The following is a 71,746-nucleotide window of genomic DNA, read 5'->3' as shown; positions in this document are numbered from 1 at the left end:
ACTGTCTGAAAAATTGGTGTTACCCACAGTTGTCAGTTCAGCCATTTGCCTCTCCTCACCAACCATATAATCACAACAGTTGCCTTTAACTTCGCCCGTGAGGGCCACATTTGCCAGCATAATAAGTTGAGGTGCTGCCACTTCAGCTTTGGAAAGTTCAGAAAAGTCATACATGTCGTTTGACAGTGCCATGTTAAGGTTAGTATTGCTAGAAAATAGGCTGCTGCCACCAGATTGACCCAACACTTGCATTGTTATAACAATAATTCTATTAAAAAAAGGAAACAATTGGTAAATTAACAAACCATACTTTTAAGATGAATTTTGTAAGTAAACCATACTATACTCACTGATCTCTTTTGTACATAACAAAAAAACACAACATGGCTGTCAATAAAATCTAAATAAAATTAAAACTATTTCCATTAAGTACGGTAAAAACCTAGAACACCTGAGTTAACTTCAATTACATAAAACTTCGACAGGGAAAGAAAGAATAAATAATCTAAAACCATGGTTAATAAAGGTCATAGAGATGAGCTAATTAAAGATAATGCTCAAATGTCCATTTCTTAACTGTGATTTTTCACTTATCTTGAATCATGCCTACACATAAATTAACTTCTATGAGGCAAAGTTGACTGCCCTGTATTTTACTGGCAGTACTTAATAGCGTAATACAATTATCAGTTGCCTGGTGTAAAAATGTATTTATTATGTACTATATATTGCTGCTGAAATTAGATTTCAAGCAATATAACTGTAAATAAGGTCCTATGCAACTTTTATTTAAAACACTGACTGGGATCACATATGTTCAACCAGAACTTTTAACTATAGTTGTTGCACAAACCATAATGGCCTTGTCTGCATATCATGCTAGGCTAAACCAAAACCAAAACAAAACCTCATAGCCACTTACTATGTTTGCAGAGTATTTTATGGAATTAATCTAATTTTCTGCGGTTGGACAACTCACTGAACCATTAACGAATAACTCAGGCAGAGTTCACCCAAAATACTAGGTTTAAAATGTGTCACATTAGTTTGTTGTGCACTATGTTACATGAACACAGCCATTATGAAATGACTGAAAATTAACGTTTCCAGACTACTAACTATAGTATGTAGGAATCCAGGTCAGTAAGAATATTTGATACTCACATTTGATCAATTTATTTTCAAACATTTAAACCAGTATGCATTTGGTAAGATTCTAATTAAATCCATGAACCCTTGTTACCCTGCTGGGTGGGCTATTCAGTCTTGAAATTAAACTAACAGCATGGGGTGATTTTAATTTACATATGCTCGCTTGCTCTGGTCTAAACCTAAAAAGATCCGTAATTCTCAGATCTATATCTGAAATTGCTTCTTATCAGAGGAAGCGAACTGTATTTCAACTTGAAAGTTTTCAAAAGCCAGAAAGAATCTTTTAAATAGAGCAGCAACCTTTGGGGCCTTCAGTCCTTGATTCTATGTAGAACTGATTTTGAAGCTCCACCAAGTTCCCACCCCGTAAATATATTTAAACGAAGCACAAGGTTAGGAGTCCAAAAGTTTGCACTCTAAAAAGCCCCTCACTCTATGAATGTCCATTGCAGCCCAGCCAACCAGCGGCAGCGGCGGCTGTTGCATACCAGAAATAGGCATTTTCTCAAATACCAAGTAGGAGCACAAAGCTCTCTTTTGCAAAACTCTTTGCCTCGCAAGCAGCGCTTCCAACTCGGGCAAACTCAAGGCCTCCGCGGACGCGTCGTCTACCGCTTTTCCTTTCCTCCTTTTTTTTGGGCTTTAAACTCTCCTCCCAAAAGTTCCAGCTCCTCCGTAACTTTCTTGAAAAAGTCGCCGAAGACGAAGGAGATTCGCCCATACGTTTCTCTCGGCTGCCCTCCCCCCAAAGCGGCAGCGAAAGCGGGTGGGGACTTGGTTTTTTTTCCCCTCCCTCCTTGAAGCAGCTCCCCGATCTAAGAGAAATGGGGGAATTGCCGACAGGAGCTCCTCAACCCACCCCTTAAAAAAAAACAGAACCACCCACTCCACCCCTAACCCTTAAGCAAGAATCTTCCTCGACGAAAATTGCTCCGCATCGGTGGAGGGGGGGGGGGGGTAAAGCGTGGAGGGGGAGAGAAGGCGATCGAGGCTCAACTCCCACCTCCGAGCCCCCCCCCACCAACGCCTCTGGGCTTCTCCATCCGTGCAGGGCGCGGAGCCCACGGTCACCCCCTCCACCATCAACCTCACCGCTGGCGCCGAAGGGGTCCGAAAGCGGGGACGGCGAGAAATCGCTGTCCAGCTCCAAAAAGCAGGGCGGCTGCTGTTCCTCCTGCTGCTGCGGCCTCCTCCTCGGCAACTCTCCGCAGCGAGGGAGACGACGGCGGAGGCGGCTCTTCCCCGCCAAACTTCCTTCCCTTCTTCCTGCAGCAAGGAAATAACAACCCGTGGTGAGAAGAGAAGGGAACCGGGGTGGCAAGCCTCCCCCGGCAGAAGAGGGAGACTTCTCCTCTGGGGCTCCTTCCAGGGGCTTCCTTCTTGAGAGGCACCGCCGCTCGCCAAGTCCTCCCCGCCTGCTCGGCTCGGCTTTCCCCAACCGCTCACTCCACCCCCTCCAACCGCCGTCCCACGCGCAGCAGCGCCGAAGCTAAGCACGAACAAGCCTCCTCCAGATCAGCCCTGGACAGCGCCACAAGCTCGCTCCCGCATTCCTCCAAACCGCCAGCTCAATGTCGTCGTCGTCCCTCTAGCGCACCCCAACTTTCCAAGCCCGGCCGTGGGCTCCTTACACCTCTCCCGCTTCTTCTCCTTCTCTGCGCTCGCCTGGGAAAGCCCTCCTCGGGAGTCAAGGGTCCGCGCGGAGCCTCATCCGTTGGGCCGTTGGGGAGAAGGCCAACGGCGAAGGTCCGCGCATTCCAGCGCTCACCACGCGCACGCAACGGCAGCCGCCGCCGCGAGGAGAGAGCCGGCCCCGCCCATCCTATCCCGATCCAATTAGTGCCCTGTCCTGACCCGCCCCTCCCCCTCACGCCTGGTCAGGGTTTTGGCCCGCGCGGTGTCGGGAGCCTCGAAACCTGTCTGGTGCTGACGCGCAGTCATGTTTTTTTAGTGGCCCTTTCTTGTCTGGGGTTGGTGTGGGGGCTTATTTTGCCGTCCTGGTTGGCAGCAGAAGAGGAGTATCCTAAAGGGGGGAAGGGAGGTGGGTGGGAGAAGTAGCTTGATTGAAAAGCAAAGCTGTGCCATCTTAAATTAGGTAAACTGGCTCTTGCCTCGCTCCTCCTGGAGACTCTCCTGTGAATTATGATTGCCTTTAAAAAGATGGTGCATAACGCAGATTGCATGACTTAGGCGCAGTTGCTGAATTTCAATATCCAGGGATTCATAAGTCAAGAACCTCAATTTATGTTTGTTTTACTTTGGGTGAAAGGAAAACCAGGACTGCATACTGGTATTAAATATGCTGGTCCTGTTCCCACAATGTACTTAATTAACTTTCTGGAACTGAGACACATCATTAAAGCAATAAATTATCAATATTTCCCCAACAAGATAAAATAAATAAATACATTTGTTTGTTTGTTTATTGATTGATTGATTTAGATTTCCATGCTGCCCTTCTCGATGTGACTCAGTTGGCTAAGCCAGTGTTTCCCAACCTTGGCAACTTGAAGATATTTGGACTTCAACTCCCAGAATTCCCTAGCCAGCGCTGGCTGGGCAATTCTGGGAGTTGAAGTCCAAATATCTTCAAGTTGCCAAGGTTGGGAAACACTGGGCTAAGCCATTGACTACATAACACATTAACCCATAGTTTCAATTATCATTCCAATTGGAGTTGGACGACGTACGGATTTCACAAATAAATAAAATCAAAAATAAATAAAATCACGGTTCAAAGAATCAACTTAATGGGTTGGTTCACACAGCACACTACAAGCTGGCCAGCTGTGTTTTATCATTGTGCATAGTGTGCAAACCCAGAAATCAAAAGGTGTAAATCACATGAATTCTACAAATTCAGCCACTGAGCTGCAGGACTTGCAAATCATATTAACCAGCTGTTGTGCCCACCCCTCTGCTATTTCTTGGTCTTAGTGAAGCAGGTAAAATGCAAATGATAGTGTTATTAAAGCAATGTTTGCTTTGCTGTTCCTAAACCTTAATATTGTATAGATCTAGCCCATCTTCCCCAAATTCAGAATCACCTTTTCCACTCCCTGGCTTGTTTTTTGCCAGAAGAAGGATGCAGGAAATCAACTCTGTTGAGTAAAGCAACACTTGGTAATAAAAGCAAGCAAGTTGCCTTCTTATCAAATGCTTATTCCCCGAGGCAATTCCTGCCAGCAAAGGGGGTGTGTGTGCTGATAAATATATAATATTACTTATACACAGCAGTTAAGGTGCCTCAAGAACAGACATGATTCATAGATTTTCTGTTCTAGCCAGAAGAAGGAGGCGGGACAAAGTGTTGCTGGGTGAAAAGAACAACAGATTACTGATTGAGTTACAGAAGTTGAGTCAAGCTCAGTTTGGACTCTCAACTATGGTAATAAGGATTGGGAATAGTGGTTTATCTTGCTAGCCATCTAATAGTGAAGCAAAGAACTTTAGTTGTCTGTCAAGGTTAGAATTTAAATCAGGTCTCCTACTGTGCTTAAACTTTATTTTTGAAAACAATTCAGAAATATAAAACTGCCAAACCCTCCATGGCTTTCTTCCAAAGAAAACAACTCAAACAAATATATAATTTGAAATGTTTCACAGTTTGGAAAATTAGGCTGCAGATAACAATGTACTATAGTTATTAAATTCCCAAGTCAATATTCTAAGGATAAATTGAGTTTACCCTTAATAATTGTATGTAATCAGATATTGGACTGGTCATTAACTTTTAGTATATTCTACCTCAATAGGAATATTGTAAAAATAAAATAAGGGGGTTGTCACACATGATGCTATGAGGGTTCCTTGTTTAGCTGTTTGTTTTAAGAATGCACAAGGATTGCAGCTCTTGGAACAAATCCCAGCGACCAATTAGGTCCCACAGAGTTGGCCTTCTCCAGGTCCCGTGGACAAAACAATGCCGTCTGGCAGGACTCAAAGGAAGAACCTTCTCTGTGGTGGCCCCGATCCTCTGGAATCAACTCCCCCCGGAGATTAGGACTGCCCCCACCCTCATTTCCTTTCTTAAACTCCTAAAAACCCACCTTTGCCGCCAGGCATGGGGAAATTGATTCTCCTCAGCCGCTCTGTTTTATGTATGGTTTGTTTGGATTGTATGAGTGTTTCTTAATTAAGGGTTTCGACTGTTCTGCTGTTTTAATCATTGGATTTGTATTTTGTATTTTTGTTGTAAGCCGCTCCGAGTCTTCGGAGAGGGGCGGCATACAAATATTATTATCATTATCATTATCATTATCATTATTATTATATAATATTAATAATAATAATAATAATAATAATAATAATAATAATAATAATAATAATAATAATAATAATAATAATAATAATAATAAATTAATACAGCCATTGAGTTCAGTGCAACTCTTTTTCTAATGTAGAGGGTAGTGAGGATTTTTGATGGGGATCATAGTTCCATTGTTCCATGCTATTTTCCATCCACTCCAGATTTTCTTCCCGGATGTCTTTATCAGATAATTATGGTGTCTTCTCATTTATTTGTGTTCCATTGAATAAAATGAGAAATACATTACTTCAATCATGCCTATGAAGAATACACATATGAAATTTTAGTTCAGATGTCATTGTTTTTGATGGGAAAGAAAACTGGGATGAAGCCATTGGTTGTTTTTTTTACATCTCCTCAATCTGCAATGTGGTAATTAGATTTTTCACTGGTCTCTGGCAGAGCACCTAGACATGCCAACGTGCCCAAGGATGCTACCTTTTATATGTGCCACGCTGCCTGTTACTTTTAAGGTGTAAGAAGTTTTAATTAAAAAAAATAGAAAACTGACATGCTGCATCAAACTGGAACAGGGTCAATCTCCAGCATTGCCTTTATTTCCACTAATGATTCCAGAGAAGCTTTTAATAGGACCATAAACTTTCTTAGAGAATTATAATTTGCAAAGTCTGTTAATCTGTTTAGACAAAAAACAACAACAATAAAGATATTGTTTAAAAAGTGAGACAAAAGAAGGGGTAGCAGCATTCTGATAAAGTGATGCTTCAACACTTTAAAACTGAAATTGTAAATTGTAAAACAATTTTTGGTTTTATGATATTCAGGTCATATTTGAAATTTCAAATATCCTTACTAATATCAAAAAATTAAAGACTTTATTATATAGAATTTCTGTAATGCTATATGAGCTAAATATTTTATAGAGCGACATAGATTATACTTTAGGTGCTTAAACGTTTTGACCTTTTCCGACTAAACCTTTTTAGTTGACATTATAACCTATAGAGCAGACCAGGGCAAGGGGTGACCCGTGGGCCGCATCCGGCCCGCCCACTATCTGTGACCGGTCTGCGGAGGTCAGGGTCCACTCCAGTATGAGGATGAAAGAGCTCACCGCGTCTGCCGGAACTCCCCCGGTTCCTGCTTTCATGGTGAATCATGGGGAAAGCAAGAACCAGAGGAGTCCCGGCAGATGCGTTAAGCTCTTTCATCCTCGCAGTGGAGCAGACCCCGACCTCCTACCGAGAACGGCCGAGCATAGGAACCACACAAACACTCCAGCACAGTGACTGTGGTGCACTGTGTTACCGTAAAGCAAACAATTAGGGGTCTGTGGAGTGGGTCTGGGGGTTTAGGTCAGGCCAGGGTCTGGATCTTTACAGTATTGGGTAGAACTGAGTTAATTATATTAGTCCGGCCCTCTAAAACCATCCCAATTTCTCATGCGGCCCCATGGCAAAATTAATTGCCCACCCCAGCTATAGAGGAACAAGAAAAGCAGAAAAGTCAAAGAAAAAGAAAGAAAGAAGATCCAGAATCTAACAAAGTTGAAAGGCATAAACTCAAGAGAAGCTGTAAAGTTGAGGGAAAACTGGAAGCTGATTTTTGCTGTGTAGATCGTGAGACTTTGTAATGTGGACTGTAGCTGATATTTTTTGGACAGTTCTTTCCTTAGAAGGGAAGATTGTCACCATTGGGACATTTCTAAGCATTGGTTGATTTATCAGAAGGTTTGTTTTCCCTGGTTTTCAAAGCAGGACTATTGCCCTGTGTTCCATAGTGGCCGTGTTGCTCTCTATTGTTTTTGTCTAGTGAAAAAGAAATAAAGATGCTGATCATGAAAATTAAAGCCTGTCCTTTGGAACAGCATCCCTCACTCCAGATCTGTTGGCTTTCTATAAGGCCTTAAAAACACCTCTCTACCCCCTCCTCTCTCTTCTCTCTTCTCTCCCCTCTCCCTCCAACCTCTACCACCACCATCAACCCCCCCACCCCCGTGTGTGTGTGTGTGTTTCCTTGAGCATTGGTCCAGAGTGTTGGATAAGCTAGGCCCCTAATCCCTTTGAAATTGTAATATTATTTATTGGATGACGATGATGATGATGATGATGATGATTATTATTATTATTATTAATTTAGATTTGTATGCCGCCCCTCTCCGTAGATTCGGGGCGGCATACATATGTTTTTGGCTTAGCTGCATTGTATTGTTGTACTAAATTGTTTAGAATAGAATAGAATAGAATTTTTATTGGCCAAGTGTGATTGGACACACAAGGAAGTCGTCTTGGTGCATATGCTCTCAACGTACATAAAATAAAATATACATTTGTCAAGAGTCATGTGGTACAACACTTAATGATTGTCATAGGGATCAAATAAGCAATGAAGAAGCAATATTAATAAAAATCTTAGGATATAAGCAACAAGTTACAGTCATACAGTCAACATGGGAGGAAATGGGTGATAGGAATGATGAGAAAAACTAGTAGAATGGAAGTGCAGATTTAGTAGAAAGTCTGACAGTGTTGAGGGAATTATTTCTTTAGTAGAGTGATGGCGTTCGGAAAATCATCTGACCATAGGGTATTACGAAGTATGAAAAAAAGTAGTGTCATTTTTTTTCAGAATAATTGTAACTTTGAATGACCACTAAATGAACTAGTATAAGTCAAGGACTACTTGTGCTAGAAATTATTACTGTTTAATCATCACTAATTTTATTATCCCTAGTGTTGCAACCTCTATTCTGCCTGCTGCAAAATATGCATTGCCCCAGCAGTACCATGGTCTCATTTATTGTCTGTCACGATACAGCATTTCAGTTGCAGAAATATCTCCTGCTTCAAAATTGTTGCATCTTTCCACTTAAATTTGGAATAGTAGAGAGCAATTTGGTCCAGTGGTTAAGGTACCAGGCCATGAGTTCAGATTCCGCCTTAGGCATAAAAGCCAGTTGGGTGACTTTGGGCCAGTCACCTCTCTCGTCAGGCACAAATAGCCAGCAACAGGAGTTGAGGTTCAAAGCATCAGAAGTTTATTATATGAATCAGTAAGGCTCCAATCCTATAGACATATATTGGATATGAATAAGTAAGATCCATCTAACTGAATATATCTCCAGAAAAAACTTAGTATTGTACATAGGTGAATTAAAATGTTATTTTCATCTATTGGTATTCTGTTGCTTCAATATTCCTTAATTTCCCCTTTTAAAAGCTACAATTTGTACTTGTTTATTTTACTTTTCACACAGTGGGGGAAATCTCTCTTGCTGCCATTCTTTTCCAGAGCTCCCCTCCCATCAGGTTATTCTGGGGAGTTCCATCGCCTTTTGGAGAACATACTAAGTGAATAGCAGGAGCTATGGAGAGGGAAATTATCTCTCTCGCAGGTTTTTTGGAACAAAACTTACTGGATTTCATTCTATAATTTAGAATGAATTATACCATAATATATAATTATAATTATATATTTTAATTGTGGTATAATAATTATACCATAATTATAATTTAGAATGAATTATACTTTCTGATACCATTAATGTTTTTTTCTTCCGAGATCATTTTAGAGAATATGTGCAAGCAGCAGTATTTATTAGAACAGGTAGACCTTGCCTAACTACCACAATTGGAACAGGAATCTCAATCATTGAGCAAAGTGTCCTCTTTGTTCAACAACCACAATTTCTGAATTCCCACTTCTCTTAGGTGGTTAAGCAGACGGGAATCCCAGGGAAGAAATGTGGGGTGGGAAAAACTCTCGTAGGCCCAGCAGCACAAGTCTCTCTCTCCAACTCAGGGCTGAGGATCCTCCTTGCTGAAATCCAAACCAGAGTTTTAATCCCTAAGCAGACACACACACACCCCCTTCATAAGCACCCAGATTGTAATCCTATGGCTGAAAGGAAGGGCAATAGCGATAACTTTAGGTACAGGCTCCAAGTTCCTTTGTTTGTTACCTTCATAATGCTGAAAGGCTGTTATGATTGCGAAGAACTCAACAAGCTACCACTCCAAGGCATGTGTGTTAATTATATAATTTATAACAGAACAGGTCATATAAAATCGTAAAATCTTTTAAAAAAATAAGGATTACCTGTCTCAATTAATTTAATAAAAGTAAAACATTGCTCCTTCAAAACCAGAAAAATAACAAAGAAATGTTGACTCAAGCAAGTTCAAAATACTGCAGTATCCTCTTGTTAATTATCATCCACCCAGCATAGGTTTTGCCACACAACCCCTTTCTCCCCAATAAATTAAGTGTAACCCTAAGTGCCAAAAAGTTATTTAACAGACATCCTGTTCTACATCAAGTGCATTGCAATCTGATGTATTGCAGGGATCCATTGCCCATTTAAATGTGTTTTCTTAATGAAAAATTGTGATTGATTTGGCCAATCTGCAACTACTCTGATTTTCTTCCATTTTGGTATATACATCTTTGTATATATGAATGAATATGGTTGTATGTATGTTTTTTCTTGTCTAATATATATACAGTGATACCTCGTCTTACATAGAAACATAGAAGACTGACGGCAGAAAAAGACCTCATGGCCCATCTAGTGTGCCCTTATACTATTTTCTGTATTTTATCTAAGGATGGATATATGTTTATCCCAGGCATGTTTAAATTCAGTTACTGTGGATTTATCTACCACGTCTGCTGGAACATAATTGGTTCCGGGACGAGGTTTGTAAGGTGAAAAGTTTGTAAGACGAAACAATGTTTCCCATAGGAAACCATGGAAAAGCAAATAATGCATGCAAGCCCAAAACTCACCCCTTTTGCCAGCCAAAGTACAGTACCTGTTTTTGCACTGCTGGGATTCCCCTGAGGCTCCTCTCCATGGAAAACCCCATCTCTGGACTTGTGTGTTATTGTGACGCTGCAGGGGAATCCCAGGTCCCCTCGCTGGGAAACTCCACCTCCGGACTTCCGTTGCCAGCGAAGCACCCGTTTTTGCACTGCTAGAATTCCCCTGCAGCATCGCAAAAACACGGAAGTCTGGAGGTGGTGTTTCCTATGGAAGGGAGCCTCAGGGGAATCCCAGCAGTGCAAAAATGGGCGCTTCGCTGGCAACAGAAGTCCAGAGGTGGGGTGTCCCATTGGTGGCGGCTTGGGTTTCTAGGTGAAAATAATTTGGAAGAAGAGGCAAAAAAATCTTAAACCCTGGGTTTGTATCTCGAAAAGTTTGTATGACAAGGGGTTTGTAAGACGAGGTATCATTATATATCCATCCTTATCATTCACTAAGCCAATGAAGGTCTTCATACCATAAATTCATATATAATAGGCATTTGTAACACATGAATGAATAAAAGACCAATTATCACTATGCATATTCTTTAACAAAGTTTATTGCCTTATAACTATGCTTGGGGAAATACACTCAAGAGTTAATATGCAATTTAGTTTAACACTTTATAACTTGAACAAAGACTTATACATAGTTTAAGTAAATTTTTTTTAAAAACCAGGACATGTGATCTGTTCTGATTTTACATCTATTACAAATCTATAAAAGCACTTCTTGCATTACAGTAGATAGCAAGCAAGAACAAATTACCTTTGGTTTAAATTGAGATAATAATACAAGTATTGCACTGTTAAAAGCATCAAACACGGTGCAACCAAACATAAAACATTTCAGTGCCAGTTTACAAAAGTGTTATTTAGCTAGTGTGATTTGAAATTTAGAGGTGGAAAATTGTATATTCATTGAAACAATTCCTGAGCCTATTTGGATATCAGTACTGTACCTCAGCATGTTAGCTACATAGTGAAAGTTCAATACATTTAAATGAACCCGTTTGCAACTCATCAGCAAAACATATTATACACTGAAATTATTAATGCTGTGCATAAACTGACCTGTCAGTTTGCCTATAACAAGTTTACACCACTGAAATTCAGCTTAGAATGGCCAATTTTCAGTAGTGCAATTTTAAAAAATTGTTTCCCCCCCCAAATAATTAGAATAACAATAGAAACAGAAGGCCTTAGCAAACAAATTATTCATTTTTAAAAGGGAGGAGGGTTCCAAAACTATCTCAAATAACAAAAACAGCCATAATATGGCAGAAATTTTTAAACCACTAAGGAAAATAAGGAGAAGCTGGAAAAATATCCAAATTCTTATAATTTTAATGTTCAATTTAAGAAATAATTACCTTAAACAAACATGTTATCTATACTTTCAATCTTAATTTATTCATCCATTAGCTACATCTAACATGAAGATAGAAGTGACATTCCATTGTTTACTGGCATCCTTTAAAACATGTAATTCTGTCTTTTTCTAAACAAACAACAGGTTATGTTGGGATTTATGATAGTTATAAAGCCAATAAATCTCAGAACATAGTTTCACTGGCATATTTGTTCTTTTAACACTTTATTCCTTTGCATTCTCATGCTCCAGAATACAGGCACTATTTTCTAATCCCTTCTACTATGAAACCTTTATCTCTAATCATTTTCTAGTACCTATTTCAAGTCATATATCATTTTTAATACATCAAGTCATCTGATGTGATTAACACTATTACTACATATCTGCTTTTTTTTCTCTCCAACCAACTTGGTTTAAAAAATGCTAGAAATGTAGACCAAGGCCGCAATGGCTCTTACAAAATGGAAGCATCTCTCTTAAAATAGGAAGACATTAAAAAAAGTCCACAGAGTAATGGAGTTTCCAGTCTCTGTCCAACGCTCAAATAAAACAATATTTTACATCCGTCAACAGAACTGTGAATAATGCTACTTTAGCTAACTGTTTAGGAAGACATTTCCACAATGTTTAATGGATCAACATAAATATAGTTGCAACTTGATTCTCAGTTGACAACGATTGTCACAGCGAAGTAAGTTTTGACATAGTTTTCCACACACAGATAACTAATATTACACAATTTGTTTTTGTCCTAAAGGGTTTTCTCCCTCAGATCTTTGGCCTCTATTGAAAATCTGCCATCCACACCTCCACAAAAGTGTTAGGTTTCTCAATTCAGTCTATTTACGTTCAAACACCGATAAACATTTCCAAGACAAAAGAGAATGGAATACGGAAAAATTAAATATAATTCAAAGTATAATGCAAGGTCAGCTTTCTTCAAGGGGAAAAATTAAATATTATATTTGTTCAATATTTCTGAAGCAGCAAATAAAAGTCTCTTGAGAGCCATCTGGAGATATAATCAAGAGATTCCCATACACACACAATAAGACATGAGTCAACACAATTCAACAATACAGCAATGGGGCTTTGCAGCAGATTCTGGACTTTGACAATACAAGTTTTCATATCTGCTAATTTGCTGCATTAGAAAGCACACTTACACCTATACATTTACAAAAACAAAAAATATTTCAAAATGAACAAAAACGAAAGGTTGCATGCTCAGTTTTGCTATATGTAGTTTTTCATTGTGTTTTCAGAAAGTTCAAGCAAATGTTATCTATTAATAAAGTCTTTAAAATAAAGCTATGCTTCTCTCCCTGTGCCTGAACATTTATTCTTCAGATGTCTGACCATTTCAATTTCTCTTTATGTGAATTAGAAAAAGATCAGGATGCTTAGAACTTGGAAATGGAAATTTTTACAACTGACATTTTCAAGGTTTGTTGCTTATCAGGATTTTTCTGATTTCTAAACTTTGAAATGAGCAATTTCATTCTGTCAAGATATTTTTACCTAACAGAGTACAATTAACACTCACTGAAATTGGGGCTTTGCTGCGCTCTAGGGCACAGGTGGTGGCGCCAATGTTTCTGCCACCGATTTCAGTGCCGCCGGGCCTCTCCGCTGTCTGGCGGCCCAACATGTGGGCCGCCAGACAGCCGGCGGCAGTGAAATCGGTGGCAGCAAAATTGGCGGTGGCATCACAAAAGCGGAGGAGCAACTCCCAACGCTGACCAGCCCAAACTGTCGGCCCCCTTTGCTGCTGCAGGCGGGTAGCCACCCATCCATCAGGCTGTCTTCTGCCTCCAAATCTGGAGGCTCGCCCATGGCCACGGAGGGCTTCTCCCCAAGCGGCGCCGACGCCTAAAGAAGATGGGTCCGGCGAGGGGGCTGAGCCTTGACCGCCACTGCCCAGACTGCACCTCCGACCACCACGGTGGCCAACTGAAGACACATGGGCCGCCAAACAGCTGAGGGACCTGCAGCGGCGAAATCGGCGGCAAGAAAATTGGCGGCAGCGGGGGCAGCAAGGCTCTTCAAGTGGAGCGTACCAACGCTACAAGAATTAAAGGGGAAGGATTGAGACGCTGGGGCGGAAGCGGAGCTTTTATTTAAAGATGGCTTCTTTAAATACATTTTAAAAATAAAAAAATTACCATGGTTTTTTTTCTAATTAAGAAAGCTCTTCTAAGTAGAAATTTACATATGGATTTAAGTTTAAATAACCTCCCTAATAGAAGGATGAGTTCAAAACTTTCATTAGAGAGAGCCCCATACGCCATTCTATTGAAGCTAATATGGTAGGAACACAAGACTTATTTGTGGAACCCTTAACCGTTAAATCAGAAATGTACAGAAATATTTGTCCAAAATGATATAAATAAAAGTATTAAAGCAATTTTATAGGTTATCAACCAACATAGAATCAGGAAATCAAAAGAAGCAGACAATACTGGCCATGATAAGCAACAAATCTGAAAGTGTCAACATTAAGGGAAGAAACTGATTTAACAAAACTAAACATGCATATATAAAATGTACATATACAACAAAAATACTAAATTTTTAAAGACGTAAACTGCATAGGTAAAGATAAAACAATTATGTGCAACATTTTTCTCATCTTAAAGCACAAAAGGAAATGACCTTGTTATAGAAGTATTTACCAAATTATGGATTCACCAATCAATAGATGGAAAGAACTTCAAGATTCAAGGAATAAATTGTCATTAAACTGTGTTTGGTTAATCTTGCTCCATTGTTTCTTGCTCAAGATAGTATACATTTACCAAATGTCGATACAGATGATTAACGTATTCATCCTTTTCTTTAAAAGACCGGTCACAAAATATACACACATAGTTCTGCATTGTAGGCTTAGCCTCTGGTACTGCTTGGGATGATTTCTGACCTGGTTTTTCTTGGGCCATCCGAGCACCATTTAATCCAGAATCATAACTAATTTCTGATTTTTCATCACTTATATCGCTGCCATCATGACTATGGACACCTTCGTCCTCTTCCACGTCTTGATTTTCATTCACTGCTGTGCCACTTGGTGATGATGAAGCCAAATCTGCTCCAGTATTGTGTGCCTGTTTTTCTGGGGTTTGGCAAGGTTGAGCTCCTGCTGGGTCTTCAGCCTGTAATTGTTTTGTAGAACAGACATTTTCTTGATGTGCGTTACTCATTATCTCTTTGTCGCATGTTTGGACTGATGGTATTTCTTGTACTAAATCTGGATCAGTCACACTTTCATCCTGACTCTTAGGTGTTAGTTTTTCGGTTTTCCTTTTCTTTCCCACTACTTCATCAATATCAGTAGATGAATCGTTTGTCTCTGAAATGGAGCTATCCTCTGCTTTTCTTTTTGCCGCCTTAACTTTATTAGTTTTTTCCATTTTCAAACTTTCTTCCTTTCTTTCATCAATTATTTTGCGGCTTCTTGTTGTGATCTGGCCTACACTCGCACTACTAGTTGGTTTCTTACCTTTTGACAAACTCTCTTTTTTCTCTTCTTTGACAACTCTCTCATTTTTCTTTTCAGTCAACTCTTTTTTTGTTTGTTCCTCTTCTAGTTTACTCTCTGTGTTAATGTTCTCAGAGGTGTTAACTTCATTCTTCTTAGTTCTTAATCTTACTTTTGAGACATCCATTGTGATATCACAGCAGTCAGGGTGCCTGGATTTGATATGATACTGCAAGTTACATTTCTTGGATGCAGCATATTCACAAGCTGGGCAAAGGAACTGACGAGGGCTGACATGGAGTTCAACGTGCTTCTTGAAATTGCTTCTGTCAGCTGTTTTATAATCACAGTGGGGGCAAGCCAATGGTTTGGGCCCATCATGAACCTGCCTTGCATGTCGAGTCACTTCATGCTGGTTTGATGCCACATAGCTGCACTGTTCACATTTGAATGGCTTCTCACCTAAAGCAAGGAAGAAGCAATTAATAACTATTATATTACAAATCATAAATTATGTACAGCTACAGATTTATACAGTTAATCATGCTATTGAACTTCTTGCATTTAAGAATAATTTGATTTTCCACTTAACATGTTCACAAAAAGCAACAAAATACAAGAAAGAAAACAACCATGCAAGAAATCATTAGACATTCCATCTATGTTATATACATACCAGAAGGTCACTCTATAGTATTATTAGCATTTGGAATCCAAACCAAACTGGTCCATTGAAAGCAATGTAGAAAAATTGAAATTATAGGTGAATAATTATCTTACACAATTATTGTACATACCCCAAAAGAAAATATACTCTCAATGAAGGAATAACAGTTTCCCCACCCCACTCCCGGCAACATAATATTTTAATACTTAGACTGTATATCCAACCATTTGGAAATAAGGAATACTTTAATATTCTGGGCAAAAATGATGAATAAACTGCTGTAATTTAACTTCCATATTGTTTCAAAATGTTTGCAAAATTACGTAGCTGAGCAAACTGAATAGGGGTAAATAGTTTGTGGGTTTGTTTGCTTTTTGTAATTATGCAAATGCAGTTTCCTTCAACTGTGCTGATATCACTCTTCTGGTGTTATTCTCCCAAATAGACAATAACACTCACATTTGAACAGAGCAAATTGAAGGAACAATGGGGAATGTTTACAGTAAAAGTAGAAGTCCATGCAGATAGTCTTCAACCTACGACCACAACCTTACTGCACTGCTACTACAGGTGTCACTGATAGCATGCTATATATACTAGTGATGATGAACCCTTTTTCTCTCAGGTGCCGAAAGTGTGTGCATGCGCACTGTCGCACATGTGCAAGTGCCCACACACATGATGCAATGCCCCTTCCCGCATGACCCTCCTCCTGCACATGCGCACATGCACAATGGCCACCTCACGTTTTGCCCCCCATCCCAAAACAGTGGTGGGAGGGGGAAGAGCCTCTTTCCCCAAACAGAGCTGGGGGAGGGGAAGCCTCCCATCCCCAAATGGAGCTGGAGGAGGAAGCCTTGCATGCCCAAACAACATTGGGGTGGAATCTCCAGAGATCTGGGAAGACATGGACTGCAGAAAGTGAGGAGAAAGCATGAGTTTGTCTGACCCAAAAATCAACTGGCCAACGGCAAGGCACTTGCACATGCGCAGTGGAGCTGAGCTGGTCAATCAAGTGGAGCTTGTGTGCCTGTGGAGAGGGCTGTGTGCCACTAATGGCACACATGCCATAGGTTCACCATCACAGATATATACCACTCACTCAATTCTAAGCTTAGAGATGATGGTTACAGCATCTCTATCTCCCCATAATGAATTGTGCTCCTACTCTAAAAAGCAAATTGCAGCTGCTACAGAGCCAGTAACACCAAAAACAAAGGCTCTGTGGGTCAGCAAAGAATCCAAGGGCCAGGCTACAGAAACTGCTGCTGCTACATCAGCCACTGCAGAGCGGAACGGGGGTGGAAATCAGCGGCGGAGTCCGGCGTTGGGGGCCTGGGGCCATGCGGGACCGCTCATCCAGGCGCGTGTGGACCGGCAAGCCTGGATGAGCGGTCCCTTGTGTGCTCGCCTTGTGCCGTGGGGGGGAGGCGATGGAGGTCAGGGGTTTTCAAGCAGCCGCCTCCCCCCCACACAGAGATAAGGGAGAGAAAGAAAGAGGGACAGAGAGAAAGAAAGAAAGAGAGGTAGGGACAGAGAGAAAGAAAGAGACAGAGAGAAAGAAAGAGGGACAGAGAGTAAGAAAGAGAGCGACAGAGAGTAAGAAAGAGAGCGACAGAGAGAAAGAAAGAGGGACAGAGAGAAAGAGAGGGACAGAGAGAAAGAAAGAGAGGGACAGAGAGAAAGAAAGAGGGACAGAGAGAAAGATAGAGAGGGACAGAGAGAAAGAAAGAGGGACAGAGAGAAAGAAAGAGAGGGACAGAGAAAAAGAAAGAGAGGGACAATGAAAAAGAAAGAGAGGGACAGAGAAAAAGAAAGAGAGGGACAGAGAGAAAGAAAGAGGGACAGAGAAAGGGAGAGAGAGAAAGAGAAAGAAAGGTAGAGAGAAAGAGGGAGAGAGAAAGAGAGTGAGTGAGAGAAAGAGAAGAGAGAGAGAAAGAAAGAGAGAGGGGGTAGAGAAAGAGGGAAAGATAGAGAGGGAGAGAGAAAGGAAGAGGAGAGATAGAAAGGGAGAGAGAGAGAAAGGAGGAGACAGAGAGAGGGAGAGAGAAAGAGGGAGAGATATAAAGAGAGTGAGTGAGAGAAAGAGAGAAAAGAGAGAAAGAAAGAGAGAGGACAGAGAGAAAGAGAGAGAACTAGAAAGACAGAAGGACAGAGAGAAAGGGAGAGAGAGAGAAAGAAAGAGGAAGAATAAATATTAAATATTGTATTTGTTCCCATTTTGTTTTTTACTTTAAATAATGTATGTGCAGTGTGCATAGGGATTTGTTCACACGTTTTTTTAATAGTCCGGCCCTCCAACAGTCTGAGGGACAGTGAACTGGCCCCCTGTGTAAAAAGTTTGGGGACCCCTGGTCTATAATAGTGGTTTTTTTCCTCAGAACTTTTCAATAAGGCATTATTTTGCAGTGTAACCAATTCATATATAATATGGATAATTAATACTGCAATATGTAATTTAAGATCAGATCAGCAACATGGTATACCCTCAAATGTCAGACCTTCCCACAATCCATATGATAACCAAATATATCTATCACCTTCCCATTTTAGAAAGCACTTTATGTGTTCTGATGCATAAAATATATAAAACTGTTCCCAAAATAGTGAATATTTTCTATAGGATTTGAGAAAATAATGCAGACTGAATTTTACATCTAATCAAGAATTAACATTTATCTTCCTAAAAGGCTTAAAGTCTGAACATCAACAAACATATGTGATACTTAACAGAAATTAGCACCCTAAAATAATTGCTTTCTGTTTTTTCTTTTTCTTGGCTGATGTAGCCCTGCATTGCTAGCTTTAATATGGAAAACTCTGAAATGCTGCCTGCAACCTTGCATGTATTAAAATACCATCTTAATCCTTTGGAACTGCCTTTTTACCAACCTGAATGAGTACGCATATGTCTCGTTAAATGAGTCTTCTGAGAACTTGAATAAGGACACATAGAACATCGGTAGGGACGCTCGCCTGTGAAAACAGAGCATTAAAATTAAGTATAAAATCTGTTGTCATAATTATTTTCCCAGAATTCAACATAGCTGGCAAATACTGCAAACATTAATAATCCTATCACATTCACAAGCTGCCATATTTCACCTAAAAAGTAATTCTCTTGCTTTGTAAACCTAGCTGTTATCCAGGAATACAAAATAAATATTTTTCTGCAGCAGGAAAACTCGGCTAAGCATGCCTGCTTGAGCACTGTTAGAAAATGCTCTCCCTCAGAAGCTTCCAAACTGCCCTTCCTCCCACCTACACATTATAGTTTTCACAGTGATCACATGATTGACTAGCAATCATCACCCCTCCTTTCCTAACTTTAGAATGACAGAGACAGTGAAAATCACTGCACAATTGGTAGACTGCTCTGCTCTGTTACTTTAAAACTGGGGGAAACAGGGATTGTACTCTAGGATCGTAAGTTCCTGTATCAAACAAAACTCTTACTTCCTAATAAAAAAGAATAGAAGACTCTCCCAGTTTCTTATTTCTTCTAAACTCTCATTGCAAATGGTAGGAATACCAGAGGACTTGGAAGAAACTGGGAATGGATGGCTCATAAGATTTGAGTTATAGAGTGACTCATAAGAAATATTATTTTCATGAGTTTGCATACTGAACGTATCCTATTTACCTCAAATTATAAAAGCAACCATTTTTCTTCAATGAACAAATACAATCATAAAATCAGTGAAGAATGAAAAGAAAAGCTTTATATAAATTGTGTTAAAGATGATAGGTTGTATCAGTTAGTTAAAGGTAAAATCAAGCTAAATATAGTTTTTATCTAATTTACCTTAACAAACCTAAACTTAAATCCAATTATTATTTGCTAGATCAACTCAAAGCTTAATTCAATATCATTATTTTTCCATCTTAGTACTTCTGGAAGTTTATAACATGGGCACCCATAGGGGTAGTCCAAAATGTCAAGATGACAGTAGCAACAATGCAACCAAAGTTCCACCTATTTATACAAGGATGTGAAAACACATATACAAAAGGGAGCAAATTTCAATCTCACTGCCATGACTACCACTTTGATTTTTCAGAACATCCTATTTAGTTAACAGCTATTGCAAATGTTTTTCTTAAATTGGTCCAATCCTAAACATCCTCTAATTTAGAAACCATAACAACATTTTACATTTTACATCAAGAATGTACTAGAAAGTATATATCAACAATAAATATTAAATAAATTGACTGCTCTGGAATAGTTATGGTGCATTAAATTGAAAGGCTGTTCCAGTCCCGAAATGTATTATACGGCTTTCAGTAGGAACACAGTATGCCTGGTAGGTGGACAACTTTATTTTCCCCACATTAGGTATTGAAATCACTTCCATTCACAATGGGAGATATCCCTTTTTCCATCGATCAACTTCAAATCTACTCCAAAAGGCTCTAGCTATAAAGCAGACCCAGAGGACTGTTAGTTTGATGGAATGAATGTTGCAAATATAATCTATACAATTGCTCATTAACAGATTTCAAAAAGCTGCAACACATACCTGTATGAGTTCGAATATGCTGCACGTAGTTATTCTTCCGATCCGAAAAGTAGGAGCACTGTGAGCATGTATAAACTTTTCGTGGAAAATGGTTTCTTAGGTGCTTCTTCCAATGATATTCACTGACTGTTGTATATGTACAGATAGTGCATTTATAGACTTTTTCATTTTCTCCTGCTTTGTTGTGGTGCTTCAAGTGAGCCAAATAATGATCATATCTGTTAGTGTTATAACCACAGCGATCACATCTTATAGGCCCCTTAGAAAAATCAATTTCCTCTGTAGTGCTAGTGTCATTTTCTTCAACCTGGCCATGCTTCTCAGCTTTTTCTTCTACAATGAATTTTTTGGCACTGTGTACCTGAATATGATGGACAAACTCTTCCTCAGACTCTGCCTCATACTGGCATGGCTTGCAACGAAATGGTTTGTTCTTCAAACCCTTACTTTTGTCATCTATGCTCCCCTGAGCATCTTGTGCTTCCAATGAAAAGACTTTTTCTTGATCAGAAGAGTGAGGAACAGTAGACTCTGATAGTCCAGTTGCTTCCGCATCATGGACCTCAGGAGTAATAAGCTCTATGTCTATATCTTCTATTTCTTCAGAGTCATTCTCTGCTCTTTGTGAATCATCCATTCCTTCTCCATCACTGTCTGAAAAATTGGTGTTACCCACGGTTGTCAGTTCAGCCATTTGCCTCTCCTCACCAACCATATAATCACAACAGTTGCCATTAACTTCGCCCGTGAGGGCCACATTTGCCAGCATAATAAGTTGAGGTGCTGCCACTTCAGCTTTGGAAAGTTCAGAAAAGTCATACATGTCGTTTGACAGTGCCATGTTAAGGTTAGTATTGCTAGAAAATAGGCTGCTGCCACCAGATTGACCCAACACTTGCATTGTCATAACAATAATTCTATTAAAAAAAGGAAACAATTGGTAAATTAACAAACCATACTTTTAAGATGAATTTTGTAAGTAAACCATACTATACTCACTGGTCTCTTTTGTACATAACAAAAAAACACAACATGGCTGTCAATAAAATCTAAATAAAATTAAAACTATTTCCATTAAGTACGGTAAAAACCTAGAACACCTGAGTTAACTTCAATTACATAAAACTTCTACAGGGAAAGAAAAAATAAATAATCTAAAACCATGGTTAATAAAGGTCATAGAGATGAGCTAATTAAAGATAATGCTCAAATGTCCATTTCTTAACTGTGATTTTTCACTTATCTTGAATCATGCCTATACATAAATTAACTTCTATGAGGCAAAGTTGACTGCCCTGTATTTTACTGGCAGTACTTAATAGCGTAATACAATTATCAGTTGCCTGGTGTAAAAATGTATTTATTATGTACTATATATTGCTGCTGAAATTAGATTTCAAGCAATATAACTGTAAATAAGGTCCTATGCAACTTTTATTTAAAACACTGACTGGGATCACATATGTTCAACCAGAACTTTTAACTATAGTTGTTGCACAAACCATAATGGCCTTGTCTGCATATCATGCTAGGCTAAACCAAAACAAAAACAAAACCTCATAGCCACTTACTATGTTTGCAGAGCATTTTATGGAATTAATCTAATTTTCTGCGGTTGGACAACTCACTGAACCATTAACGAATAACTCAGGCAGAGTTCACCCAAAATACTAGGTTTAAAATGTGTCACATTAGTTTGTTGTGCACTATGTTACATGAACACAGCCATTATGAAATGACTGAAAATTAACGTTTCCAGACTACTATAGTATGTAGGAATCCACGTCAGTAAGAATATTTGATAATCACATTTGATCAATTTATTTTCAAACATTTAAACCAGTATGCATTTGGTAAGATTCTAATTAAATCCATGAACCCTTGTTACCCTGCTGGGTGGGCTATTCAGTCTTGAAATTAAACTAACAGCATGGGGTGATTTTAATTTACATATGCTCGCTTGCTCTGGTCTAAACCTAAAAAGATCCGTAATTCTCAGATCTATATCTGAAATTGCTTCTTATCAGAGGAAGCGAACTGTATTTCAACTTGAAAGTTTTCAAAAGCCAGAAAGAATCTTTTAAATAGAGCAGCAACCTTTGGGGCCTTCAGTCCTTGATTCTATGTAGAACTGATTTTGAAGCTCCACCAAGTTCCCACCCCGTAAATATATTTAAACGAAGCACAAGGTTAGGAGTCCAAAAGTTTGCACTCTAAAAAGCCCCTCACTCTATGAATGTCCATTGCCAGCCCAGCCAACCAGCGGCAGCGGCGGCTGCTGCATTCCAGAAATAGGCATTTTCTCAAATACCAACTAGGAGCACAAAGCTCTCTTTCGCAAAACTCTTTGCCTCGCAAGCAGAGCGTCCAACTCGGGCAAACTCAAGGCCTCCGCGGATGCGTCGTCTACCGCTTTTCCTTCCCTCCTTTTTTGGGGGCTTTAAACTCTCCTCCCAAAAGTTCCAGCTCCTCCGTAACTTTCTTGAAAAAGTCGCCGAAGACGAAGGAGATTCGCCCATTAGTTTCTCTCGGCCGCCCTCCCCCACAAAGCGGCAGCGAAAGCGGGTGGGGACTTGTTTTTTTTCCCCCTCCCTCCTTGAAGCAGCTCCCCGATCTAAGAGAAATGGGGGAATTGCCGACAGGAGCTCCTCAACCCACCCCTTAAAAAAAAAACAGAACCACCCACTCCACCCCTAACCCTTAAGCAAGAATCTTCCTCGACGAGCATTGCTCCGCATCGGTGGAGGGGGGGGGGGGGTAAAGCGTGGAGGGGGAGAGAAGGCGATCGAGGCCCAACTCCCACCTCAGAGCCCCCCCCACACACCAACGCCTCTGGGCTTCTCCATCCGTGCAGGGCGCGGAGCCCAAGGTCACCCCCGCCACCCTCAACCTCACCGCTGGCGGCGAAGGGGTCCGAAAGCGGGGACGGCGAGAAATCGCTGTCCAGCTTCAAAAAGCAGGGCGGCTGCTGTTCCTCCTGCTGCTGCGGCCTCCTCCTCGGCAACTCTCCGCAGCGAGGGAGACGACGGCGGAGGCGGCTCCTCCCCGCCAAACTTCCTTCCCTTCTTCCTGCAGCAAGGAAATAACAGCCCGTGGTGAGAAGAGAAGGGAACCGGGTTGGCAAGCCTCCCCCGGCAAAGAGGGAGACTTCTCCTCTGGGGCTCCTTCCAGGGGCTTCCTTCCTGAGAGGCACCGCCGCTCGCTAAGTCCTCCCCGCCTGCTCGGCTCGGCTTTCCCCAACCGCTCACTCCACCCCCTCCAACCGCCGTCCCACGCGCAGCAGCGCCGAAGCGAAGCACGAACAAGCCTCCTCCAGATCAGCCCTGGACAGCGCCACAAGCTCGCTCCCGCGTTCCTCCAAACCGCCAGCTCAATGTCGTCGTCGTCCCTCTAGCGCACCCCAACTTTCCAAGCCCGGCCGTGGGCTCCTTACACCTCTTCCGCTTCTTCTCCTTCTCTGCGCTCGCCTGGGAAAGCCCTCCTCGGGAGTCAAGGGTCCGCTCAAGCCAACGGCGAAGGTCCGCGCATTCCAGCGCTCACCACGCGCCTGCAACGGCAGCCGCCGCCGCGAGGAGAGAGCCGGCCTCGCCCATCCTAACCCGATCCAATTACTGCCCTGCCCTGACCCGCCCCTCCCCCTCACGCCAGGTCAGGGTTTTGGCCCGCGCGGTGTCGGGAGCCTCGAAACCTGTCTGGTGCTCACGCGCAGTCATGTTTTTTTAGTGGCCCTTTCTTGTCTGGGGTTGGTGTGGGGGCTTATTTTGCCGTCCTGGTTGGCAGCAGAAGAGGAGTATCCTAAAGGGGGGAAGGGAGGTGGGTGGGAGAAGTAGCTTGATTGAAAAGCAAAGCTGTGCCATCTTAAATTAGGTAAACTGGCTCTTGCCTCGCTCCTCCTGGAGACTCTCCTGTGAATTATGATTGCCTTTAAAAAGATGGTGCATAAAGCAGATTGCATGACTTAGACGCAGTTGCTGAATTTCAATATCCAGGGATTCATAAGTCAAGAACCTCAATTTATGTTTGTTTTACTTTGGGTGAAAGGAAAACCAGGACTGCATACTGGTATTAAATATGCTGGTCCTGTTCCCACAATGTACTTAATTAACTTTCTGGAACTGAGACACATCATTAAAGCAATAAATTATCAATATTTCCCCAACAAGATAAAATAAATAAATACATTTGTTTGTTTGTTTATTGATTGATTAATTTAGATTTCCATGCTTCCCTTCTCGATGTGACTCAGTTGGCTAAGCCAGTGTTTCCCAACCTTGGCAACTTGAAGATATTTGGACTTCAACTCCCAGAATTCCCCAGCCAGCGCTGGCTGGGCAATTCTGGGAGTTGAAGTCCAAATATCTTCAAGTTGCCAAGGTTGGTAAACACTGGGCTAAGCCATTGACTACATAACACATTAACCCATAGTTTCAATTATCATTCCAATTGGAGTTGGACGACGTACGGATTTCACAAATAAATAAAATCAAAAATAAATAAAATCACGGTTCAAAGAATCAACTTAATGGGTTGGTTCACACAGCACACAACAAGCTGGCCAGCTGTGTTTAACCATTGTGCATAGTGTGCAAACCCAGAAATCAAAAGGTGTAAATCACATGAATTCTACAAATTCAGCCACTGAGCTGCAGGACTTGCAAATCATATTAACCAGCTGTTGTGCCCACCCCTCTGCTATTTCTTGGTCTTAGTGAAGCAGGTAAAATGCAAATGATAGTGTTATTAAAGCAATGTTTGCTTTGCTGTTCCTAAACCTTAATATTGTATAGATCTAGCCCATCTTCCCCAAATTCAGAATCGCCTTTTCCACTCCCTGGCTTGTTTTTTGCCAGAAGAAGGATGCAGGAAATCAACTCTGTTGAATAAAGCAACACTTGGTAATAAAAGCAAGCAAGTTGCCTTCTTATCAAATGCTTATTCCCCGAGGCAATTCCTGCCAGCAAAGGGTGTGTGTGTGCTAATAAATATATAATATTACTTATACACAGCAGTTAAGGTGCCTCAAGAACAGACATGATTCATAGATTTTCTGCTCTAGCCAGAAGAAGGAGGCTGGACAAAGTGTTGCTGGGTGAAAAGAACAACAGATTACTGATTGAGTTACAGAAGTTGAGTCAAGCTCAGTTTGGACTCTCAACTATGGTAATAAGGATTGGGAATAGTGGTTTATCTTGCTAGCCATCTAATAGTGAAGCAAAGAACTTTAGTTGTCTGTCAAGGTTAGAATTTAAATCAGGTCTCCTACTGTGCTTAAACTTTATTTTTGAAAACAATTCGGAAATATAAAACTGCCAAACCCTCCATGGCTTTCTTCCAAAGAAAACAACTCAAACAAATATATAATTTGAAATGTTTCACAGTTTGGAAAATTAGGCTGCAGATAACAATGTACTATAGTTATTAAATTCCCAAGTTAATATTCTAAGGATAAATTGAGTTTACCCTTAATAATTGTATGTAATCAGATATTGGACTTGTCATTAACTCTTAGTATATTCTACCTCAGTAGGCATATTGTAAAAATAAAATAAGGGGGTTGTCACACATGATGCTATGAGGGTTCCTTGTTTAGCTGTTTGTTTTAAGAATGCACAAGGATTGCAGCTCTTGGAACAAATCCCAGCGACCAATTAGGTCCCATAGAGTTGGCCTTCTCCAGGTCCGATGGACAAAACAATGCCGTCTGGCAGGACACAGGGGAAGAGCCTTCTCTGTGGTGGCCCCGATCCTCTGGAATCAACTCCCCCTGGAGATTAGGACTGCCCCCCCCTTTCCTTTCGCAAACTCCTAAAAACCCACCTTTGCCGCCAGGCATGGGGAAATTGATTCTCCTCATCCGCTCTGTTTTATGTATGGTTTGTTTGGATTGTATGAGTGTTTCTTAATTAAGGGTTTCAACTGTTCTGCTGTTTTAATCATTGGATTTGTATTTTGTATTTTTGTTGTAAGCCGCTCCGAGTCTTCGGAGAGGGGCGGCATACAAATATTATTATCATTATCATTATCATTATCATTATCATTATCATTATCATTATCATTGTCATTGTCATTGTCATTGTCATTGTCATTGTCATTGTCATTGTCATTGTCATTGTCATTGTCATTATCATTATCATTATCATTATCATTATCATTATTATTAAATAATATTAATAATAATAATAAATTAATACAGCCATTGAGTTCAGTGCAACTCTTTTTCTAATGTAGAGGGTAGTGAGGATTTTTGATGGGGATCAGATAGTTCCATTGTTCCATGCTATTTTCCATCCACTCCAGATTTTCTTCCCGGATATCTTTATCAGATAATTATGGTGTCTTCTCATTTATTTGTGTTCCATTGAATAAAATGAGAAATACATTACTTCAATCATGCCTATGAAGAATACATATATGAAATTTTAGTTCAGATGTCATTGTTTTTGATGGGAAAGAAAACTGGGATGAAGCCATTGGGTTTTTTTTTTACATCTCCTCAATCTGCAATGTGGTTATTAGATTTTTCACTGGTCTCTGGCAGAGCACCTAGACATGCCAACGTGCCCAAGGATGCTACCTTTTATATGTGCCACGCTGCCTGTTACTTTTAAGTTGTAAGAAGTTTTAATTAAAAAAAATAGAAAACTGACATGCTGCATGAAACTGGAACAGGGTCAATCTCCAGCATTGCCTTTATTTCCACTAATGATTCCAGAGAAGCTTTTAATAGGACCATAAACTTTCTTAGAGAATTATAATTTGCAAAGTCTGTTAATCTGTTTAGACAAAAAACAACAACAATAAAGATATTGTTTAAAAAGTGAGACAAAAGAAGGGGTAGCAGCATTCTGATAAAGTGATGCTTCAACACTTTAAAACTGAAATTGTAAATTGTAAAACAATTTTTGGTTTTATGATATTCAGGTCATATTTGAAATTTCAAATATCCTTACTAACATCAAAAAATTAAAGACTTTATTATATAGAATTTCTGTAATGCTATATGAGCTAAATATTTTATAGAGCGATATAGATTATACTTTAGGTGCTTAAACGTTTTGACCTTTTCCGACTAAACCTTTTTAGTTGACATTATAACCTATAGAGCAGACCAGGGCAAGGGGTGGCCCGTGGGCCGCATCCAGCCCGCCCACTATCTGTGACCGGTCTACGGAGGTCAGGGTCCACTCCAGTATGAGGATGAAAGAGCTCACCGCGTCTGCCGGAACTCCCCCGGTTCCTGCTTTCCTGGTGAATCATGGGGAAAGCAAGAACCAGAGGAGTCCCGGCAGATGCGTTAAGCTCTTTCATCCTCGCAGTGGAGCAGACCCCGACCTCCTACCGGGAACGGCCGAGCATAGAAACCACGCAAACACTCCAGCACAGTGACTGTGGTGCACTGTGTTACCATAAATCAAACAATTAGGGGTCTGTGGAGTGGGTCTGGGGGTTTAGGTCAGGCCAGGGTCTGGATCTTTACAGTATTGGGTAGAACTGAGTTAATTATATTAGTCCGGCCCTCTAAAACCATCCCAATTTCTCATGCGGCCCCATGGCAAAATTAATTGCCCACCCCAGCTACAGAGGAACAAGAAAAGCAGAAAAGTCAAAGAAAAAAAAAGAAGAAGATCCAGAATCTAACAAAGTTGAAAGGCATAAACTCAAGAGAAGCTGTAAAGTTGAGGGGAAACTGGAAGCTGATTTTTGCTGTGTAGATCGTGAGACTTTGTAATGTGGACTGTAGCTGATATTTTTTGGACAGTTCTTTCCTTAGAAGGGAAGATTGTCACCATTGGGACATTTCTAAGCATTGGTTGATTTATCAGAAGGTTTGTTTTCCCTGGTTTTCAAAGCAGGACTATTGCCCTGTGTTCCATAGTGGCCGTGTTGCTCTCTATTGTTTTTGTCTAGTGAAAAAGAAATAAAGATGCTGATCATGAAAATTAAAGCCTGTCCTTTGGAACAGCATCCCTCACTCCAGATCTGTTGGCTTTCTATAAGGCCTTAAAAACACCTCTCTATCCCCTCCTCTCTCTTCTCTCTTCTCTCCCCTCTCCCTCCAACCTCTACCACCACCATCAAACACCCCCCCCCGCCCCCGTGTGTGTGTGTGTGTTTCCTTGAGCATTGGTCCAGAGTGTTGGATAAGCTAGGCCCCTAATCCCTTTGAAATTGTAATATTATTTATTGGATGACGATGATGATGATGATGATGATGATGATGATTATTATTATTATTAATTTAGATTTGTATGCCGCCCCTCTCCGTAGATTCGGGGCGGCATACATATGTTTTTGGCTTAGCTGCATTGTATTGTTGTACTAAATTGTTTAGAATAGAATAGAATAGAATTTTTATTGGCCAAGTGTGATTGGACACACAAGGAAGTCGTCTTGGTGCATATGCTCTCAACGTACATAAAATAAAATATACATTTGTCAAGAGTCATGTGGTACAACACTTAATGATTGTCATAGGGATCAAATAAGCAATGAAGAAGCAATATTAATAAAAATCTTAGGATATAAGCAACAAGTTACAGTCATACAGTCAACATGGGAGGAAATGGGTGATAGGAATGATGAGAAAAACTAGTAGAATGGAAGTGCAGATTTAGTAGAAAGTCTGACAGTGTTGAGGGAATTATTTCTTTAGTAGAGTGATGGCGTTCGGAAAATCATCTGACCATAGGGTATTACGAAGTATGAAAAAAAGTAGTGTCATTTTTTTTCAGAATAATTGTAACTTTGAATGACCACTAAATGAACTAGTATAAGTCAAGGACTACTTGTGCTAGAAATTATTACTGTTTAATCATCACTAATTTTATTATCCCTAGTGTTGCAACCTCTATTCTGCCTGCTGCAAAATATGCATTGCCCCAGCAGTACCATGGTCTCATTTATTGTCTTTCATGATACAGCATTTCAGTTGCAGAAATATCTCCTGCTTCAAAATTGTTGCATCTTTCCATTTAATTTTGGAATAGTAGAGAGCAATTTGGTCCAGTGGTTAAGGTACCAGGCCATGAGTTCAGATTCCGCCTTAGGCATGAAAGCCAGTTGGGTGACTTTGGGCCAGTCATCTCTCTCGTCAGGCACAAATAGCCAGCAACAGGAGTTGAGGTTCAAAGCATCAGAAGTTTATTATATGCTACCGTTGTATAAGAATCAGTAAGGCTCCAATCCTATAGACATATATTGGATATGAATAAGTAAGATCCATCTAACTGAATATATCTCCAGAAAAAAACGTAGTATTGTACATAGGTCAATTAAAATGTTATTTTCATCTATTGGTATTCTGTTGCTTCAATATTCCTTAATTTCCCCTTTTAAAAGCTACAATTTGTACTTGTTTATTTTATTTTTCACACAGTGGGGGAAATCTCTCTTGCTGCCATTCTTTTCCAGAGCTCCCTTCCCATCAGGTTATTCTGGGGAGTTCCATCGCCTTTTGGAGAACATACTAAGTGAATAGCAGGAGCTATGGAGAGGGAAATTATCTCTCTCTCAGGTTCTATGGAACAAAGCTTACTGGATTTCATTCTATAATTTAGAATGAATTATACCATAATATATAATTATAATTATATATTTTAATTGTGGTATAATATAATTATACCATAATTATAATTTAGAATGAATTATACTTTCTGATACCATTAATGTTTTTTTTTCTTCCGAGATCATTTTAGAGAATATGTGCAAGCAGCAGTATTACTACATATCTGCCTTTTTTTCTCTCCAACCAACTTGGTTTAAAAATGCTAGAAATGTAGACCAAGGCCGCAATGGCTCTTACAAAATGGAAGCATCTCTCTTAAAATAGGAAGACATTAAAAAAAGTCCACAGACTAATGGAGTTTCCAGTCTCTGTCCAACGCTCAAATAAAACAATATTTTACATCCGTCAACAGAACTGTGAATAATGCTACTTTAGCTAACTGTTTAGGAAGACATTTCCACAATGTTTAATGGATCAACATAAATATAGTTGCAACTTGATTCTCAGTTGACAACGATTGTCACAGCGAAGTAAGTTTTGACATAGTTTTCCACACACAGATAACAAATATTACACAATTTGTTTTTGTCCTAAAGGGTTTTTCTCCCTCAGATCTTTGGCCTCTATTGCAAATCTGCCATCCACACCTCCACAAAAGTGTTAGGTTTCTCAATTCAGTCTAATTACGTTGAAACACCGATAAACATTTCCAAGACAAAAGAGAATGGAATACGGAAAAATTAAATATAATTCAAAGTATAATGCAAGGTCAGCTTTCTTCAAGGGGGAAAATTAAATATTATAGTTTGTTCAATATTTCTGAAGCAGCAAATAAAAGTCTCTTGAGAGCCATCTGGAGATATAATCAAGAGATTCCCATGCACACACAATAAGACATGAGTCAACACAATTCAACAATACAGCAATGGGGCTTTGCAGCAGATTCTGGACTTTGACAATACAAGTTTTCATATCTGCTAATTTGCTGCATTAGAAAGTACACTTACACCTATACATTTACAAAAACAAAAAATATTTCAAAATGAACAAAAACGAAAGGTTGCATGCTCAGTTTTGCTATATGTAGTTTTTCATTGTGTTTTCAGAAGGTTCAAGCAAATGTTATCTATTAATAAAGTCTTTAAAATAAAGTTGTGCTTCTCTCCCTGTGCCTGAACATTTATTCTTCAGATGTCTGACCATTTCAATTTCTCTTTATGTGAATTAGAAAAAGATCAGGATGCTTAGAACTTGGAAATGGAAATTTTTACAACTGACATTTTCAAGGTTTGTTGCTTATCAGGATTTTTCTGATTTCTAAACTTTGAAATGAGCAATTTCATTCTGTCAAGATAATTTTACCTAACAGAGTATAATTAACACTCACTGAAATGGGGGCTTTGCTGCGCTCTAGGGCGCAGGTGGTGGCGCCAATGTTTCTGCCACCGATTTCAGTGCCGCCGGGCCTCTCCGCTGTCTGGCGGCCCAACATGTGGGCCGCCAGACAGCCGGTGGCAGTGAAATCGGTGGCAGCAAAATTGGTGGTGGCATCACAAAAGCGGAGGAGCAGCTCCCAACGCTGACCAGCCCAAACTGTCGGCCCCCTTTGCTGCTGCAGGCGGGTAGCCACCCATCCATCGGGCTGTCTTCTGCCTCCGAATCTGGAGGCTCGCCCATGGCCACCGAGGGCTCCTCCCCAAGTGGCGCCGACGCCTAAAGAAGATGGGTCGGGCGAGGGGGCTGAGCCTTGACCGCCACTGCCCAGACTGCACCTCCGACCGCCACGGCGGCCAACTGAAGACACATGGGCCGCCAAACAGCTGAGGGACCTGCAGCGGCGAAATCGGCGGCAAGAAAATTGGCGACAGTGGGGGCAGTAAGGCTCTTCAAGTGGAGCGTACCAACGCTCCAAGAATTAAAGGGGAAGGATTGAGAAGCTGGGGCGGAAGCGGAGCTTTTATTTAAAGATGGCTTCTTTAAATACATTTTAAAAATAAAAAAATTACCATGGTTTTTTTTCTAATTAAGAAAGCTCTTCTAAATAGAAATTTACATATGGATTTAAGTTTAAATAACCTCCCTAATAGAAGGATGAGTTCAAAACTTTCATTAGAGAGAGCCCCATACGCAATTCTATTGAAGCTAATATGGTAGGAACACAAGACTTATTTGTGGAACCCTTAACAGTTAAATCAGAAATGTACAGAAATATTTGTCCAAAATGATATCATTAAAAGTATTAAAGCAATTTTATAGGTTATCAACCAACATAGAATCAGGAAATCAAAAGAAGCAGACAATACTGGCCATGATAAGCAACAAATCTGAAAGTGTCAACATTAAGGGAAGAAACTGATTTAACAAAACTAAACATGCATATGTAAAATGTACATATACAACAAAAATACTAAATTTTTAAAGACGTAAACTGCATAGGTAAAGATAAAACAATTATGTGCAACATTTTTCTCATCTTAAAGCATAAAAGGATTATTATAGAAGTATTTACCAAATTATGGATTCACCAATCAATAGATGGAAAGAACTTCAAGATTCAAGGAATAAATTGTCATTAAACTGTGTTTGGTTAATGTTGCTCCATTGTTTCTTGCTCGAGATAGTATACATTTACCAAATGTCGATTCAGATGATTAACGTATTCCTCCTTTTCTTTAAAAGACCGGTCACAAAATATACACACATAGTTCTGCATTGTAGGCTTAGCCTCTGGTACTGCTTGGGATGATTTCTGACCTGGTTTTTCTTGGGCCATCCGAGCACCATTTAATCCAGAATCATAACTAACTTCTGATTTTTCATCACTTATATCGCTGCCATCATGACTATGGACACCTTCGTCCTCTTCCACGTCTTGATTTTCATTCACTGCTGTGCCACTTGGTGATGATGAAGCCAAATCTGCTCCAGTATTGTGTGCCTGTTTTTCTGGGGTTTGGCAAGGTTGAGCTCCTGCTGGGTCTTCAGCCTGTAATTGTTTTGTAGAACAGACATTTTCTTGATGTGCGTTACTCATTATCTCTTTGTCGCATGTTTGGACTGATGGTATTTCTTGTACTAAATCTGGATCAGTCACACTTTCATCCTGACTCTTAGGTGGTAGTTTTTCGGTTTTCCTTTTCTTTCCCACTACTTCATCAATATCAGTTGATGAATCGTTTGTCTCTGAAATGGAGCTATCCTCTGCTTTTCTTTTTGCCACCTTAACTTTATTAGTTTTTTCCATTTTCAAACTTTCTTCCTTTCTTTCATCAATTATTTTGCGGCTTCTTGTTGTGATCTGGCCTACACTCGCACTACTAGTTGGTTTCTTACCTTTTGACAAACTCTCTTTTTTCTCTTCTTTTACAGCTCTCTCATTTTTCTTTTCAGTCAACTCTTGTTTTGTTTGTTCCTCTTCTAGTTTACTCTCTGTGTTAATGTTCTCAGAGGTGTTAACTTCATTCTTCTTAGTTCTTAATCTTACTTTTGAGACATCCATTGTGATATCACAGCAGTCAGGGTGCCTGGATTTGATGTGATACTGCAAGTTACATTTCTTGGATGCAGCATATTCACAAACTGGGCAAAGGAACTGACAAGGGCTGACATGGAGTTCAACGTGCTTCTTGAAATTGCTTCTGTCAGCTGTTTTATAATCACAGTGGGGGCAAGCCAATGGTTTGGGCCCATCATGAACCTGCCTTGCATGTCGAGTCACTTCATGCTGGTTTGATGCCACATAGCTGCACTGTTCACATTTGAATGGCTTCTCACCTAAAGCAAGGAAGAAGCAATTAATAACTATTATATTACAAATCATAAATTATGTACAGCTACAGATTTATACAGTTCATCATGCTATTGAACTTCTTGCATTTAAGAATAATTTGATTTTCCACTTAACATGTTCACAAAAAGCAACAAAATACAAGAAAGAAAACAACCATGCAAGAAATCATTAGACATTCCATCTATGTTATATACATACCAGAAGGTCACTCTATAGTATTATTAGCATTTGGAATCCAAACCAAACTGGTCCATTGAAAGCAATGTAGAAAAATGGAAATTATAGGTGAATAATTATCTTACACAATTATTGTACATACCCCAAAAGAAAATATACTCTCAATGAAGGAATAACAGTTTCCCCACCCCACTCCCGGCATCATAATATTTTAATACTTAGACTGTATGTCCAACCATTTGGAAATAAGGAATACTTTAATATTCTGGGCAAAAATGATGAATAAACTGCTGTAATTTAACTTCCATATTGTTTCAAAATGTTTGCAAAATTACGTAGCTGAGCAAACCGAATAGGGGTAAATAGTTTGTGGGTTTGTTTGTTTTTTGTAATTATGCAAATGCAGTTTCCTTCAACTGTGCTGATATCACTCTTCTGGTGTTATTCTCCCAAATAGACAATAACACTCACATGTGAACAGAGCAAATTGAAGGAACAATGGGGAATGTTTACAGTAAAAGTAGAAGTCCATGCAGATAGTCTTCAACCTACGACCACAACCTTACTGCACTGCTACTACAGGTGTCACTGATAGCATGCTATATATACTAGTGATGATGAACCCTTTTTCTCTCAGGTGCCGAAAGTGTGTGCATGCGCACTGTCGCACATGTGCAAGTGCCCACACACATGATGCAATGCCCCTTCCCGCATGACCCTCCCCCTGCACATGCGCAAATGCACAATGGCCACCTCATGTTTTGCCCCCCATCCCAAAACAGTGGTGGGAGGGGGAAGAGCCTCTTTCCCCAAACAGAGCTGGGGGAGGGGAAGCCTCCCATCCCCAAATGGAGCTGGAGGAGGAAGCCTTGCATGCCCAAACAACATTGGGGTGGAATCTCCAGAGATCTGGGAAGACATGGACTGCAGAAAGTGAGGAGAAAGCATGAGTTTGTCTGACCCAAAAATCAACTGGCCAACGGCAAGGCACTTGCACATGCGCAGTGGAGCTGAGCTGGTCAATCAAGTGGAGCTTGTGTGCCTGTGGAGAGGGCTGTGTGCCACTAATGGCACACATGCCATAGGTTCACCATCACAGATATATACCACTCACTCAATTCTAAGCTTAGAGATGATGGTTACAGCATCTCTATCTCCCCATAATGAATTGTGCTCCTACTCTAAAAAGCAAATTGCAGCTGCTACAGAGCCAGTAACACCAAAAACAAAGGCTCTGTGGGTCAGCAAAGAATCCAAGGGCCAGGCTACAGAAACTGCTGCTGCTACATCAGCCACTGCAGAGCGGAACGGGGGTGGAAATCAGTGGCGGAGTCCGGCGTTGGGGGCCTGGGGCCATGCGGGACCGCTCATCCAGGCGCGTGTGGACCGGCAAGCCTGGATGAGCGGTCCCTTGTGTGCTCGCCTTGTGCCGTGGGGGGGAGGCGATGGAGGTCAGGGGTTTTCAAGCAGCCGCCTCCCCCCCACACAGAGATAAGGGAGAGAAAGAAAGAGGGACAGAGAGAAAGAAAGAAAGAGAGGTAGGGACAGAGAGAAAGAAAGAGACAGAGAGAAAGAAAGAGGGACAGAGAGTAAGAAAGAGAGCGACAGAGAGTAAGAAAGAGAGCGACAGAGAGAAAGAAAGAGGGACAGAGAGAAAGAGAGGGACAGAGAGAAAGAAAGAGAGGGACAGAGAGAAAGAAAGAGGGACAGAGAGAAAGATAGAGAGGGACAGAGAGAAAGAAAGAGGGACAGAGAGAAAGAAAGAGAGGGACAGAGAAAAAGAAAGAGAGGGACAATGAAAAAGAAAGAGAGGGACAGAGAAAAAGAAAGAGAGGGACAGAGAGAAAGAAAGAGGGACAGAGAAAGGGAGAGAGAGAAAGAGAAAGAAAGGTAGAGAGAAAGAGGGAGAGAGAAAGAGAGTGAGTGAGAGAAAGAGAAGAGAGAGAGAAAGAAAGAGAGAGGGGGGAGAGAAAGAGGGAAAGATAGAGAGGGAGAGAGAAAGGAAGAGGAGAGATAGAAAGGGAGAGAGAGAGAAAGGAGGAGACAGAGAGAGGGAGAGAGAAAGAGGGAGAGATATAAAGAGAGTGAGTGAGAGAAAGAGAGAAGAGAGAGAAAGAAAGAGAGAGGACAGAGAGAAAGAGAGAGAACTAGAAAGACAGAAGGACAGAGAGAAAGGGAGAGAGAGAGAAAGAAAGAGGAAGAATAAATATTAAATATTGTATTTGTTCCCATTTTGTTTTTTACTTTAAATAATGTATGTGCAGTGTGCATAGGGATTTGTTCACACGTTTTTTTAATAGTCCGGCCCTCCAACAGTCTGAGGGACAGTGAACTGGCCCCCTGTGTAAAAAGTTTGGGGACCCCTGGTCTATAATAGTGGTTTTTTTCCTCAGAACTTTTCAATAAGGCATTATTTTGCAGTGTAACCAATTCATATATAATATGGATAATTAATACTGCAATATGTAATTTAAGATCAGGTCAGCAACATGGTATACCCTCAAATGTCAGACCTTCCCACAATCCATATGATAACCAAATATATCTATCACCTTCCCATTTTAGAAAGCACTTTATGTGTTCTGATGCATAAAATATATAAAACTGTTCCCAAAATAGTGAATATTTTCTATAGGATTTGAGAAAATAATGCAGACTGAATTTTACATCTAATCAAGAATTAACATTTATCTTCCTAAAAGGCTTAAAGTCTGAACATCAACAAACATATGTGATACTTAACAGAAATTAGCACCATAAAATAATTGCTTTCTGTTTTTTCTTTTTCTTGGCTGATGTAGCCCTGCATTGCTAGCTTTAATATGGAAAACTCTGAAATGCTGCCTGCAACCTTGCATGTATTAAAATACCATCTTAATCCTTTGGAACTGCCTTTTTACCAACCTGAATGAGTACGCATATGTCTCGTTAAATGAGTCTTCTGAGAACTTGAATAAGGACACATAGAACATCGGTAGGGACGCTCGCCTGTGAAAACAGAGCATTAAAATTAAGTATAAAATCTGTTGTCATAATTATTTTCCCAGAATTCAACATAGCTGGCAAATACTGCAAACATTAATAATCCTATCACATTCACAAGCTGCCATATTTCACCTAAAAAGTAATTCTCTTGCTTTGTAAACCTAGCTGTTATCCAGGAATACAAAATAAATATTTTTCTGCAGCAGGAAAACTCGGCTAAGCATGCCTGCTTGAGCACTGTTAGAAAATGCTCTCCCTCAGAAGCTTCCAAACTGCCCTTCCTCCCACCTACACATTATAGTTTTCACAGTGATCACATGATTGACTAGCAATCATCACCCCTCCTTTCCTAACTTTAGAATGACAGAGACAGTGAAAATCACTGCACAATTGGTAGACTGCTCTGCTCTGTTACTTTAAAACTGGGGGAAACAGGGATTGTACTCTAGGATCGTAAGTTCCTGTATCAAACAAAACTCTTACTTCCTAATAAAAAAGAATAGAAGACTCTCCCAGTTTCTTATTTCTTCTAAACTCTCATTGCAAATGGTAGGAATACCAGAGGACTTGGAAGAAACTGGGAATGGATGGCTCATAAGATTTGAGTTATAGAGTGACTCATAAGAAATATTATTTTCATGAGTTTGCATACTGAACGTATCCTATTTACCTCAAATTATAAAAGCAACCATTTTTCTTCAATGAACAAATACAATCATAAAATCAGTGAAGAATGAAAAGAAAAGCTTTATATAAATTGTGTTAAAGATGATAGGTTGTATCAGTTAGTTAAAGGTAAAATCAAGCTAAATATAGTTTTTATCTAATTTACCTTAACAAACCTAAACTTAAATCCAATTATTATTTGCTAGATCAACTCAAAGCTTAATTCAATATCATTATTTTTCCATCTTAGTACTTCTGGAAGTTTATAACATGGGCACCCATAGGGGTAGTCCAAAATGTCAAGATGACAGTAGCAACAATGCAACCAAAGTTCCACCTATTTATACAAGGATGTGAAAACACATATACAAAAGGGAGCAAATTTCAATCTCACTGCCATGACTACCACTTTGATTTTTCAGAACATCCTATTTAGTTAACAGCTATTGCAAATGTTTTTCTTAAATTGGTCCAATCCTAAACATCCTCTAATTTAGAAACCATAACAACATTTTACATTTTACATCAAGAATGTACTAGAAAGTATATATCAACAATAAATATTAAATAAATTGACTGCTCTGGAATAGTTATGGTGCATTAAATTGAAAGGCTGTTCCAGTCCCGAAATGTATTATACGGCTTTCAGTAGGAACACAGTATGCCTGGTAGGTGGACAACTTTATTTTCCCCACATTAGGTATTGAAATCACTTCCATTCACAATGGGAGATATCCCTTTTTCCATCGATCAACTTCAAATCTACTCCAAAAGGCTCTAGCTATAAAGCAGACCCAGAGGACTGTTAGTTTGATGGAATGAATGTTGCAAATATAATCTATACAATTGCTCATTAACAGATTTCAAAAAGCTGCAACACATACCTGTATGAGTTCGAATATGCTGCACGTAGTTATTCTTCCGATCCGAAAAGTAGGAGCACTGTGAGCATGTATAAACTTTTCGTGGAAAATGGTTTCTTAGGTGCTTCTTCCAATGATATTCACTGACTGTTGTATATGTACAGATAGTGCATTTATAGACTTTTTCATTTTCTCCTGCTTTGTTGTGGTGCTTCAAGTGAGCCAAATAATGATCATATCTGTTAGTGTTATAACCACAGCGATCACATCTTATAGGCCCCTTAGAAAAATCAATTTCCTCTGTAGTGCTAGTGTCATTTTCTTCAACCTGGCCATACTTCTCAGCTTTTTCTTCTACAATGAATTTCTTGGCACTGTGTACCCGAATATGATGGACAAACTCTTCCTCAGACTCTGCCTCATACTGGCATGGCTTGCAACGAAATGGTTTGTTCTTCAAACCCTTACTTTTGTCATCTATGCTCCCCTGAGCATCTTGTGCTTCCAATGAAAAGACTTTTTCTTGATCAGAAGAGTGAGGAACAGTAGACTCTGATAGTCCAGTTGCTTCCGCATCATGGACCTCAGGAGTAATAAGGTCTATGTCCATATCTTCTATTTCTTCAGAGTCATTCTCTGCTCTTTGTGAATCATCCATTCCTTCTCCATCACTGTCTGAAAAATTGGTGTTACCCACGGTTGTCAGTTCAGCCATTTGCCTCTCCTCACCAACCATATAATCACAACAGTTGCCATTAACTTCGCCCGTGAGGGCCACATTTGCCCGCATAATAAGTTGAGGTGCTGCCACTTCAGCTTTGGAAAGTTCAGAAAAGTCATACATGTCGTTTGACAGTGCCATGTTAAGGTTAGTATTGCTATAAAATAGGCTGCTGCCACCAGATTGACCCAACACTTGCATTGTCATAACAATAATTCTATTAAAAAAAGGAAACAATTGCTAAATTAACAAACCATACTTTTAAGATGAATTTTGTAAGTAAACCATACTATACTCACTGGTCTCTTTTGTACATAACAAAAAAACACAACATGGCTGTCAATAAAATCTAAATAAAATTAAAACTATTTCCATTAAGTACGGTAAAAACCTAGAACACCTGAGTTAACTTCAATTACATAAAACTTCTACAGGGAAAGAAAGAATAAATAATCTAAAACCATGGTTAATAAAGGTCATAGAGATGAGCTAATTAAAGATAATGCTCAAATGTCCATTTCTTAACTGTGATTTTTCACTTATCTTGAATCATGCCTATACATAAATTAACTTCTATGAGGCAAAGTTGACTGCCCTGTATTTTACTGGCAGTACTTAATAGCGTAATACAATTATCAGTTGCCTGGTGTAAAAATGTATTTATTATGTACTATATATTGCTGCTGAAATTAGATTTCAAGCAATATAACTGTAAATAAGGTCCTATGCAACTTTTATTTAAAACACTGACTGGGATCACATATGTTCAACCAGAACTTTTAACTATAGTTGTTGCACAAACCATAATGGCCTTGTCTGCATATCATGCTAGGCTAAACCAAAACAAAAACAAAACCTCATAGCCACTTACTATGTTTGCACAGCATTTTATGGAATTAATCTAATTTTCTGCGGTTGGACAACTCACTGAACCATTAACGAATAACTCAGGCAGAGTTCACCCAAAATACTAGGTTTAAAATGTGTCACATTAGTTTGTTGTGCACTATGTTACATGAACACAGCCATTATGAAATGACTGAAAATTAACGTTTCCAGACTACTATAGTATGTAGGAATCCACGTCAGTAAGAATATTTGATAATCACATTTGATCAATTTATTTTCAAACATTTAAAGCAGTATGCATTTGGTAAGATTCTAATTAAATCCATGAACCCTTGTTACCCTGCTGGGTGGGCTATTCAGTCTTGAAATTAAACTAACAGCATGGGGTGATTTTAATTTACATATGCTCGCTTGCTCTGTCTAAACCTAAAAAGATCCGTAATTCTCAGATCTATATCTGAAATTGCTTCTTATCAGAGGAAGCGAACTGTATTTCAACTGGAAAGTTTTCAAAAGCCAGAAAGAATCTTAAATAGAGCAGCAACCTTTGGGGCCTTCAGTCCTTGATTCTATGTAGAACTGATTTTGAAGCTCCACCAAGTTCCCACCCCGTAAATATATTTAAACGAAGCACAAGGTTAGGAGTCCAAAAGTTTGCACTCTAAAAAGCCCCTCACTCTATGAATGTCCATTGCAGCCCAGCCAACCAGCGGCAGCGGCGGCTGTTGCATTCCAGAAATAGGCATTTTCTCAAATACCAACTAGGAGCACAAAGCTCTGTTTCGCAAAACTCTTTGCCTCGCAAGCAGAGCGTCCAACTCGGGCAAACTCAAGGCCTCCGCGGATGCGTCGTCTACCGCTTTTCCTTTCCTCCTTTTTTTGGGGGGGGGGGCTTTAAACTCTCCTCCCAAAAGTTCCAGCTCCTCCGTAACTTTCTTGAAAAAGTCGCCGAAGACGAAGGAGATTCGCCCATAAGTTTCTCTCGGCCGCCCTCCCCCCAAAGCGGCAGCGAAAGCGGGTGGGGACTTGTTTTTCCCCCCCTCCCTCCTTGAAGCAGCTCCCCGATCTAAGAGAAATGGGGGAATTGCCGACAGGAGCTCCTCAACCCACCCCTTAAAAAAAAACCAGAACCACCCACTCCACCCCTAACCCTTAAGCAAGAATCTTCCTCGACTCTTCGCCCCCGATCTCCCTCCACGATCCCATAGAAGGCGGAGGGCGTGGGTCGAGGAGATCAAGGAGCCCCCCCCCCCCGACTCCGGAAGGCGAGAAAGGAGACGAGCATTGCTCCGCATCGGTGGAGTGGGGGGGGGGGGTAAAGCGTGGAGGGGGAGAGAAGGCGATCGAGGCCCAACTCCCAGCTCCGAGCCCCCCCACCACCACCACCAACGCCTCTGGGCTTCTCCATCCGTGCAGGGCGCGGAGCCCAAGGTCACCCCCGCCACCCTCAACCTCACCGCTGGCGGCGAAGGGGTCCGAAAGCGGGGACGGCGAGAAATCGCTGTCCAGCTCCAAAAAGCAGGGCGGCTGCTGTTCCTCCTGCTGCTGCGGCCTCCTCCTCGGCAACTCTCCGCAGCGAGGGAGACGACGGCGGAGGCGGCTCCTCCCCGCCAAACTTCCTTCCCTTCTTCCTGCAGCAAGGAAATAACAGCCCGTGGTGAGAAGAGAAGGGAACCGGGGTGGCAAGCCTCCCCCGGCAAAGAGGGAGACTTCTCCTCTGGGGCTCCTTCCAGGGGCTTCCTTCCTGAGAGGCACCGCCGCTCGCCAAGTCCTCCCCGCCTGCTCGGCTCGGCTTTCCCCAACCGTTCACTCCACCCCCTCCAACCGCCGTCCCACGCGCAGCAGCGCCGAAGCGAAGCACGAACAAGCCTCCTCCAGATCAGCCCTGGACAGCGCCACAAGCTCGCTCCCGCGTTCCTCCAAACCGCCAGCTCAATGTCGTCGTCGTCCCTCTAGCGCAGTGGTTTTCAACCTTTTTTGAGCCACGGCACATTTTTTACATTTACAAAACCATGGGGCACATTGAGGGGGGGGCAGCTAAAAAAGGGTTGGACAAAAAAATTCTCTCTTCCTTTCGCTCTATTTCTCTCTCCCTCTTTCTCTCCCTCTTTTTTTCTTTCTCCATCCCTCTTTTTTTCTCTCTTCCTTCTTTCCTCTTTTTTCTCTTTCTCTCCCTCCCTACCTCCCTCTATGTCTTTCTCTCTCCCACCTTCCCTCCCTCCCTCCCTCTCTTTCTCTTTCTTTCTTTCTCTCTCTTTCTTTCTTTCTCTTGCTTGCTTTCTCGTTTTCTTTCTCTCTCCTGCTCTTTCTTTCTCTCTCTTTCTTTCTTTCTCTCTCTGAGCTTCGCGGCACACCTGACCATGTCTCGCGGCACACTAGTGTGCCACGGCACACTGGTTGAAAAACACTGCTCTAGCGCAGTGTTTCCCAACCTTGGCCACTTGAAGATATCTGGACTTCAACTCCCAGAATTCCCCAGCCAGCATTCGCTGGCTGGGGAATTCTGGGAGTTGAAGTCCAAATATCTTCAAGTGACCAAGTTTGGGAAACACTGGTTTAGTGACTTCAGGTGTTTATTGCACATAGCTAGCAAACATCAGCCAGGCCCTGCTATAGGCTATAAACATCAGCCAGGCCCTGCTATAGGCTATAAACATCAGCCAGGCCCTGCTATAGGCTATAAACATCAGCCAGGCCCTGCTATAGGCTATAAACATCAGCCAGGCCCTGCTATAGGCTATAAACATCAGCCAGGCCCTGCTATAGGGAGCCCTTTAAATTAAGAGCCAATCAGATTTTACCTGCTTGAGTTCCTGGTTGGATTGGAGTGAAAACTTCCCAGCTTCTCAGGAAAGAACAGGCAGAGATGGATCTAAAGCTTCCAACATGCAGTTATTGCTCAAAATAATTGAGCAAGTAGCTCTGCTGCTTGCCCAGCGCCACCCCCCTACCCCCTGCAATCGCTTCTGCATGCTGCTGCTCAGAGGTGGACTGTTACGGTGGAACGGTGTCGCGTGCTTGCAGGGAGTAAATCATGCGTGGACATGCAGGGACACCTGTTTGTGTCCGTGTGCGATTTTGGCTGAGAGCTCTTTCGGCTGAGAACTCACGGCTTTGCAATTGTCGTAATAAGCTGATAAGGCCTATTGCTTCAGTTAAGTCCTTGCAGGACTCTTGCCTGGACTTGGTAGGCGAATGCAGTTAATTCACAAGTATAAATAAAGAGAGGGGTTTTTTTCTTTGGGAGGAGGGTTTCCTGCTTCTGTGAAAGCTGGGTCAGAGCACTGCCAGCATTTGCAGGCTGTGTATCTAATAGCCTCGTGGGGCACATCTGGGCCGCAGGCCTTGATTTTTTTAAAAAAAGTTTTAATCATACAAACATTAAAAAGCAGATATATAGGGTAGTACATATTATATCATTTTACAATATAGTTATTGATTGTTGAAATATTGTACTTAGATTCTAGAATATAAACTACAAAACTACCAGTATATGTCTGAACTAGAATGATGAATTTTGCCACATTTGCTGACTGCAAAAGAAATCTGGATTTTCCTTGGTGAGTTTTTCAAGAAAATCTTTCCCAAACCATGAACTAGTGGCCGGAGTGGGGGTGAATTTCAAGTATTTGACCCTACAGCTATCAGAACTGGGGGATAAAAATGTGGATGGCCCAGAGAAGTTAGTTAAAAGTGGATTTTTGGCATCTCTTTACTGCCATCTAGTGGTTATATAGAGTTATATAAGTTGGTCTATATTCGTTATTGCTGATTAAACCTTTTGCTTCTATTTAGTGACTATGGAATTGTTATTCCACAGTATAGATACATTTCAGAGTCAATGGACAGCTTAACAGTTTTGAGAATGCCATGTTCCCATCACCAGAAGGTAAAATGATGAGTTTTCTCCCCCACTATCTCTCCCCCACTATCTCTCCACTATCTCTCCACTATCTCTCCACTATCTCTCCACTATCTCTTCCAGCATCTACTATCTAACCTTCCTTTGTTTTTCCATACTCAGGTTAACGTGTTTCAAACCAATATCAACATTGCAAAGCATTCTAAACTATAAGGAGGCAAAAGAAGTGATTCACTTTAAAGATTGGTTTGGTACCACTTGCTTGCAGCATAATATTAATAAATTACTAATAGTTATACATACATACATACATACATACATACATACATACATACATACATACGAAGGTTTTGGCATATTTGGGTTTCTTCCCGTGTAAGTTTCAGAGATTTCTGGCGACGTTTCAACGAGGTCCCACTCGCCATCTTCAGGCTGGTGCTTTTGTCCTTGTGCTAGGTCTCGCTGTGTTCGCCCTAGCACAAGGACAAAAGCACCAGCCTGAAGATGACAAGTGGGACCTCGTTGAAATGTCGCCAGAAATCTCTGAAACTTACATGGGAAGAAACCAGAAAATGCCAAGACCTTCATACCCGTACCCGTAAAAATCTATGAAAACATACATACATATACTGTACATATATATATTTAAATATATTATATATATATTAATAAATAAATGTTAATAATAAAACCCCAGTTAATAGACATCATGGCATCAATATAGTGTTTCTGATCAGATGCATTGTTGTCATAGTTTTTGATCTACCCTCCTTCCCAAATCTCATGGTACAGGTAGTCCTCGAGTTACAAATGTATTGGAGCCTGCCTGAGGATTCGTGGGAGTGAATCTTGTACCTTGAATTTGATCACTCCCTCCTTTCACTCACACATTCACTAATTGAATGCGAGGTTCATTAAGTGCACATGAGATATTTCAGGGTGGGGAAAGCATGGAAGAGGCCACCCTCTTAAGACCACCGAAGGCCTCCCTGACCCACTGAAATACCTCTTATTGCCCACAATTTCTCTCCTCCTAACCTGCTACACTGGGTCAGTTATTTAAGCAAGCAATTTCCTCTCCAGCCTCTTAGCTCTGTGCTTCCCTATGCAGTTCCATTTAGGCCTCGCCTGGCATCTTGTAGGCCAAAATGGAGCTTCTGAGCGGCAGATCTGCCCCTCAGAAGCTCCATTAGGGCCTCCAGAGGCCTTACCCAGCATGTTTTCGGCTGCAATGGCCTCGTTCAGTGAAAATGGAGTGTGGGCGGGAGTGTGCTGCCCTCCTGGGCTCTCTTTTGACTGTGACTGCCTTCTGCAGCCCTCTGCCAGTGAAAACGGAGCTTGGGAGGGCTGAACATGGCCCACCCAGGCTCCATTTTTACCGAAAGAGGCATGGCAAACTGGTCCTTCACTGTTTCCAGGGTGGCTCTCTGCTGGATTCAGCCCAAGGGCCTTGAGTTTGACACCACCGATCTACTCTGTGTTGCATGCTACTGTTCTTGGTTTCCCTTTTGTTGGAGCCATTGCTGTGTCAGGTACTTCTTCATACCCTTCTGAGCTCTCCTGGCCTCACTGATGCCACCATTCCCGGCTCCTGCTCCTGCCTCTAGCCAGCATATTTACCAAACCCAAGGAAGCCATTCTGTCTTTCCTGTGGCCATCTATCATTTCTCCTCTTTTGCTGTTAATCCTGATTGCCTACAATTTCTCTGAAAGGTATTTTTTATTGTCTCCAATCTACCCTGGAATTAGATTTGGGTACTCCATTCTGCCCATAAAAGGGAATGTTGAACTGAAGAAAGAGAGAAATTGATAAAAATATTCTTTCCATCTCCCTCATTTCTTATCTCATCCAATTTTCAATTCTTAATAGCTGTTTTTCGGCCATTATGCGAGCTGAGTGATCTGTTTTTAAACGTATTTTATTTTATTTTATTTATTTTATTTATTTTATTTATTTTATTTATATTTTATTTATTTTATTTATTTTATTTATTTTATTTATTTTATTTATTTTATTTATTTTATTTATTTTATTTATTTTATTTATTTTATTTATTTTATTTATTTTATTTATTTATTTTATTTTATTTTAATTTTTACTTACTTACTTACTTACTTACTTACTTACTTACTTACTTACTTACTTACTTACTTACTTATTTTGTCCAATACACAATGAAGGTTATAGAGGATATAGTAGAGAAGAAATACAAGATATAGGAGAGACTATAGGACAGGGGAGGGAAGGCACTCTAGTGCGCTTATGTACGCCCCTTACTGACCTCTTAGGAATCTGGAGAGGTCAACCGGGGATAGTCTAAGGGTAAAATGTTGGCGGTTAGAGGATGATACTACAGAGTCCGGTAATGAGTTCCACGCTTTGACAATCTGATTACTAAAGTCATATTTTTTACAGTCAAGTTTGAAGAGGTTAATATTAAACTCAAATCTGTTGTGTGCTCTTGTGTTGTTGTGGTTGAAGCTGAAGTAGTCTTTGACAGGCAGGACATTGCAGCATATGATCTTGTGGGCAATACTTAGATCATGTTTAAGGCATCGTAGTTCTAAGCTTCCAAGACCCAGGATTGTAAGTCTAGTTTCGTAGGGTATTCTGTTTCGAGTGGAGGAATGAAGGGCTCTTCTTGTGAAGTATCTTTGGACATTTTCAAGGGTGTTAATGTCTGAGATGCAATATGGGTTCCAAACAGATGAGCTGTATTCAAGGATGGGTCTGGCTAAAGTTTTGTAAGCTCTGATAAGTAGTGTGAGATTTCCAGAGCAGAAGCTATGTAGGATTAGATTAACAACTCTTGAGGCCTTCTTAGCGATGTTGTTGCAGTGGGCTTTGGCACTTAGATCTTTAGTTATTAGTATTCCAAGTGGGGATTATCTTTGATAATTTGTTTATTCAGTTTGTATTTGAAGTTCTGATTCTTTTTGCCCATGTGTAGGACAGAGCATTTGCTGGTTGAGATGCGTTCTTTAAGAGGCAATGCAGGTGGCATGCACAGATTCTCTTAAAATAACTTTAAAGCACCCCATTCAAAATGCGGTTTGAAACCTTGGGCAGGCTATGTCTGTTAATTGTTTCTGAAAGGGTTTTATTGTGCTCAGGCAATTAGCATTTAAACATAGGCTGGGGCTACACAATTCATAAGATGATAAAGAGCATTGAGTGTATTCTGCAGATTTCCCTTTTTCTTATGTCCACTGTCCAGAAAAATGCATGTAACTTGCTCCTAGATGAAGAATCGCTTTGAGAGGAAATGATTAGGAAACTCTTCTACAGTCACTTCCTCTAGTGTAGCCATAAATAAGACTCCATGGCTCTTTGGCAGTGTTTCCCAACCTTGGCAACTTGAAGTTATTTGGACTTCAACTCCCAGAATTCCCCAGCCAGCGAATGGGAGTTGAAGTCCAAATCTCTTCAAGTTGCTATGGTTGGGAAATACTGCTCTATGGAACCAACTCCCCTTCGATGACCATACTGCTCCCACCCTGCTGTCCTTCCGAAAGGCTGTGAAGTCCTGGCTTTGCTGGCAGGCTTGGGGCCCGTGAATATTACATCTGTCATAACTGAACTGTGCATGAGTGGTATGCCTTTTTGTTGAGTGGACTGTTGCCTTTGTAGATTTTTATAATGGGGTTTTATTGTTTTAATATTTGACTTCTTTTATATTGTTTATTGCTCTCTACATGGGGCTACCTCTGAAGAGTGTTTGGAAACTGTAGATTGTGCAGAATACGGCCGCAAGAGCAATCATGGGCCTTCCCAGATACGCCCAAGTCTCGTCAACACTCCGCGGCCTGCACAGGTTGCTGATTAGTTTCCGGATACAATTCAAAGTGTTGGTAATGACCTATAAAGCCCTACATGGCATCGGACTAGAATATCTCCAGAACCGCCTTCTGCCACACAAATCCCAGCGGCTGATTAGGTCCCACAGAGTTGGCCTTCTCCGGGTCCCGTTGACTAAACAATGTTGTTTGGCAGGCCCCAGGGGAAGAGCCTTCTCTGTGGTGGCCCCGGCCTTCTGGATTCAAATCCCTCCATAGATTCGAACTGCCCCCACCCTCCCCGCCTTCCGCAATACTCTGAAGACCTATCTATGTCACCAGGCATGGGGTAATTGATGTATCCCCTTTTTGGCCAGTAAGATTTATGTGTGGTTATGATTGGGTAGTATTGACTGTTTTTTAAATGATAGTGGGTTTTTAGCTTTAGTTTTAATTATTGGATTTGTACTGCATTGTTTATTGTTGTTGTGAGCCACCCCGAGTCTTCGGAGAGGGATGGCATACAAATTTAATAAATTATTATTATTATTATTATTATTATTATTATTATTATTATTTATATTGTTGTAAGCTGCCCTGAGTCCCATTGGGAGTGGGAGGCATAGAAGTCGATTTAATAAATAACAATGAATGAATGAATAAATAAATTTTGATCATTCATTTTTATCATTGTCATTTCTGATAAAGTAACCTACGTTTTTTAAAACAATCCAAATGCACTAATCTTTCAACGCAACCCAAAATCATCTTAATATGGTCTGTTTTGACCCTGCATATATACCAACAGCCCCTGTGCAGTCTCCTTCAAGTACACATACAAGTTTAGAGGTGTTTTACTCTATGATAGATACTCTTCTCTGCCAACAATGCCCGTCTGGATTCTATGTACAGAAATCCTTACTCAAATGAACTAATGGACACAGATTTGCCATCTTGACTCAAAACAAGAATGAAATAATATCACAATAACATCTTCCCGTAAGAAAGTAGTCAAGAAAAGAATTGCTGCTAGTAAATACAAATGAAAGGAATGACTGGGCAGAAAAAACAATGCCACTTGGTGGGACCCAGGGGAAGAGCCTTCTCTGTGGCAGCCCCGGCCCTCTGGAACCAACTCCCCCCAGAGATTAGAATTGTCCCCACCCTCCTTGCCTTTCGTAAGCTACTTAAAACCCACCTCTGCCACCAGGCATGGGGGAATTGAGATACCCTTTCCCCCTAGGCCTTTACAATTTTATGCATGGTATGTCTGTATGTATGTTTGGTTTTTTATATTAATGGGTTTTTAATCGTTTTTAGTATTGGATTATTATTGTACGCTGTCTTATTATTGCTGTTAGCCATAGTTGGGATAGTTGTGCAAATGAAATATTCAATGGGGATATTTCATTCATTCAGATCTAGGATGTGTTATTTGAATGTTCCCTTTATTTTTTTTGAGCAGTATATATCTTTACAATCTTTGTTGTCCAGTAATGAATGACAAGTTTTCAATAATCTCATTTTTGACAAGGTCAAACTATAAGTCACTAGTGGGCAGTGTTCCCTCTAATTTTTTTTTTTTGGGGGTGGTGGTGGACGGAAAAGTATAGTGTCTGAGCGGCAGTCCCTTTGGGACTGGGCGGCACAGAAATAATAAACAAACAAACAAACAAACAAACAAACAAATAAAAACCCCACCCTGTTTTGCCTTAGAGAATTTCAAAATAAAATACTGTACTGTGTGTCTATAACAGTGAGCTCATAATAGGGCATCTCTATCAATGTCAAAATGCTACTTAAATAGTTGAGCTAGTTTCAAACTAGATTTTGATTTTCTTTCTCTCTTCCTTACTCCCATTCTTTTTCTTTCTCTTTTCCTTCCTCTCTTTTTTCTATCTGTTTCTCTCTCTTCCTCTCTCTCTCCTTCCCTCTCACTCTTTCCCTCTCGGCTTCTGGGCAGGTTTGATGATGATTTTTAAGTGAGCGATTGCTCACTGCTCAGCTTAGTGGGTATTCAGGTTAAAAGAAGATCTAGAATAAAAACTCTTAGCACAAACCTCATAGACTTTCTCCTGTAAGTGGAATTGCAAGTAATTGTCCACATTCTATAGAATCTATTGCTTTTTTTTTGGTTTAAGGAAAAAATGAGAAAAACTGTTTTTAGAGACTAGAACCTTATATAGATTTTTTCAGTGGTGAAATACTCTGGTTCTGTGAGTGTGGGTTGGTGGGCGTGGCAAGGGAAGGATATTGCAAAAATTACCATTTCCTCCCTATGCCTGGGGGAAGGATATTGCAAAATTTCCATTCCCACACACTCTGGCTCTGGGGTCAGCCAGGGATAGTATTTGCTTCAATCTACTCAAATTTTCCTCTACTCGTCCTCCAGAACCTGCTGGATTTCAACCCTGGATTTTTTGTTGAGAGGAAAAAAAAGGCTGAAGTGATGATGTCAGCATTTTGGGATTTAAAAAGGCAAAGATGATGAGGGGAAATTAACCCTGCTGTTCTGTTCGGGTCGTATGTGACCCGAAGCCAAGTTTGAGTCCCTGTAAAAGATTTTCCCTGCATATCTGAAACTTGAAATTTCATGACTTTTCATCATTTCAGGGGTTCTCTCTATGATAATTTTTTTTGGGGGGTGGGGGGTTTCTTTCTTGCTGAAAACAAAAAAGTCACACTTGTTATGTTCCCGGGTCACCCTGACCTGGACCGAAAACTCTTCATTTGAAGTGCTTATGTTTGGTCAATTTGAATACTTTTTTTCACTTGGAAAGTAGTCTGAACATTTCTGCACACAATGATATGAAAATTGAAATGAAAAAAGTAAATCTTATTGGTTTATTTTGCTGATAGAATGCATGCCCCCCCATTTTTGTGAAATATTTTTCAATTTATGGATAGTTTTGCTTGCAAAATGTGTTCAATTTTACTAAAGTTGGTGTGGGATTGGTAGTTTGAACATTTCTGAATATAATAAAAATATAAATGAACTGAAATAAATGTTTCTTATTGGTTGTTTACAATCATAAATAAGCCCCCCCCCCCTTGGCTGCTTGCAAACATTTTCACTTTATATTTACGCAGGCTTCAAATCTGAAATATTTTTAATATCTTAGGCATTCATTTACTCATTTTAACATGCCTGATCATCATAAAAATATTTGTGGGGGTGAGGGGAAAAAATTTTTCTGGGCAAAAAAAAAATCACGTTGACTCTGTTTCAGGTCATATAGACCCGGACCAAAATGATTTTTTTTAGGTACTTGAATTTGGTCTTTTTGAAAACTTTTTCCACTGGAAAACTAGTTTGAACATTTATGAACATAATGATATGAAAATTGAACTGAAAAAATTGAGGCTTATATTTTTATTTTGATCAAAAAGCCCCTCCCCCATGCTTTCTGAATTTTTTGTCAATTTATATTTTTTTAGGCTACAAATCTCTAAGGAATATTCCCCCCAAAAGTTTTGATATACTAAATTGAACAATCCTAAACATAAGAAAAATAGAAATGAACTGAAAAAAATGATTCTTATTGGTTTATTTTTGAATATAAACAATATTGTCTTATACAGTAATACCCCGGTTATTGCGTCCCCAACCATTGCGAACAGTGTAATTTGCGATTTTTGAACCCGGAAGTCAAAACACCATCTACGCATGCGTGCCCTTTTTTCTATGGGCACGCATGCGTAGATGGCGCCCGGCAGATCAGCTGCTGGGCGGCTTCCCTGGGTCTTCCCCCTCTTGCTGGCGGGAGGGCGAGCAGCGGGCATCAGCAAGGAGTTTCCCCACCGCCCACGCAAACTCCTCGCTGCCGCCTGCCCTTCGCCCGCCCACACCGTTCATTCTCGTCGCTTTGGAGCTGAGTCCTGAAGCGAATTCGCTTCAGGACTCAGCTCGAAAGCGGCGAGAGCGAGCGCGGACAAGCCGTTCGCTGGCGCTAGCTCTCGCCGCTTTGGAGCTGAGTCCTGAAGCGAATTCGCTTCAGGACTCAGCTCGAAAGCGGCGAGAGCGAGCGCGGACAAGCCGTTCGCTGGCGCTAGCTCTCGCCGCTTTGGAGCTGAGTCCTGAAGCGAATTCGCTTCAGGACTCAGCTCAAAAGCGGCGAGAGCGAGCGCGGACAAGCCGTTCGCTGGCGCTAGCTCTCGCCGCTTTGGAGCTGAGTCCTGAAGCAAATTCGCTTCAGGACTCAGCTCGAAAGCGGCGAGAGCGAGCGCGGACAAGCCGTTCGCTGGCGCTAGCTCTCGCCGCTTTGGAGCTGAGTCCTGAAGCGAATTCGCTTCAGGACTCAGCTCCAAAGCGGCGAGAGCGAGTGCCAGCGAACGGCTTGTCCGCCGCCTGCCTGCCCGCTAGCGAGGAGCCGAAGATTGGGGGCGGCGCGGCTGTTTTAAAACGTCGCCACCGGCATGGGGGGCTTGCCAGCACCCCCCGGACCCCCAACCCGGGTTTGGGGGGCTGCTAGGAAGCCCCCCATGCCGGCGGCGATGTTTTAAAACAGCCGCGCCGCCCCCAATCTTCGGCTCCTCGCTAGCGCTGCGGAAGTTAAAAACACCATCTGCACATGCGCAGATGGTGTTTTTACTTCCGCAGCGCTACTTCGCGAAAACCCGCTCGTTGCGGGGGGTCCTGGAACGGAACCCTCGCAACGAGCGGGGGATCACTGTACTCGAGTATAAGCCTACTCGAGTATAAGCCTATTTGAGTATAAGCATGGGGGCCCATTTATGAGCAAAATAAACCAATAAGGATCATTTTTTTTCAGTTCAATTTTCATATCATTATGTTCAGAAATGTTCAAGCTACCAATCCCACACCAACTTTAGTAAAATAGAATGCATTTTGCAGGCAAAATTATCAATAAACCTAAAAGAAATTCACAAAAATGGGGGGGAGGCACATTTATGTGCAAAATAAACCAATAAGGATTAATTTTTTCAGTTCAATTTTCATTCCATTGTGTGCAGAAATGTTCAAACTTGTTTCCAGGTGAAAAAAACTTTCAAAAAGACCAAATAGAAGTACCTAAAAAGATCAATTTGCAGTCCGGGTCAAATAGACCTGGGGACATAACATTAGGGAGTTTTTTCGAACAGAACAGCAACAGTAGTGGATAAAAAGGTGTTGATTTCAGGATTGTGGCTGGTTGGTGGTGAGAATAGATTATGTCTTGCTCAGATAGTGGGAGATGAGAAAACTATAAAAGGCAACAGGGAGATATTTAAATTATCCAGCTTTGGACTAAAACTAGATTTGAAAATTACATATTTTCAGATGTCCTACAACACCCAGAAGCCACAACAACCCTGTCCTCAGATTTGCCACTCCTGATATATATAAATTAGCTTTTCTTATAGGATACTTTTACCCAGCTTTAAATAGCTATAAAATATCCCCAAAGTCGAGTGTGTCATCTAGAACTTCTCCAAAAATTGCTGATAAATTCATAATTATGTAATTTATTATGTAATTTATGACTACATGGAAATTGTATGAACTCTAACTCTGATTTCATTTCAATTTAATAAATAAAATATAACGCAATCCCAAATTTATTTTTATTGTTAGCTTTTATGCATGGAATGTCATTTTAAGGATTAGTGTAGTCCACAACCTAAAACATATTGTGGTTTCCGGATATTTATGCTCAGCACTTCTACAACTTACAGCTCTTTAAGGACACAGTTCTGGGTCTGACAACAAATTTGGGCAGTGTCAATTGGAGAATGCCTAATAAACTACTGTATCTAAAAGTGTTTTCATAGTTCTAATCCAAAACTATTCAAGCCATCAATATCCAAACCTTATCCAAACTAGTGTTATAATATAATATAATATAATATAATATAATATAATATAATATAATATAATATAATATAATATAATATACAATACAATACAATACAATACAATATAATATAATATAATACAATATAATATAATATAATACAATATAATACAATACAATACAATATAATACAATATAATACAATATAATACAATATAATATAATATAATATAATTCTTTATTGACCAAGTGTGATTGGACACACAAGGAATTTGTCATTGGTGTATATTCTCAGTGTACATAAAAGAAAAGATACATTTGTCAAGAATCATGAAGTACAACAATGATTGTCGTAGGGTACAAATAAGCAATTAGGAAACAATCAATATTAATATAATCGTAAGGATAGAAGTAAGAAGTTACAGTCATACAGTCATAAGTGGGAGGAGATGGGTGATAGGAACAATGAGAAGACCAATAGTAATAGTAATGCAGCCTTAGTGAATAGTTTGGCAGTGGTGATGGAATTATTTGTTTAGCAGGGTAATGATGTTCTTGTGTCTAAGTGTCTTGGTGTGCAGTGTTCTATAGCATTGTTTTGAGGATAGGAGTTGGAACAATTTATGTCCAGTATGCAAGGGGTCAGTAAATATTTTCACAACCCTCTTCAGGAGGAAGGCTTAAAAAAAAGGAAGTATGTCATAATTGAGGCAGCCACGTGAATGGTCTATCACCAACATCTTGACACAAAGGGAGAAGTGGCATAATTTCTTAGGTTTAACAGTTGCTTAGCTAGAAGGAGAGTTCATATTTCTAAAAGGGATGTAAATGTTCAGACAGTCACTTATCACCTGCTGAAGAATTATACTGGAGCACTTTCTCATCTTTGCAGAATCCTCCTGATAAGTAAAATTTCCATTTTTTCTGTTTTTCTTTTCTTTTCTAAAATTCAAGTGTGTTTATACATTCCATCAAATAACAGACTGCTAATTTAAAAACCCAATAATATTACATGATCTGGAAATGCTTCAAGATAAGGGTTAAAACCTGTTTCAGAGATCTGTTTTGGTTTGGGGCTGAATTTCAACTCTGAAATGCTTGATGCTTCCACTTTAGCTCAAGCCATGGACTAGAATGTTAGAAATGAATAACTACTTAAAAATTTTTTTTTTAAAGACTCTCATCCAAAATACATATGTAACAATAAATTTACATACACACTGTTGTAAGATTTGAGCCTGAGGAAATTGTTTGGAGTCTCAAAAGTGAATGGAGCTTTGGTCTTTCCACATAAAACCCACTCCTACTTGTTCATGGCTAGCCTAGGGTGTTATGTGGAAGTAAATTGGTTGGGAATTAAAAATCCCACCCAAAAGTAGGCAATCTGCTAGCCCTGTAAACAGTTTATGTTATTTTTGGGGCACAGGACAGGCTCTTTTAATAAAGGTATTGCATAAAATTGGGGATTATTAGGGATTAGGAAGGCAGCGACATACCAGAAAGAGACGATGTCACAACATTTCCATTCTATTGCCGAGAAACCTACATAGATGCAGACTTCCTCAAAGAGTTTCATCAAGGATACCTTTTCTTTTACAGTAATTTTAAAATAAAAACAAACTAGATTATATCTTTCCCTGAGAAGAATTTGTTAGTAGAAGCTTTCTTCCATCTATTTTTATACTTTACTAGCTAAGCAGGAAAGAAGATGCTCAAACCCTGTCATTCAACACATTTGGGTCTATATAATACATTAAATCAGTGCCTATTTTAACTAGAATTTGCCACACACAGAGCTGTAATTCTGGATTTTTAAAAATAACATAGATTGCTATGTTATATTAGGACAAATACTAAATACTGTAAAAGAGATGCGGTCTCTTTAATATTGTGGTCTCTAATCCATTTATGAATTGAGACTTTCTGAACCAAGAATTGTCTGGATGTGTTCTGGATTTTACATATGTGGAAACTTCAACAAAGCCTGTTTCAGAAGAAGCAATGAGTTAATCTCTCTCTTTCTTGCATGATCTTACAATGACACTTTGAGAGGTATACAAAAAGAATTTTAAAAAACCCTTTAATAAAGCAGTCAGCCAGCAATAAAGCCATCCACTCTAAAGCAATATACAAAAATGGGGGAATGAATTAATTTATTTGTCATTCAATTTGTCATGTCTATTGATTGATAAATTGTAAGTATTGTATAGAGAATTATCCTGCTAATGGAGGATTCATTGAATTGCTACTGAACTCTTTCAGATTAACCAGAATGAATTGGCAGCAAGTAGCCCCTGGAGTCATCCTTTTATTGGTCAAACTCACAGGGACATCTCTATTTTTTGTTTTTTGTGAGTATTTCTTCCTCTCTTGTATATATACTGTAAAGGGTATGGGGTTTTGAAATATGAATATATATTATTCTCTCTGTTTGTGTGTGTGTGTGTGTGTGTGTGTATGCATTGTCTATGTGTGTGTGTATGTATGTATGTACACACACACACACGCACACACACATGGGGGATTTGAGACACCTTTCCCCCAGCCTTATTATAATGTATGTTTGGTATGTATGTGCTGTTTGGTTTTTAATTATGGTAGGGATTTTAGTTTTTTTCTTAATATTAGATTTGTGCCTGTATAATATTGTTTTTTATCGTTTGTTGTGAGCTGCCCTGAGTCTTCGGAGAGGGGCGGCATACAAATCTAATAAATTATTATTATTATTATTATTATTATTATTATTATTATTATTATTATTATTCTGTTTCCCCCCAAATAAAATATCCCGATAATAAGTCCAATCGGGCTTTTGAGTATCCTGGCAATATAGCCAAGCGCTTATAACTCTTCCCCAATACAAGCTGAGAGGAGGGGAACTTGTGGTTAAAGCTACTGTCTTACAGGCAGACTCCTCAAGTTCAAATTCCGATAAGGGTATGGCTACCTGATGAGAGCAAAATAGCTTGAAAAAGATCTATAGTAGTCTCCCTTCCTTTTCATTATCAGCAAAAATATGTTACACACACACACACACACACACACACACTATATATATATACACATATACATATACATACATACACAGACATGCAGACAGACAATATAAGCGTATGTATATGTATATGTATATGTATATGTATATGTATATGTATATGTATATGTATATGTATATGTATCCAGTGAAGGGCTACCAAAATGTTTACTACCACACTGTGGGCATGGCTTATATAGGACCCCCTGCAATTTCTTTCAACATCTTTCAGTGCAAATTGGGTGCCCTGGGGTGGAGCTCCATTTTTGCTACCCCACTGTGTTCCCCTCCGTCCGGGCAGTAGCCGACCCCTATATGTACAGTATATGCATATGTATATCAGAGGTAGGTTTCAGCAGGTTCTGACCAGAAAGTTCTGGAGTACTGGTAGTGGAAACTTTGGGTAGTTCGGAGAACCGGTAAATATCACCTCTGACTGATCCTGCTCCCATCTATTCTCTGCCTCCCAAGTCCCAGTTGATTGGGAGGAAATGGGGATTTTTGCAGTATCCTTCTCCCTGCTACATCCACCAAGCTATGCCCAACAAGCTCAGTAGTAAACTACTAGTAGTAATAAACGTTTATTTAGTAGTAAACTACTACTAGTAATAAATGTTCTGGAGATTCGACTGGCTACTGCTTTTTTATCTATAATTATATCTGGAATTTGCATTTTTAGGACAAATACACACAAACACACAAACATATAAACATACACAGACAGACAGTATAAGCATGTGTATATGCATATATATGTATGTGTGTATGTATACATATGTGTGTGTGTGTATGTATGAAAAAGTAAAGCCATAATGTACAATATATACATTATCTCTTCTGTTATATTTATTTTTTATTGCTTTTATTGTAGTATTTTTGTCATGAGATTTGGGTAGCATTAATTAAATTATTATTATTGAAATGTTTTGAGTTTACATATTGTATTATGCCTCAATACATAAAGATACAAATAACCCTTATTGTTTGCAGCTGTTATTGTTTTTGACTTTTCAAAGAAGTGTTTTATAGTGTGGCTGTCATTCCACAGAGTGCTTTTTTATAGTATACTTTATTATTCCATTGACAACGAGGCAGATTAACAGATAGACTGATACGGAGAGACAGAATTTTCTCTAGGGAAAAGTTGAGATTTAAACTAAGGACTTGACTTATTTTTCCTTTGAACCTGTTTCAGTTCCCTCCACTGACAAAGAATAACAATGACAAAACGATTGCTTTTGCTTGCTATTTTGTTTTAGCAGAAGTACTGAGGAATTTTTATCAGCTGCTATTTAAAAATATTCTCCTTTTTAGTTCCACAGATCTTTCCCAAGGGAAACATCACTTTTATCTCTAAAGAAAATTCTACAGGTAACTCTACATAATAATCCAGAAATTTTTGAGACTAGGAAATAACTGGATAGAAGATAAATGTACTTTGATTTCTGTTGGAACCCCCCCCCCCCAAACAACTGTATTATGTGGCATTCACTGGGGAAAATTCTTGAAGGTTGAAACTCCCTTTTTATCCATCAAAGAAGAGAAGTTTTCGACAAAAAAGCATTCCCCCCCTTTGAATAGATGGGGATTAAGTAGAATTAAGTAAATCTCATCCAGCTGTCTCCAACATTTTGCAGCATTAGCCAACCTGCCTTGGTAACCAGAGGCAAAGTTATTCTCAACTGCTATATGCATTATTGGAAACAGTTGCAAGTTGATGAGTAGTGATGGGCGAACCGAACCTGCACAATTCGGGTCTGTACCAAATTTTGCGGTGTTCGGTATGCTGAACCTGAAATTTTTTCAAACTTTGGGCAAAGTTCGGGGTCGTGTTCAGCGTTTGGAGCTTTGACGTCACCGGCAGGTTGCTAAGGACGCCAAGGTGATCACTTCCTGGATTCCATGGAAGTGATCACCTTGGCATCCTTAGCAACCTGCCGGTGACGTCAAAGCTCCACCCCCGGAATCTCTTCGTGGGAGGGACTCCCCGTTCAGGTTCAGTTCGGGTTTGGCCGAATTTTGCGTAAAGTTCGTCCAAACCTGCCGAACCCAAACACTGTTGGGTTCGCCCATCACTATTGATGAGTAATAAGTTGGTTCAAAAGATGTTTGACTGATAGCTTTAACTGACCAACCATACAAGCATGAATTCCATCAACTCTTTCCATTTGACTGCCCCTGACTTCCAGATGCTGTCACACATCATCTTCAACCAGCAAATGGGTGGTGCCCTCCCTGTATGACTTAATGCATGGAGGAGGTGTCAATATTTTACAAACAGCAGGTTCAGATTCTTATGTCCATCCTACTCATTGGATCCAAGTGAGGTGCAGTGTGTGCTTATTACTTTGCCTGACTGTGCATTAAGGGGATTGGCTGAGAAATGAGAGATCCCTGTTATGAACAATCTCATCTCTTCCTATGATACAGGCTGAGGAACATGTAGATCCTGCTTCATGCTACGATGCTAGATGTTACTTTAGATGAAGGGGATGTGGCCTTGAACTCTTTATAGAGAGCATGAGGCTGTATTAAAAACCTCAGCAGTGACTCCATGCTTACAGAGAGTGGGACTAAATATAAAATTCAACCCATCATAGATACGTCATAGATAGTCTTCTGCTGTATTGTTCACAAAGTGCTTCTACAGCATATAGAGTAAACTGGTTCTTATTAAGCCAGGAAGAATTAGGCTGCATGGTGACAACACCAAATAGACAGCCACAAAACCCAATTCTGGCACAGGATTCTTATTGATTGCCTCCTGGGGAAAGCTTTTGCCTAGGAATTTGAAAATCAAAGAGTTACCGTACCTTTTGGAGTTTGTGATGAGATCATCATTCATTCCTTCTACTGATTTCAGGGTGCTTTTAAAAATAAAAAACCCTCTCAAAATGCTAGAAATGCAACACAATTTAGATACATATGAGGCTTGGTGTGGGTGTGGTGTGGCTTGGTGGCCATGGCTTGGTGGGTGTAGCAGGGGAAGAATACTGCAAAATTTCCATTCCCTCCCTACTCCAGGGGAAGGTTATTGCGAAATCCCCATTCCCCCCCCCCCGATCAGCTGGGACTCGGGAGGCAGAGAATAGATGGGGGCGGAGCCAATCAGAAGTGGAATCTACCAGTTCTCCGAACTCCTAAATATTTCTGCTACCAGGTTTCCAGAACTGTTCAGAACCTTCTGAATTCCACCTCTGAAGTGAGGTGGTCATGCTGCAAACCTCAACAACACTGGAAATTAATTCATGGAATAAATTCTGAAATTTCAACATAAAGTCCTTTTAAATTAAACTTTACCAAACCATATATTCCTTCAAAATGTACTGAATTATAAATGATAACAGCTTCTAAGTTTGTATGCTTTTTATTGGGAAACACCTCTGATCAACTCAGTGGAAGAATAATAAGTTAAATTGTGCGTATGTGTTTCAATGCCAAGAATAATTTTGTAACTAAAAAATAGATTTGGTATACACTTCAATCTAACTTGAAAATCATTTCTGGATTATATTTCTATATGTGCTATCATACCACATTCTAAATTTGGGTTCCAGTGTGTATAATTTAATATGCCGGCCAAATCATTTTTCCATTCAACTAGAAATTGGATATGAAATGTCTTAGAATAGTGATAGTGAACCTATGGCACAGGTGCCACAGATAGCACATGGAGCCATATCTGTGGGCACTCGAGGTGTTGCCGTATGGCAGCTCCAGTGTGCTTGGGCGCACCGGTAAAGCTGTTTTTTTGCCTTCTTTTTGGCCGTTTTCGCTCTTCCCAAGCTTTAGGAAAGCTTCCTGAACCCTGGTGAAAAACAGCCCAACGGGCCTACTGGAAGTCTGGAGGTTTCAGTGAGGCCTATGCACATGCAAGGAGGGCAGTTGTGCGCATGTGCAGGGGGATTGTATGCATGTATGAGGGGAGAGCATTGCATTATGGGTGTGCACATGCACACTTTATTTATTTATTTATTATTTAGATTTGTATGCCGCCCCTCTCCGCAGACTCGGGGCGGCTCACAGCAAAATAAAACAATTCATCACAAATCTAAATTGTAGTTTAAAATATTTAAAAACCCCATTTACTAAACAAACATACATACAAACATACCATTCATAAATTGTATATGCCCGGGGGAGATGTCTCAGTTCCCCCATGCCTGACGACAAAGGTGGGTTTTAAGGAGCTTACGGAAGGCAAGGAGAGTAGGGGCAGTTCTAATTTCTGGGGGGAGTTGGTTCCAGAGGGTCGGGGCTGCCACAGAGAAGGCTCTTCCCCTGGGGCCCGCCAACCGACATTGTTTAGTTGATGGGACCCGGAGAAGGCCCACTCTGTGGGACCTAATCGGTCGCTGGGATTCGTGCGGCAGAAGGCGGTCTCAGAGATATTCTGGTCCAATGCCATGAAGGGCTTTAAAGGTCATAACCAACACTTTGAATTGTGACCGGAAATTGATCGGCAACCAATGCACACTATTGCATGAATGCACACTCTTTTGGCACCTGAGCCAAAAAAGGTTCGCCATCACTGTCTTAGAATACTATAAGTCGGTGATGATGAACCTTTTTTTCCTCAGGTGCCAAAAGAGCACGGGTGTGCACTATCGTGCATGCGTGGTGCCCATACCCATAATTCAATGCCTGAGGAGGGCAAAAACAGCTTCTACTGTTCCCTGGAGGCCCTCTAGAGGCCATAAACTGCCAATTTCTCAACTTCTGGTGGACCCAGTAGGCTCATGTTTCACCCTCCCCAGGTTCTAAAGGTTTCCCTGGGGCTGGGGGAGGGTAAAAACACTCTCACCACCCCCCTGGAGGCTCTCTGGAAGCCAAAAATGCCCTCCCAGAACCTCTGTGTGAGCCAAAAATTAGCTGGCTGGCACCAACATGCATGTTGGAGCTGATCTGGGACAACAGTTTGCATGCCAGCAGATTTGGCTCCGTGTGCCACCTGTGGCACCGATGCCCTAGGTTCGCAATCACTGCTCTAAGTTGTTAGTGGTGTGTTACAGTATATTAACCCTTATGATAGTTTAGATTTGTCAGTTAGTTGAGATCTGATAGTCAGCTGCCGATATTATGTTGCTTACATTGTTTCACTCCCCCCCTGTTCTTTTGCTTCCCCCCCTCAATATCCTAGTGATGATACAAAAGAAATTAAAAAATAAATATGTAAAAATCTCTTTACTGGTTGACTTTCTGAGCATAGGTGTGGGTGTTTTCTCTCCAGGTCCTTGTATAATGTTGCTATAGTCCAGTGTTTCCCAACCTTGGCCACTTGAAGGTATCTGGACTTCAACTCCCAGAATTCCCCAGCCAGCAAATGCTGGCTGGGGAATTCTGGGAGTTCAAGTCCAGATATCTTCAAGTGGCCAAGATTGGGAAACACTGCTATAGTCAATAGTTTATGTTTTTGCAAAATTATGCTTGAGTTTGTTGCGTCTACCTGTTTGACACAGTTATTTTTTTAATGTCAAAAGAAGACTAGTTTTGCTGGGGAAAGATGTATATATGATTTAGGATTGTTTTTTTTTTTTAAAAATTGGGTACCACTGAGTATTGATAATGTGAATTCAATGTACATTTAGGATGTAAATGATGGATGCCATTTTTTTCTTTTGTTTCCCAGTGTGGCCCTCTTCTCCTGAGCTGACCACTTTCCCTTCTGACTTGCTTCCTGCTACAGGTAGAAAATGAAATTATTATTTTCCGTCCATATCTGATTGGGGACGATTGGAAAGGGAATGGGGAAATTGGTAACTCTGTTAGTGAAACTTTGAATATCAGTTTAGAGGAAAATATAAACCGTATATACGCGAGTATAAGTTGGGTTTTCAGCCCCAAAAATGTGCTGAAAAATCCGACCTAGACTTATACTCGAGTCACTGATGGCGCTTGGGTGCTGCAATGGCCTGAGCGCTAGCAGCAGGGGTAGGCTGGACCCACGAGGGCATGGAACCGTTCTGCAGCTTCAGCTGACCGGCGGCAGTCACTTCCACGATTACCGGTCTTGGTTCTCCTTTTTTCCCTTCCTGCTGCTGCATCTGCACTCCTTACTTTTTCCCTGTTTCCTCCTTCCTGGCCTCTGCGAGCTTCCCCCTCTCTTTCCTGGCTCCCCTCCAGTCTCACGTGACCACCTCCCGAGGCCAGGAAGGAGGAGAGGATAAAAGCGAGGAGCACGCAGACAGCGAAAGCAGCAGGGGAAAAAAGGAGAGCCCAACCGTGCTGCACCAAAGTGGTGCATGTGACCATGAAGCCCCCACCACCAGCTCCGGTAATTTTCTTTTGGAAGGATTCCTTGCTGCAAGAAAATTACCGGAGAGGGCAGTAATTGAAAGAAAGTTGAGGGACCCCCGTCCCATCAAGAAACGTCTTGGTGATGACATTCTGAGAGTTTTAGCCTCCCCACTCCGAAAACCCCGCTTCTCAGTGTCCTGCCGAGGCTGAGAGGAGAGCAATAAAGAAAAGGACTCTCGGCTTGGGGTTTTCTCCCTGCTGAAATGTTTCTCTTGCCACTAACAATTTGCACCGCCGCCGCCTCGCCCGCTGGCCCCAACGCCAGCTTTGTCCTCGACCGGCAGAAGAAGAAGAAAAAAACCACATCCTTTCCTGTCGCTCTCTTCCCTGCAAATCCAAAATTGAAATTAAAAGCCCTTCGTGTTCTCTTGCGTCTAAACAAAATTACCATGCGCTCCGCAAGCAAAAGGAGGTGGGGAATCCCACGAACGGATTCCGGGGGTGGGGCTTTAACATCACGGAGACTCCTTCCTCCCCGTTTTGGCTGGCCAGGAAGTAGTCGCCGTGACATCAAAGCCCTGCCCCTGGCTTATAATCGGGCCGACTTATACTCGAGTATATACGGGTAATCATTTTTATGATTGCCAGGTTTGACAACATAAATTGAGAGGTTTCTTTTATAACAGAGTGGAGAAAATAATTAACTCAAATCATTTTGTCTGAGGTATTAAAAATCCCAGATCAGTTGTTTTGCCCTCACATTTTTATTAAATTATCATATCTGTATCCCAGTTCCCTCTGGGCAATAAATACACGAGACTTAAAATTAGCTATATTTTATTACTACTTAATGTCTTTCAGTGGTGTTTGTCATACTGACTCAAATATGTCTGTGGAGTTTCTCAATCATCCAGGAAAGCCATGTCTTGGATGATTGAGAAACTCCACAGACATATTTGAGTCAGTATGAAAAACACCAGCGAAATGTTGCTTTTCAAAAGGCAACTGGACTTTCTTGTTTTTTCCCCCTTGAAAACATTTCGTTTCTCCTCCAAGAAGCTTCAGAACTGAAGAAGTTTGTATGAGAAGCTAAACGCTTCCAAAGAAAAGTCCGATTGCCTTTTGAAAAGCATCTTTTGGACACTGACCCAGCTAGGACTGCCATGCAATATATGGGCTCCAAAAGATCTAGGAAGACACACACATAGAAACATAGAAGACTGATGGCATAAAAAGACCTCATGGTCCATCTAGTCTGCCCTTATACTATTTCCTGTATTTTATCTTACAATGGATATATGTTTATCGCAGGCATGTTTAAATTCAGTTACTGTGGATTTACCAACCACGTCTGCTGGAAGTTTGTTCCAAGGATCTACTACTCTTTCAGTAAAATAATATTTTCTCACGTTGCTTTTGATCTTTCCACCAACTAACTTCAGATTGTGTCCCCTTGTTCTTTCGTTCACTTTCCTATTAAAAACACTTCCCTCCTGAACCTTATTTAACCCTTTAACATATTTAAATGTTTCTATCATGTCCCCCCTTTTCCTTCTGTCCTCCAGACTATACAGACTGAGTTCATTAAGTCTTTCCTGATACGTTTTATGCTTAAGACCTTCCACCATTCTTGTAGCCAGTCTTTGGACCCGTTCAATTTTGTCAATATCTTTTTATAGGTGAGGTCTGTAACACTTCCACCTTACAAGAAAACAGACCTTGAGCAGATCTTTAAACAACATAAGTCATGATTTACCTGTAACATTAGGCAAACGGTGAATAGCCAATTGTTCTGAAAAGGAATACTTCATTCATTCATTCATTCATTCATTCATTCATTCATTCATTCTATTTTTATGCCGCCCATCTCCCTATACTCAGGGCGGCTTACAACATGTTAGCAATAGCACTTTTTAAACAGAGCCAGCATATTGCCCCCACAATCTGAGTCCTCATTTTACCCACCTCGGAAGGATGGAAGGCTGAATCAACCTGGAGCCGGTGATGAGATTTGAACCGCTGACCTGCAGATCTTGCAGTCAGCTTCAGCAGTCTACCTGCTGCGCCACTTCAGCTCATTATATTTATGCATACTCTAGGTTCCTTACAATATTACAGTAAACTAAAAACAAAAAGAAAAGAAAAAAGAAAAGCTATTTTAGTTACAGCACAATTATGGTTGTGTTAAATATCTTTAATTGCAACTTTGACCCTGAGATTATATCCTGAAATGCAGGTATCTGAATTCAGACCAAGTCAACAGCACTCAAACCACAGTGTGACAAACCTGCACAATTCTAGAAATTCTAGTGACCTGTTTTGGGCTAGTGACATTTCAGCAGAAACTAAACCTGAAACACTTTGACATTTCTGGGTTCCAGATATTTCAGTCAAATATTGGGGTCCTGAACAAGCCTCTTGTGTTAGAAATATCTGGGTGGTCACTAGTTACTAAGAGAAAAGATGCAGAAATCTTTCCTCTGTTACTTTGCGATCATGTAGATTTTGGCACTTAAGCTCTGGTTACATTAGTTCTACCTGAAGTTAAAGTAACCTCTTGCCCTGCAGGATGCTTATTTTAATTGAAAGGAAGGCCAATGAGAATAGTCCTTGTCCCTTTTTGCATTCACTGAATGTCATGCAGGAGGAAAGGAAGAATCAGGTCAAGAAGCAGGAAGTAGCAGGGAAGCTACTGAATAATGGAGAACCAGATTTGGAATTCAGCAATTAGATCACTATCTTCCTCCAATATGCAAGAGAAAAACAGACTCACAGATGCTATAAAAAAGACCTTCTCAAGAAATAGTAATGTGCCTTTTAAATAAGACAAAAATGCTTGTACTGGTACCAGGAAATAACAATCAAATTCCCATGATAAAATTTGGATGGGACAAAAATTTCACTACTTAGACATTATTATTATTATTATTATTATTATTATTATTATTATTATTATGTCAATACAACTCAGCAAACGAGATCACTATGCTGGATTTCGTATTTCATCACCCGTCGGGCACTTCCCAAGCACCTAGGACTGCGTGATGTAGCGGCGAATTATGTTTGCCGATCCCAGTAAAGCGGCCTTTTGCAATTGACAGATGGAGATTTTGTCAATTCCGATGGTTTTCAAATGTCCACTGAGATCCTTTGGCACTGCGCCCAGCGTGCCAAGTACCACTGGGACCACTTTCACTGGCTTATGCCAGAGTCGTTGCAGCTCGATTTTTAGATCTTCATATTTCACTAATTTCTCTAGCGGCTTCTCCTCAATTCTGCTGTCTCCTGGGATTGCGATGTCGATGATCCATACTTTCTTTTTCTCCACGATCACAATGTCTGGTGTGTTATGCTTCAGAATTCGGTCAGTCGGAAGTCGGAAGTCCCACAGTAGTTTTGCTTGCTCATTTTCGACCACTTTTTTGGGCTTATGATCCCACCAGTCCTTTGCCCCTGGTAAATGGTAGTTCTGGCACAAGTTCCAGTGGATCATCTGTGCCACAGCATCGTGTCTATGCTTGTAGTCAGTCTGTGCGATCTTTTTGAAGCAGCTGAGAATGTGATCGATTGTTTCATCTGTTTCTTTACAGAGTCTGCACTTTGGATCGTCTGTTGATTTGTCAATTCTGGCTTTGACATATTATTATTATTATTATTATTATTATTATTATTATTATTATTATTATTTAGATTTGTATGCTGCCCCTCTCTGTAGACTCGGGGCAGCTCACATATGTTTTATCTTTCTGGAACTCCTGGAGCTGTAACTATTATTATCACTTTCAAAATCATTTATTCCTTGCGTCTTTTACTATAGGCAGAACTCCTTTGAAGCAACCAAGGTGGGAACGATTCAGAGGTCATGATTACTTGTTTTCTGAAGAGAAAGGTATGTGGATGATCAGCCACCATGATTGCGGAGAATGGAAATCAAACCTTGTGATCATCAACGACACAAAAGAACTGGTAAGTTTATGGTCACTTGGGAGGAAACCAGGGGTGAAATTCAATAGGTTCTGACAGGTTTGGGAGAACCGGTAGTGGAAATTTTGAGCAGTTTGGAGAACTGGCTGATACCACCTCTGCCTGGCCCCAGAATGAGGAGGGGATGGAGATTTTGCAGTATCTTTATTCCTTCCCCTACCATGCCCACCAAGCCACCCCTGAGGAAACCAACTTCCTCCTTGAAATGCTCTTATATCCCTTTAACCTTGGAAAAGAATCGTGTCACAATGCTCTGACAAAACTGATATAAGTTTAGGATTCCAAAGGAAGCTCATTTATCATAGTTTGAATATGGATTATAGGATGGAGTGTGGAATGCTGAGATGTCCACGTTAATCTGTGAAGAAGAGTTTACCATTTTGGATAGATTTAGTCATGAGTCAAAAATATAAATAAATCAAGAGTTATCAAGGGCGTGAAAGAAATAAATTTTGCCGCGAGGGCTATGGATGAGAGGAATAAGAGCAAGTACGGTATATCCCGAGGAATATATGATATACATCATTGGGTTCTCCAGTAGACATAGTTTTTACTTGTAAGGAAACTTTAGTTTTGAAGAGTACTATTTTATGTTTGATATGTACTGTTGATTGGGAAGTGAATGTCACACAATGCTAACTACTTAAGGTGCACTTTGAAATAGAGAAAGCTGAAGTATGAACATACTATTTTAGATGCAATTAAGGATTGTAACTTTGTTTTAAGCAAGAACTTCTTAGCATCTGTAAATATAACTGGTATGTTTAATTTACTTTTAAAGTGTCCTCATAATCTGGAAGGGACCCAGCCATTTTTCTATTTTGCAGTGAACTCTGAAAGGAATTTTTTTTTGCAAATTATTAGCATAAGTAACATCAACAATTTTTCAGCTTCCCATATTTATTTATTTTTATTATTTATTTTGTCCAATACACAATAATACACAATGAAGGTTATAGAGGATATAGTAGAGAAGAAATACAAGCTTTGGAGAGACTATAGGACAGGGGACAGAAGGCACTCTAGTGCGCTTATGTACACCCCTTACTGACCTCTTAGGAATCTGGAGAGGTCAATCGTGGATAGTCTAAGGGTAAAATGTTGGGGGTTAGGGGATGATATTACAGAGTCCAGTAATGAGTTCCACGCTTCGACAACCTGATTACTAAAGTCATATTTTTTACAGTCAAGTTTGGAGCGGTTAATATTAAGCTTGAATCTGTTGTGTGCTCTTGTGTTGTTGTGATTGAAGCTGAAGTAGTCTTTGACAGGCAGGGCCTTGCAGCATATGATCTTGTGGGCAATATTTAGATCATGTTTAAGGCATCGTAGTTCTAAGCTTTATTGGGTGACTCAAATCACAGTGTTTCTGGAAATGACATGTTTTTTCTGTTTCTGTTTCTCTGTCCCTGTCTATTGGTCTCCCTCCTTCCCTCCCTCCATCCCTCCATCCTTCCTTCCCTCCCTCTGTCCCTTCCCTTCCCTCCCCTCCCCTCCCCTTCCCTTCCCTTTCAAATCACCAGAATCTCCATAATCTTAAAGCAAAAGGCATCTGCACTAAGAAAGCAGCATTCCAGATTTACCAGATGGGGACACATGTCTGGCACATTGAAAACAGCATGAATTTTTAAAACATTATTTATGTTTGTTCTTCGCCTACCACCCTTAGTAAACAGCATACAGAACAGATTCTTTTATATGGCACTTGAAAAGCTACAGCTGAAAGTGAACAAGATTCCTGTAGCTTTATATAGTAATTCTGGGACTTTGACAGATGCATGTTCTATCATTTGCATCTGGTAATTTACTCAATTTACAACCTTCATCGGGGTGAAAAGCATAGGGAACTCACACTTCTGTTTGACACTACTTCAGGCTGCTTGTGATTTTCATAGTCCATATTTATTTTATTTTTCTCACCAGGAATTTGTCATTAACAAAACAGCAATGGGTAGTTATTTCATTGGACTCACCTATTCAGAATCAACAAGAAAATGGGAGTGGATTGATCGCAAAGAGCACAACATAAACCTGTATGTTTCATTTTTTCCCAACTTCTCTATTTTAAGGAGGGGTCTATTTTCCCCATATGCAATAATTTTATATGTTCTGCTTTAGTGGTAAGTTCTAAATGATTTTGCTAACCGTTCGTCCGCGCGCTCATTGCTTCTGTGCATGTGCAGAAGTGTCCCGGGTGAGTGAGCGGAGCCTCCCGCAACTGGCGCTAACGGTTCTGAGAACCGATCTGAACTGGGAACAACCCATCACTGTTCTGCTTCCTTTCATAGATTTAAAAACTTCCTTTTAAAATCTACATGAAAATATTGCAACTAGCTACTTAAAAATATATTTTCTCAAAGGTTTATATATTTACTTTTTTCCTTTCTTAAATGATAATGTCCACCCCATGTCCAGTCAACAAAGCAGTGGAAGTGATGTGCCGGTGTCTGGAGGATGTTGGGGTCTGGATGTGTGTCAACAGACTCAAACTCAACCCGGATAAGATGGAGTGGCTGTGGGTTTTGCCTCCCAAGGACAATTCCATCTGTCCATCCATAACCCTGGGGAGGGAATTATTGACCCTCTCAGAGAGGATGTGCAACTTGGGCATCCTCCTTGATCCACAGCTCACATGAGAGAACCATCTTTCAGCTGTGGCAAGGGGGGCGTATGCCCAGGTTCGCCTGGTGCATCAGTTGCGGCCCTATCTGGACCAGGATTCACTGCTCACAGTCACTCATGCCCTCATCACCTCGAGGTTTGACTACTGTAATGCTCTCTACATGGGGCTACCTTTGAAGAGTGTTCGGAAACTTCAGATCGTGCAGAATGCAGCTGTGAGAGCTATCATGGGCTTCCCCAGGTATGCCCATGTTACACCAACACTCTGCAGTCTGCATTGGTTGCCGATCAGTTTCCGGTCACAATTCAAAGTGTTGGTTATGACCTATAAAGCCCTTCATGGCATCGGACCAGAATATCTCCAGGGCCGCCTTCTGCCGCACGAATCCCAGCGACCGGTTAGGTCCCACAGAATTGGCCTTCCCCAGGTCCCGTCGACCAAACAATGTCATCTGGCAGGACCCAGGGGAAGAGCCTTCTCTGTGGCGGCCCCGACCCTCTGGAACCAGCTCCAGAGAACAGAACTGCCCCCACCCTCCTTGCCTTTCGTAAACTCCTTAAAACCCACCTCTGCCATCAGGCATGGGGGAATTGAGATATCTCCCCCGGGCCTATACAGTTTATGCATGGTATGTTTGTGTGTATGTTTGCTTTTAATAAGGGGTTTTAAGTGATTTTTAAATTATTAGATTTGTTGTACATTGTTTTATTGTTGTTGTGAGCCGGCCTGAGTCTGCGGAGAGGGGCGGCATACAAATCAAATCAACAAACAAAAAAACAAACATGTCCATAAAGTTGAGGAGGATGATTATTAAATGAATGCTAACTTACACATTAAGTAATGTGTGTTAAGAAAGCTCTGATTCAATCCTTTGAGAGCTAAGCAATATCTATTTGCCTTGAGAAAACTTGTGGAGTGTCTACTTCCTTCTTTGCTTTGTGTGTGTATGTGTGTGTATGCAGAGGAGAACAATTCATTTTCATTATAAAGGTGAATTTTTGAGGCAGCCAAATCCAGTTGTTATTTAATTAACGTTATTAGCCCAGAACAAATTGAAATGTTGATCACTATGGTTTCAAATGAGTTAAAGTTCTACAGGCATTTTTCTCCTTTTGATCCTATAATTGTTTGTCAATTCATTTAACTCCAAATAACTTCTTACTGTACTTCAGTTTGTCTTAGCTCCGACAGGCCGAAGGAGCTACCTAATTCTGCATTCTGGATACAATATTTTAATTCATTAGAATTAATTTCCAGTTTAATTTATAATCAGACCTTTATTTTCTTTTTGCCTTTAATAAGTCTGAACAACAACAACAAATAGTGAAAAAAGATCTTTTATTAAGGTTAGATTTCTATTCAGGTTTTTTGCCATTTTAAATCTGCCCTTTATAAAAGTTAATCTCCAATGTTGGTTTCTTCATGTATATCATATTTTTGCTACTGAAACTTACATATTTTATCTTTTTTCTTCCTCTCTATGTTCCTTCTCAAAGAATCAAAAATGAATGGCAACCATATAAATATCGTAGTTTTTCTAATGATAGTATTATAGGGAAGGAATATTTGAAGTCTCTTCTAAATTCTTAGTTACTTGCTAACTAATCACTTTTCTTAAATTTATCTAGTAACTCTTAATCTGGTTATAAAATCCTTGATAACTTCTTTCCATTGTTGTTTCCAGAAACATCTAAACTAACTACCTTGAACTGTAACATTACTATTTTTTATTTTGGGTCAGACACATGCTTTATGTTACTAGATTTATTGAACCAAATTCAGATTTTTAAAAATTGTTCTGTTGTTTACAGCTTTCCAATTAAACCAACAATGGATAAAGAATGTGCTGCTATTGTGGCAGGAGATGTGAGTCCAGTATCGTGTTATGATGAATACAACTGGATTTGTGAGAAGACCTATAGTTAATTGATTGAACAAAACCTCTGCAGGGCTGCCTAGGAGTGAAGACTGAATAAACAGCAAACTTTGTTGATTAATAAAATAGTTATATCCTTTCATGATCTCACTTCTTCATTTCTGATAAGCTACTATATGTATTATTGAATCAAGACCATCACAACATTTTATACTGTAAGTGGGGAGGAATGTATGGAAATACTTCTCAAACTGCAAGGATTTTGCAGCGAGGCCTTTTTACCTATATAGAAATCTTTGTACAATTGTGTGATTAGAGCATTATGAAGAGGCGAGATACTAATCAGTAGGAATCTAGAAAGTAATCTGAAAAAAGATACTGTATACGGCTCATACGGTATATGACTCTATTGTCCCTCTTTCTTTCCCAATAGCAGAATGAGATCTTGAGGGCCCAGATCAGGCACATGTTAACATATTTGCCTCATTGTCCCCTTTGGTGGCTGTTTCAGGATCCCTCAAAGAGAAAGTTCTTTTTCCTGTTCCAAAAAACACTGCAAGATGGCTGTGAACCATCATAGGATCCACATCTCATACTAAAATGTGACTTTTAAAATTATGGTCTCATGACTTAAAAGGCCAGGGTTTACAAAATTATATTGTGTTTAGCCAACACATGAATCAAACAAAATGTTTTGTTCTAAAAGGAAGGAAATTGTGCTCTTGGTAAAT

At 40.4% G+C, this 71,746-nt stretch overlaps 4 protein-coding genes across 4 annotated transcripts in view; 1 reads left to right on the top strand and 3 right to left on the bottom strand.

The window, feature by feature from the left end:
- Positions 1-987, bottom strand: part of LOC139159520 (RE1-silencing transcription factor B-like) — a 6,093-nt gene extending 5,106 nt beyond the window's left edge. The window contains exons 1-2 of the mRNA XM_070736830.1: positions 980-987; positions 1-268 (exon numbers count right to left, since the gene is read on the bottom strand). The exon at positions 1-268 is cut by the window's left edge and continues 649 nt beyond it. Of these exons, the coding sequence (XP_070592931.1) occupies positions 1-268; positions 980-987 (276 nt within the window). The remainder of the gene's footprint in view (positions 269-979) is intronic.
- Positions 988-14,356: 13,369 nt separating this feature from the next.
- Positions 14,357-23,657, bottom strand: LOC139159519 (RE1-silencing transcription factor B-like). The gene is made up of 5 exons (XM_070736829.1): positions 23,575-23,657; positions 23,167-23,340; positions 20,272-21,188; positions 18,641-18,724; positions 14,357-15,543 (listed from the first exon to the last, which is right to left on the bottom strand). The coding sequence occupies exons 3-5, from the start codon at positions 21,176-21,178 to the stop codon at positions 14,357-14,359; spliced, it is 2,178 nt and encodes a 725-aa protein (XP_070592930.1). The 5' UTR covers positions 21,179-21,188; positions 23,167-23,340; positions 23,575-23,657.
- Positions 23,658-32,363: 8,706 nt separating this feature from the next.
- Positions 32,364-41,486, bottom strand: LOC139159518 (RE1-silencing transcription factor B-like). Its single transcript, XM_070736828.1, has 4 exons — positions 41,285-41,486; positions 38,279-39,195; positions 36,648-36,731; positions 32,364-33,550 (listed from the first exon to the last, which is right to left on the bottom strand). Exons 2-4 carry the CDS (start codon positions 39,183-39,185, stop codon positions 32,364-32,366), a joined length of 2,178 nt encoding a protein of 725 aa, XP_070592929.1. The 5' UTR covers positions 39,186-39,195; positions 41,285-41,486.
- Positions 41,487-54,089: 12,603 nt separating this feature from the next.
- Positions 54,090-71,155, top strand: LOC139158836 (C-type lectin domain family 5 member A-like). Its single transcript, XM_070736177.1, has 7 exons — positions 54,090-54,167; positions 55,524-55,612; positions 57,610-57,666; positions 61,925-61,981; positions 66,350-66,498; positions 68,440-68,549; positions 70,951-71,155. Exons 2-7 carry the CDS (start codon positions 55,534-55,536, stop codon positions 71,063-71,065), a joined length of 567 nt encoding a protein of 188 aa, XP_070592278.1. The 5' UTR covers positions 54,090-54,167; positions 55,524-55,533; the 3' UTR covers positions 71,066-71,155.
- Positions 71,156-71,746: the final 591 nt, after the last annotated feature.

The sequence above is a fragment of the Erythrolamprus reginae genome, chromosome 2 (assembly GCF_031021105.1).
Source record: "Erythrolamprus reginae isolate rEryReg1 chromosome 2, rEryReg1.hap1, whole genome shotgun sequence".
Taxonomy (NCBI): domain Eukaryota; kingdom Metazoa; phylum Chordata; class Lepidosauria; order Squamata; family Dipsadidae; genus Erythrolamprus; species Erythrolamprus reginae.
Note: the sequence above shows the minus strand (reverse complement) of the source record. Positions and strands in the feature narration are given on the sequence as shown.

Bases quoted from the DNA above. Each gene is read 5' to 3' on its own strand.
- LOC139158836 (XM_070736177.1), top strand. From the start codon at position 55,534: ATGAATTGGCAGCAAGTAGCCCCTGGAGTCATCCTTTTATTGGTCAAA. The intron at 66,499-68,439 runs GTAAGTTTATGG...TTTTCTCACCAG, and splicing joins TCAACGACACAAAAGAACTG to GAATTTGTCATTAACAAAAC. The intron at 68,550-70,950 runs GTATGTTTCATT...TGTTGTTTACAG, and splicing joins AAAGAGCACAACATAAACCT to CTTTCCAATTAAACCAACAA.
- LOC139159518 (XM_070736828.1), bottom strand. From the start codon at position 39,185: ATGACAATGCAAGTGTTGGGTCAATCTGGTGGCAGCAGCCTATTTTAT. The intron at 36,732-38,278 runs GTATGTGTTGCA...CTGTTTTCACAG, and splicing joins GCATATTCGAACTCATACAG to GCGAGCGTCCCTACCGATGT. The intron at 33,551-36,647 runs GTTGGTAAAAAG...TCCTTGCTTTAG, and splicing joins ACATATGCGTACTCATTCAG to GTGAGAAGCCATTCAAATGT.
- LOC139159519 (XM_070736829.1), bottom strand. From the start codon at position 21,178: ATGACAATGCAAGTGTTGGGTCAATCTGGTGGCAGCAGCCTATTTTCT. The intron at 18,725-20,271 runs GTATGTGTTGCA...CTGTTTTCACAG, and splicing joins GCATATTCGAACTCATACAG to GCGAGCGTCCCTACCGATGT. The intron at 15,544-18,640 runs GTTGGTAAAAAG...TCCTTGCTTTAG, and splicing joins ACATATGCGTACTCATTCAG to GTGAGAAGCCATTCAAATGT.